General features: G+C 53.5%; 3 protein-coding genes across 4 annotated transcripts in view; 1 reads left to right on the top strand and 2 right to left on the bottom strand.

Annotated features, from left to right (window-relative positions):
• MFN2 (mitofusin 2) overlaps positions 1 to 6,868 on the bottom strand; it is a 25,533-nt gene extending 18,665 nt beyond the window's left edge. Inside the window, exons 1-2 of one of the 2 annotated variants that reach the window (XM_080656507.1) lie at positions 6,618 to 6,868; positions 5,227 to 5,365 (exon numbers count right to left, since the gene is read on the bottom strand). The gene's annotated coding sequence lies outside the window, so the exon portion shown is untranslated. The remainder of the gene's footprint in view (positions 1 to 5,226; positions 5,366 to 6,617) is intronic. The other variant, XM_080656506.1, reaches the window with a different exon arrangement.
• Positions 6,869 to 13,870: 7,002 nt separating this feature from the next.
• On the bottom strand, positions 13,871 to 42,080 carry PLOD1 (procollagen-lysine,2-oxoglutarate 5-dioxygenase 1). The gene is made up of 19 exons (XM_080656614.1): positions 41,795 to 42,080; positions 32,422 to 32,513; positions 31,133 to 31,266; positions 30,321 to 30,484; positions 28,917 to 29,029; positions 27,245 to 27,308; positions 25,778 to 25,875; positions 24,890 to 24,991; positions 24,267 to 24,398; positions 23,584 to 23,705; positions 22,480 to 22,584; positions 21,936 to 22,061; positions 21,509 to 21,650; positions 20,596 to 20,709; positions 19,877 to 19,942; positions 19,189 to 19,293; positions 17,251 to 17,397; positions 16,352 to 16,477; positions 13,871 to 14,756 (listed from the first exon to the last, which is right to left on the bottom strand). Exons 1-19 carry the CDS (start codon positions 41,868 to 41,870, stop codon positions 14,601 to 14,603), a joined length of 2,184 nt encoding a protein of 727 aa, XP_080512740.1. The 5' UTR covers positions 41,871 to 42,080; the 3' UTR covers positions 13,871 to 14,600.
• Positions 42,081 to 46,272: 4,192 nt separating this feature from the next.
• Positions 46,273 to 52,656, top strand: KIAA2013. Its single transcript, XM_080656286.1, has 3 exons — positions 46,273 to 47,510; positions 49,738 to 50,591; positions 51,962 to 52,656. The coding sequence occupies exons 1-3, from the start codon at positions 46,478 to 46,480 to the stop codon at positions 51,977 to 51,979; spliced, it is 1,905 nt and encodes a 634-aa protein (XP_080512412.1). The 5' UTR covers positions 46,273 to 46,477; the 3' UTR covers positions 51,980 to 52,656.
• Positions 52,657 to 69,426: the final 16,770 nt, after the last annotated feature.

Here is a 69,426-nt window from a genome sequence, read left to right as displayed (position 1 = left end):
CCACCTCAGAGAGACGAGGAGGAATCGAGAGGCAGAAAAGCATGACAGAAACCCACCTATTTCCTACACATCGCCCACCTGAGAAACAGCGCTGAATACTGAAAGCGGCGAAAGCAAAGTGATGCTCAAAGTCAGAAACTCCCACTACTCTCCCCTGTTGTCCGGGTCCCAACGGCCCTAATTTTAACAGCTTTTGGTTCTGGGGTTGGGGGCGAAGAGGCAGGATGATCCTCAAGGGAGAGGTCTATACTTTACTTAAAAACATGTACTGGTCTCCCTCCTTATCAATGTGTGCACAGTAGGAAATGTGGAAACTAAAGGCCAAAACAATCCAGGGGAGCTGTGTAGTAACTGACAAGCTCAGTGGCTGAAAGTAACGGCACAGGATGATCTGATGACAAATTCCTAACTGGGTAGGGCATGGTGGGCAGTCACACCTCAGGCCTATAACCTCCTCAGTAAAAAGCTAATCTGTGCCTTAACCTTCTGTTCTTGGGTACCTGGGTACTTTTGAAATATCAGAGTAATGCTCTTTTCAGACCCCCTCAGAGACATAACCGCCCTCATGGGAACATATGTCTTATTATCTCTATGCCACCTCTGTTCACTGTAAATGTTAAAGGTTAACTGTTTTTACACACCAATGTAACAGAAGTACGCATCTCTCCATTTTACTTTTCATCCAATCAGAGGTTCCCCAGCTCTGCTTTCCCTGCCTCCGAGTCTGCCACCAATGGATTTCATGTCATCGTCCTTCGTTCCCTCCTTTCATTCCCAATGATGAAAGGAACTGCAAACGGCCATGCCCATAGCATATTCTCAGTCAGCATTTCCTTGGTCCTGCTTCTGGGCATGTCCTTAGTCTGGCGCTAATAAGCTCTTATAAATATTTCCACAGGGCTGCAAGTTCTACTCGGACACCACCTCCCGTGATAAGCTCTGATAACATTTACCAACACGGCCTGTTTCTGTGTGCGAGGCTCTCTTGCTCTCCCTCACTCATACACATCTTCATAGCCTAGCTTTTCCAGAGAGCAGTAACATATTAGGGGTCTCGAGACCTCACTCCAAAGCCCTAGAGACATTTGGCTCAAGTCAAAAGGGCAGACAGACCGAAACGAAGAAGGCAGCACCCTCATGTGGTTGGGGATCTCTGGTCCCAAAAGCAGACTGTTCCTCAGAGATCCCACTACACACAGAGCTACTCCACCAGCAGAGCCCTGGGATCCCGTGAAGTCAACGGGAAAAAAGCCCCTCCATGGATGAGTCAGTGTGTGCCACAGCCATGTGGGTGTGCCTGGCTCTACCCTCCGCAACACCCAGCGGATTCCTGTCCGCCACTCCCTCTCTAGCAGGCCTAATCAGAGCCATCAGCCCTCTCATCGGCCAAGCAATCATTCCCTCTACCTGGGAAAGGAGAAGGCGTTGCTCATGAGTAAGCATACATATATGACAAACTTCCAAAGGGTGTTAAAGTTCCCGAGAAACAAAATATCTAGAAAAAGTAGATTTTGCATACCTGAAAACTGGCTCTTAGGAACTAACCATCCCAAAGAATGGGCAGAAAGACAGACAGACCCACAGAAAAATTGCAACCAAAGTGTTTTGCCCACAGCCACAGATTACTCTGCATTGTTAATGATTTCTGGGGAGATAGAAGTGACTTGTATGCCCATTTCTACCTTCCTCTTCAGTAAAACACTACAACTGCAGGAGAGAGGCTTAATAAGAGACAGAAGCCCAGCCAGTGTTGCTCAGTGGTTGAGCATCAACCTATAAACCAGGAGGTCACGGTTCAATTCCCGGTCAGGGCACATGCTGGGGTTGTGGGCTCGATCCCAAGTGGGGGGCATGAAGGGGGCAGCCAGTCAATGGTTCTCTTTCATCATTGATGTTTCTGTCTCTCTCTCCCTCTCCCTTTTTCTCTGGAATCAATAATGTATATATATATATATATACACACACATATATATATATATACACATATATGTGTGTGTATATATATATACACACACACACACACACACACACACACATATATATACACACACACACACACATTTTTTTTTTTAAGCTTCTAGTCCAGCACCCTTGGAGAAAAATAAGAGAGACAGCAGTGCTCTGAGAAGGGACACTGGGCCCTAGCTGGTTTGGTTCAGTGGAGAGAGTGTTGGCCTGGGGGCTGAAGGGTCCCAGGTTCGATTCCAGTCAAGGGCACATTCCCAGGTTGCGGGCTTGATCCCCAGTGGGGGAGCATGCAGGAGGCAGCTGATCAATGATTCTCTCTCATCATTGATGTATCTCTCTCTCTCTCTCTCTCTCTCTCCCCCTTCCTCTCTGAAATCAATAAAAAAAAAGTTGTTTTTTTTTTAAAAGGGACACTGGGAAGAAAACACCACTGGCTCCTCCAAAGCAGAAAAGGAGAGAGCACTGCCATCAGGCTTCCTGTGGCCCAGCAGGTAAGACTGTTAGAGAAACAGGAAAGCAAGAAGTAAGAGAGGAAAACCACCGAAGGGAGAAGAAAAGAGATACCTGACGCGGGCGTGATGCAGCGTGTAGATGACCGACCCTGGAATGACACACAGCTGGGTACAGGTCGTGCCCAGTCTATTTCTGAGCTCTATAAACTTGAGCAAGTTATGTATCCTCGAAGCCTTGGATTCGTCACATGTACAAGCGTGATACCCACAGACCAAGAAGACTAGGAATGGCAGTACAAGCTCAAAGGTAACTTTATATGTTCTATAGCAACCACAAACTCTACCAGCAAGATCACAACACCCAGCCCCCAGGGAAGGGCAGAGGCAACTCCACAACACACCCACAGCTCCCCACCTGCTGCCCTGAGGATGAAGTAAGCAGGTCTGCTCAGACCCAGAAGCTGACTTGCGTCCAGGCAGCAAGTTCCCGGAGATCCACGGGGCTTGCTTTTATTTATTTATTTATTTATTTATTTATTTATTTAATATATTTTTATTGATTTCAGAGAGGAAGAGAGAAGGAGAGAGAGAGAAACATCAATGATGAGAGAATCACTGATCGTCTGCCTCCTGCACACCTCCTACTGGGGATCGAGCCCGCAACCTGGGCATGTGCCCTTGACCAGAATCGAACCAGGGACCTCTCAGTTCGCAGGCTGACGCTCTATCCACTGACCCAGACCGGCTAGGGCCACATGGTTTTTAGAAGCAAGTGCTTTAAAGTTCTGGTCATTGTTTGCAAGCCCAAAGGACATGAAATGAAAGGTGTTAGTGTCTAGTAAGTGCAAGATTCAAAGGCATGCACGCTAGTAAAAGTTCAGTGTTTCTTTGACATCACAAGGTCTACTGGGACTTCAGCTTGTCCAGGAGCTGACTGCTTTCCCCATGCCCCAACGTGCAGCTGCATGCCCACGCCCCACATGGCTCACGTGGAACCTCCAAACCCTCCAAACGCTGATGTCTCTGGCTCTGCTAATTCCCAAGCTGAGATTCCGTTTGTGTTGCACATGCTGCTTTCAGCCTGGAATCCTCTTTCCTTTTTCACCCATTTGACTCCTACTGACCTTCCAGACCCAACTCTAGTGTCACCCCCTCCATGAAGCTCCCCTGATGTCTCCAGGGAGGACATACCACCTTACCTGACGTTTTGTTTTTTTGCCTTACTCTGTCTCCCTGTCTAGTCTATGAGTTTCTAGAAAGCCAATCTCTGACCCAGAGCAATGACTTATTTCCATTTCTACTTCCTCCTCCACAACTGTGAGAAACATGGTTTGAGTGACAGACTGCCCTTCACGGGCAGTGTCTTCTTACCCTTCCATCCCTGGAACACCCACGTCTACTTTTTTCTTAAAAAGCAGCTTTTGACTAAGTATCTGTTTCTTAGTATTTGGAGCTCAGTGAGGCAAGAGTGGAACAATCCTTTCAGATTCCAGGACTGAATACTCCCCAAGAGCCAGCTAAACACGCATAGGCACACAAACGGACCAAAGTTGCAAAATACACGCACACAAGCCAAGATAGGGCCCCTACTATCTTGGGCTTCGCCTGCTGGCTTCCTAGCCTTCCAGGGCGGTGGGAGGCGCTGGGTTCCTGTCCCTCTGGAAAGCCCTGATAGTCCCTACTTCCCTGCTGGGCTCACCACAGGCAGGGGGGCCATCCCCAGGCATAGCTACCCACATGTTGAGAACCGCTAGCAGGGTTGCCTAAGACCATCGGAAAACACAGATATTTACATTATGAAGTAGCAACGAAAATAATTTTATCGCTGGGGGTCACCACAACATGAGGAACTGTATTAAAGGGTCGCGGCATTAGAAAGGTTGAGAACCACTGTGCTAGAGCAACAGTATTAAGAGACTGTTATTGCCTTGGCCAGGTGGTTCAGTTGATTGGAGCGTCACCCCGTACACGGAAAGGTCTCGGGTTCGGGGATACACCCAGGGGACATACCCAGGTTGCAGGTTCGACACCCCATCGGGTGCATACAGGAGGCAACCAATTGATGTTTCTCTCTCCTTTCTCTCAAATCCACACACACACACACACACACACACACACACACTCTCTCTCACACAAAGATTGTTATTAATATTAACCTAAGACCAGAACCAAACCAAATTCCAAACTGAAACTATTAGCACTCCATGGTAATAGAAAGCTTTGCCTCAACTTAGGCCATTAGTAGAGAAGTATTAGGTGTCTTGGGTGTAGGGAGAGCAGTAGCAAAATTCACTGCAGGGTATGTCTGGATCCCAAGCACAGTCCCTGGATCCACACCACCTCCTTACCCAGATTTACGTAGAGCACCTCCTAGCAGGGAAAAGAAAATGGATCCACGGGTCGTCTGCTGGCACAACTGAAAACAGAGGAGAAGCTGAGAAACTGAAACAGAAGAGTATACGCGGGCAAAGTGGGCAGAGCTGACTCTTAGAAGCGTGTGATAAGGAGCCAATCTCTGCTGGGCAGAGAGCAGGCGGGTGGAGCGAGCACAGTCGAGCACAAGCAAGGAAGACTAATTCCTCGGAGAGCCCAGAGATCCCAGCTACTTCCTGAACTGTCAACCTCTAAACAACCAGTGAAATCCTCCATGGAAACAGAAAGGAGATCGTTTTTCAACCCGGGTTGGGGAACCCCAGCTCCGTGCGAAGATGACCCACTCCAAGAGACTTGCCACAGGATGGCTAATAGAGCCATCCCTTTCCCTCGACCCAGACGCAGAGCACCACAAGTCCCAGCCACCACTTACTTTTTAGATGGGGAAAGACCTTCACAGGGTGGGCATCATGGACATGGCCAGGCCAAAAAGACCAAAGGTACTTCAGTTCTCCTGGGTCCTGTCTCAGATTGAAGCTGGCTATTGGTTGTGTTAACTCCACCAATTCCAACTTTGGAAAGAAAAGGGGACATGTCAACAGACAGGAAAAAAATAAAAAATAAAAACGGGTACGCAAAGCATGTCTAATCGGGTATAAAGCTCAACAAACTCATCCATGAGGGAAGCTGACTCATTGAGGGAAGCCTGCTTACTCACTGGGGTACGGGGTGACATGTGAAGTGCCCCAAGGAAAAACACAACACGCAGGTGTGGGGCCAGTCCTGGGTGCGTACAAACACATATTCGGTCGTGTGATGGCCTGATGGTCAGCCATGTGCTGGGGAGAAGGAGGGGCGCTGGTAGAGGCAATTCCAGAGTGGGGAGAGGAGCAGAGGAGGAAGCGGGATAAGGACAGGGCTTGAGGGCGTGGAACTGAGGACTGGAGGTAGGAGGGCAGGGATGGGGAGCAGAAGTGGGACTTAGTGAAAACCTATGTGTGCCAGATGCTGTCAAGTGTCCTTCCTTCTCAACTCGATGGTGCAGAGGCTCGGGATACTTAAAAGATGTATAGACTATAGACTGCTAGTGGAGTGGCCACGCTGAGAACTCAGACGTCACCTCCCTTCCACTCCAAAGCCCACTTGTCTTCAATTATGTGAGAAGGGCGATCATCAGAGCCCTTTCTGGGAGGAGGGAACGAGAGAAGATAGAGAAATTAAAGAAATAGGGCAGTGAAGGATTACAAGAGAGCGGAATGGGCAGGTTTTGGCTTCCTGCACCCAAACAGCTCAATATTCGGCATTTTCTGTGTGCCTTCTTTGTGTGTGCCAGGCCTAGCGTTAGGGATGGGTAAAAAAACAGTCCCTTCCCTCCAGGGGCTTGCCGTCGGGTTTGAAGTCAAACAAGTAAATAGACAACCTTATGAGAGGGTAGGAAGTGCCCAAAGTGGGGCAGGGAGGGCAGCTACGCTGAAGACGTGGGCACTGCTCACGAGCTGAGTAAATGCTGGCTAATATAAAGAGCTGGGTATGAGAAGGAGACCGGGCAGGGGGGTGAAACGTGGCCGTGAAGCCTGGGAAGACGGGGGTGACGAGGAGTGTCAGGGGACCCCACCCCGAGTCCCGCCCCTCTCCTCAGGGCCAAGGCGGGCCCGGCGGCGAGACCAGGGCGTGGGGACGCCTGCCCGCCCGCCTGGATCTGGACCCTCCAGGCCCCCAGCATCCCACCTCAGGGCCCCAAACTTTCTCCCCCGGGCTGCTCAAGACTCGCCGAGCGGGGCCGGACCCACCCGTCCCCACCACCCGGCGCGCTCGCCCTCTCACCTTCACCTTCCCGGCCTCACGGCGGCCATCATGCCCCCAACGTCACCAGCAAGCGCCAGCCCGAGGGGAGGCGGGAGGAGTAGGAAGGACGGGCGTGTCACCAGCCGCCGCAGGTTGGCCGCTCTGGCCCGAGTGAGTCGTTGGACTCCAAGCTCAACTGATTGGACCCCACCACTCTTTAGGGGTCAGGGGTGCGTCTGCTCAGCGCCTGGAGAGGCATCTCAGCGCGCTCCTTCACCGCCCGGGCGTCCCACGCCGATGACGCAAGCCTCGGGACTCCCGCTGCATCATGGGGGCTGTAGTTCCGCCGGAAGTCTGTCTGGGCTGGGGTGGGTGGGGCCTCCAGCTGTCAAGGGGCAAAGAAAACAAGGGCGTGGATGGAGGTTCCCGCTCTTTTGTTTGGTGGCCCCGGGCCTGATCCCGAGGGCTCTGCTAACTCAGGAATCTAACCTTTCGTTTGTAATTTTAGAGAAGCGCTTTCAAAAGGAAAACAGGAAGCAAATTGGGGCCGGATGCCCTTCGATTGACTTTGAGAAGTAAGAACAGTAACAACAGTCACTGAGCTGGTCCTTAACATACCTCATTTCATTTAACCTTCACCACAGTTCCAGGAGTCTCCGAGAGATCACCCCAGCTCACAGGTGCAGATCACTGGGCCTCATTATGTGCCAGGCACTAGGATACAGCAATAAACAGGTCTCCGGATGGCCAGTCACAGAAGGGAAGGCCCCAAATCTGGGCTCCCCAGTAGGGCAGCCACCAGTCACATGTGCCCTCGGAGCTCCTAGTGTAAACTGAGATGTGCTGTAAGACTTAGGACCAAAAAAGTATGTAAATGATCTCACTGATATCTTTGCATTGATTGTGTGTTAAAGTTGTGAACTTAAAAAGGGGGGGTTCTATGGAAAGTAACCTCAAGAGGTGATCTGAGCATAAATTCCTAACTGGTAGGTGATGGTGGGTAGTCACATCCCAGGCATACAGCTTCTTTACTGAAAGGCTTATCTTTGCCTTAGGCAAGCCCTGTCCATTGTTTCTATCTTTCTAGGTTAACACACATTTGAAATGCCCCCTCTCAGACCCCTCCAGACAGCACATAATCTTAACTATTCTGTAATCCCATTCCCAAATTGCTTCCTCCCACCTTCACGTAATCTTCCTTACATTCCCTCCTTAATTTCAAACACATAAAAGCTGCCAAACGGTTATTCTCTGGACCATTTGAGATCTTGCTCCCTGGCATAAGTCACCAGTTTGGCTCAAATACTCATATGAAAATTCTCTACAGCCGAAACTGGTTTGGCTCAGTGGATAGAGCGTCAGCCTGCGGACTGAAAGGTCCCAGGTTCGATTCCGGTCAAGGGCATGTACCTTGGTTGCGGGCACATCCCCAGTGGGAGGTGTGCAGGAAGCAGCTGATCGATGTTTCTCTCTCATCAATGTTTCTAGCTCTCTATCCCTCTCCCTTCCTCTCTGTGAAATATCAATAAAATATATTTAAAAAAAAATTCTCTACAGAAGGGTCGATGGAGGAAAAAGGGAGTCATACTTACAACAATAAAGTTTTTTGCCGAAACTGGTTTGGCTCAGTGGATAGAGCGTCGGCCTGCGGACTGAAGGGTCCCAGGTTCGATTCCGGTCAAGGGCACATGCCTGGATTGCAGGCTCAACCCCTAGTAGGGGGGTGTCCAGGAGGCAACCAATCAATGATTCTCTCTCATCATTGATGTTTCTATCTCTCCCTCTCCCTTTATCTCTGAGATCAATAAAGAAATATACTTTTTTAAAAATATATTTTATTGATATTTTACAGAGAGGAAGGGAGAGGGATAGAGAGCTAGAAACATCAACGAGAGAGAAACATCGATCAGCTGCCTCCTGCACACCTCCCACTGGGGATGTGCCCGCAACCAAAGGTACATGCCCTTGACCGGAATCGAACCCGGGACCCTTGAGTCCTCAGGCCGACGCTCTATCCACTGAGCCAAACCGGTTTCGGCAAATATACTTTTAAAATAAATTTAAAAAACAGCTTTATTATAAATAGAAAAAAACAGCTTTAAAATATGGCTACTAAAAAATCTAAAATTACTTAAGTGTCTCCTGGTGATACTGTGGTTTATAATAAGAAATCTATATAGTTGGTCTTTGTCCACTGTTCCTGGCACATAGCTCCTGAAATCCTTATAGTTCTCTGTTTAAGAACCATAGGGGCATCTTTTGTTGTAATACTTACTTTTGTTCTTAGTTCCTGGAATAGCTCCGGGGCTATTCAGCTAAAGGTGAAAGTGGTGTGTCTTTTGTTACTGGTCACAGCCCCTTTCAATCACATCTGAATTGATGCTAAGGAATGACTTTTGGAAAGCCCCTAAGGATGGGAACTGGTTGCCAGGGGAACCAGTGATGTTATTAGAGGGTTGGAACGTTCAGCCCTACCACTTCTACCTCCTGGGAGCGAGAGGGGCTGCACATTGGCTTGATCACTAATGGCCAACAATTTAACAATCATGCCTCAGTAATGAAGCCTCCATACAAATCCTTGAATTACGGGGTTCAGAGAGCTCCCGGGTTGGTGAACACTTGCAGGTGCTGGGAGGGTGGTACCCTGGAGAGAGCATGGATACTCCTCGCCCCTTCCCACATACCTTGGCCTATGCATCACTTCCACTTGGCCATACCTAGATTGTATCCTCTCTTTTTTTTTAATATATTTTTATTGATTTTTTACAGAGGAAGGAAGAGGGAGTTAGAAACATCGATGAGAGAGAAACATCGATCTGCCTCCTGCACACCTCCTACTGGGGATGTGCCCGCAACCAAGGTACATGCCCTTGACCGGAATGGAACCCGGGACCCTTCTGTCTGCAGGCTGACGCTTTACCCACTGAGCCAAACCGGTTAGGGCTTAGATTGTATCTTCTTGATGATAAACGGGTAACCTAGTAAGTGAACTGTTGTCCTGAGCTCTATGAGCCACTCTAGAAAATTAATCTAACCCGAACAGGGGGTTGTGGAAATCTCTGACTTATAACTGGTCATGGTGGGCAAATACAATTTTTCCTCCTACGCTTTTCAGTTCCTCTGGCTGGACTAATAATCAAATTAACCTGAGACAGATTTACGGGAGAAAATGGCCAACTTTGTTATGTACATACATGGGTTCCTTAAGAATATGAGACCCCCAGGACAGATGGGGCAGTTAAGGCCTATATGCCATCTTGAGTGATTTCAAAGGGCAGGAAGGCAATGCCTGGGGAAATAGAGAAGTAAATGTTTGCTGGGTCATCTTTAACAATGGGACACCAAGAGGACCCTTAACTTTGCTAGGTTCCTCCCTATCACACCTATTTCATACTAACCTATAGTTATTGATGAAAACACTCCCTTCCTGAGCAGGTCTTCTACCTAAATTCCTTTAATTGATTTTTATTTTATTTTATTTTAAAATATATTTTATTTTTTACAGAGAGGAAGGGAGAGGGATAGAGAGTTAGAAACATGGATGAGAGAGAAACATTGATCAGCTGCCTCCTGCACACCTCCCACTGGGGATGTGCCCGCAACCAAGGTACATGCCCTTGACCGGAATCGAACCTGGGACCTTTCAGTCTTCAGGCTGACACTCTATCCACTGAGCCAAACCGGTTAGGGCTTCATTTTTTTTTTTTTAGAAAGGAAGGAAGAGAGGAGCGTCAATTATTGTTCCAGTCATTTTTGCATTCATTGGTTGATTCTCATCTGTGCCCTGACCAGGGATGGAACCGCCAACCTTGTTGTATCAGGATGATATGCTGAGTCACCCGGCCAGGGCTAAATCCTTTCAGTTAGGAGGTTAGGTGGTAGGTCAAAGATTCTTTCTGATCTTTTTTTTTTTTTTTTAATATATTTTATTTTATTTTATTTTTTAATATATTTTATTGATATTTCAGAGAGAGGAAGGGAGAGGGATAGAGAGCTAGAAACATCGATGAGAGAGAAACATTGATCAGCTGCCTCCTGCACATCCCCTACTGGGAATGTGCCCGCAACCAAGGTACATGCCCTTGACCGGAATCGAACCCGGGACCCTTCAGTCCGCAGGCCGACGCTCTAGCCACTGAGCCAAACCAGTTTCGGCTTATCTTTTGTTTCTTAACCAGCTTAAAATAATCAGGATCCCAAAAGGTGTATTTTGGGTGGCAAACTCAGCTTCCTCTCCTGGGCCAGCAGCACGGGTGACTAACTGGATCTGTGATTAGCGTTTGAATGGGGGAGGGGCAGTCTTGTGGGACTGAGTCCTTACTTTGCTATCTCCAGGTAGATAGTGTCCGAATTGAGTTAAATTTGTAGGACAGCCCTTTCCGTGTCTGCTGAGAGCTGGAGAATTCTTTGGTGAGGGGAAAACCCCACACATTTGGTGATCAGAGGTTTCAGACGTGGAGTATTGTATGGAGCATAAAGGAAAACAATAGTTTTCTATTTCTACTGGACATCGCCCGTCAGTAACCATGCAAGAATCTCGCCACAAATGCGGCAGGAGTCAATCGGTATCCGCTGGACCTACCCGCTTATCAGTTCCCAGTGAGGTTGGCCACAGGAAGCTGTCCCGACCTATTGCCCCCTTGAGTCAGACTCTGCACTACGGAGCTGCAACCAGACAGTGCCTCGAGGTGTGGCCAGGCCTCCAGGACGTGATTCACATCACCTCAGGCTGGCAGCACTGCCTTGTAATGCCGCTGATTGCTTCCTCCTCCAAGCTCCTGGCCTCCCTAAGGAGACTCAGTTCTGCGAGGGCAGGGACGGGATTCACCAAATTCCATTTCCTTTCCCTTCTTTGGCATCTTGCCTGGAGGTCCTCCTTCGTCAACATTATTCTGTCCATCCCCTCCTGTGAGCTCTGGCCTAGGCCCTGGGCACCTGCCTGGACTGCGGGAGCCTCAGAATCAGTCCCCAGCCTTCTAGTCCGTCTCCCCGCCCCCACCTGCACCAGGGTGCTCTCTCTGGAACAGCATCAAGCTGTAAGGCGCTCCGAGACAAGACTCCCAGTGCGGCTGGCAGTGTTATTGGGGGAGTGCAGGGCAGGGGTAAGCGTGCATTTGCGGACTGTTCTCTTCTGCGTTTCCTATTTCTCTGTTGATGGACTTGTTCACTGCGGACTGGAATTGCATTTGCAATCAGAAAAAAGATACCAGCTAAAAATACCCCTAACGCACACACCTTACGTATGTGAGGTCCGTTCAGAAAGGGCACCCAAGAAACAGGTTGGGCATGGTTGCTTCTGGGGAGAACTGGGCCGTCAGGGGTGAGAGATGAGAACGATTAAGATTTGTGCTGTTTGCCCTAACCGGCTTGGCTCAGTGGAGGGTCCCGGGTTCGATTCTGGTCAAGGGCATGTACCTTGGTTGCGGGCACATCCCCAGTAGGGGGTGTGCAGGAGGCAGCTGATCGATGTTTCTCTCTGATCGATGTTTCTAACTCTATCCCTCTCCCTTCCTCTCTGTAAAAAAAAAATATATATATATATATATATATATTTTAATATATTTTATTGATTTTTTACAGAGAGGGAGAGGGGTAGAGTTAGAAACATTGATCAGCTGCCTCCTGCACACCCCCTACCGGGAATGTGCCTACAACCAAGGTACATGCCCTTGACCGGAATCGAACCTGGGATCCTTCAGTCCGCAGGCCGACGCTCTATCCACTGAGCCAAACCAGTTAGGGCTAATAAAATATATATTTTTTTAAAAGATTTGTGCTGTTTGAATTTACCCTGGGCCAAATGACCCCAATTAAATAGTAAAGTCCAACTCTTCCTAGATAAAGTTCATCTCTCCTTCGCCTGGGGCAATGGGCTTTGACCGTCTGACCCCCTTCCACCCCACCCACACCAGCCAACCTGTGTTCTCGGACCCCACCTGTCTGTGCCTGGCTGGCTCCAGCGCCTGACCTGGAGTCTCCCTGCCTAAGGGAAACCTCCTTGCCCTCCAAGGCCGGCTGAGATAGACAGCCTCCGCTATCAGGCTCCTCTCAGTACTCCTCACATTTGGCCTGGGTAACTCCTGGTTGGAGGGAGGAGCAGTCCTGCGTATTGTAGGATGTTTAGAGGCATCCCTGGCCTCTACTCACTAGTGCAGTAGCTTTTCTCGCCCCTGCCCCGTGGTGATAACCAAAAATGCCTTCAGACATTGCCAAATGTCCAATGTTCCCTAGGGGGCAAAATCGCTCTTAGCGGGGAAGCATGGAGTTAACACGAGCCACCAGTCCCTCCCTTCCCCACAGCAGCCTGCCAGCCACGTGGCACTTCTCACGCTGGTCCACAGTGAATGCATGTGGCTCTCTTTGCCCTGGTTGCTGACTACAGGATGCTGGGGGTAGGGGCCAGGTTCCGGCTGAAATCATATTCAAATCCCTGTCCCTGGGGGGTGGGAGCGGCTGGTGAGAGGTCAATGGGGAGAACAGGAGACTTACGTCATACTTTAAACAATAAATAATTTAAATTAAAAAAAATAAATCCCGCCCTGACCGGTTTGGCTCAGTGGATGGAGCGTCGGCCTGTGGACTGAAGGGTCCCAGGTTCGATTCCGGTCAAGGGCATGTACCTTGGTTGCGGGCACATCCCCAGTGGGAGGTGTGCAGGAGGCAGCTGATCGATGTTTCTCTCTCGTTGATGTTTCTAGCTCTCTATCCCTCTCCCTTCCTCTCTGTAAAAAATCAATAAAATATATTTAAAAAACAAAAAAATAAAAATAAATAAATCCCTGTCCCTACCACTTACCTGTGTGACCTTTGGCCAATTACTTGGCCTCATCTATAAAAAGGAAATAATAGCTCCACCCCAGAGGGCTGTGTGCTGAGTGCCTGACAGACACAGTGCCCAGCCCACAGGAAGGGATGGATGGATGCTAGCTTTTGTTATGAATAAATGCCCTGGGTTGCTAGTGCCCCAAGAAGTGTCTCCCAGGGCATGGCGGGGCTGGCAGACGTTTGGGAGTTCTCTGATGTTCATGTTTGCAGGAAGGGTAGTCAAGAAGGCTTCAGAGAGGAGGGGACACCTGATGCAGATGTTGACGGATGAAGAAGCCTGCCCCAGGCGGCCCGTGCCTGGCTCACACGTAAGGGTTTGCGGAATATACACGTGATACCAAGTTCACATGCTCGTTTGGGAAACAGGCCCTGAGTCTGCTGAGAGATCTTCCTTGCCAATCATGGGCTCTTAAAACCCCTCCCTGCAGACACTCCCCCGACAAGAGCACTCACCCAACCCAGGCAGCTCCCCCTCGGTGGTTTGAATGACTTTTAATAGAAACTCTCCTGTTTCTGTCTGTCCCTCTCTCCAGAGACATGGGGACATGCAGGACAGGGTGACGCAGTACAGTGTGTGGACATGTCCCTCCCTCCCCCCACCCCGGCAAGGGTCAAGTAGAGGATGGCGCTGTGGCATCCATGCCTTTCCCGCCTTCCAGGAGGTCTGCCGAGTCACCATCTGCAGGGACAGCATGTGGCTCCCGTGACAGGAGCCGGGGAAGAAGGGGCTTCCGCAGTCCCGGGTGAGGACTTGAGTCTGATCCAGGTCTCGGTGTGGGCCCTGAGGCTTGAAGCAGATCCCGGGGCTGCCGCTCCGCGTGGGAGAAGCTCTGGGGTGTGGCTCCACGCCCCTAGAGCCTCTCGGGCAGCTGGGTAAGCCCCTGTCTGCTCAAGTGTCACTCATGGAAGGACCGGAGGAAGGGGGGCTGGGTTTTTGAGGAAGACAAGTGGAAAAGGATGAGCTGTTCAACGCAGTGAAAGTGAACAAACAGCCTCCCCCGGGGGCTGGGGGCAGAGCACCAGGAAAGTCCCAGCCAAGGAGGCGTCCTCGCCTCCGACCTGCGACCCAGTCTCCCCAATGGCAGCTCCAAGAGCAATGGGAGGTCCAGAACCTGGAGGCTGGACGGGGTTCCCTGGGGCCCCGGGCAATGGTTGTTGGCAGAGAGGAAAACGTCCGCAGTGGCTGGGCCTGGCCAATTAGGGATCGACGAAGGAGACGGCGATATAGCGGGTGCCCTTGGTGGTGGGGAGCCCCTCGTGGTAGTGCGTGAGTCTCCCGGGGTGCATGAGGGCCCAGCCCTTCCGTGGGGCTCGGATGGAGCAGTTGTAGCGCAGGAACCGACAGCCACCGCCCTAGGAGACGTGAAATGTCAGTTTCCCAACAGGAAGTGTCAGTTCTCCAGCAGGAAGCTGGGCCCTCCCCGCACACCCCCCCCCGCACCCCGTTCTTCCATCTGAGCCACCACAACCTAGCAGCCCTCAGCACAGCCTGCCTGGGATGCCTGTGGGGTGACAGCCATATGCTGCCTAAGGAGGTCACTCAGCAAAGACCGAGTGATCAAGAGTCAGGCAGCCCTGGCCGGTTTGGCTCAGTGGATAGAGGGTCGGCCTGCAGACCAAAGGGCCCTAGTTTGATTCCGGTCAAGGGCACATGCCCAGGGTTGCAGGCTCGATCCCCAGTGGGGGGTGTGCAGGAGGCAGCCAGTCAATGATTCTCATCATTGATGTTTCTATCTCGCTCTCCCTCTCTGAAATCAATAAAAAATATATATATTTTTTTAAAAAAGTCAGGCAGCCTTGGGCAAATGTCAGCCACACCCTTTATTAACTGTGACCAGCCTGCGCCTCAATTTCCCATTCTGTAAAATGGGCATTAAATTGCACAGAGTTGTGAGAATTCAATAAGATGATACAAGTAAGAGCTTAGGACCAGGTTTCTCAACCTCAGCACTATGGACATTTTGAGCCAGATAATTCTTTTTTTTTTTAATTGTGGTAAAATACACTTAACATAAACTTTACTATGGTAACCATTTTTAAGTGAACAGTTCAATGGTATCAAGTACATTCATACGGTTACGAAGCATCACCATGACAGGCCAGATCATTCTTTCTTATGGGGCTTTACCCACTAGATGCCAGTAGCACCGAACATGTCTTCAGATATTGCCAATGTCCTTTGGGTAGGGGGGCAAAATCGTCCCCTATGAGAATCCCTGGCACACTGTCGACTCTCAAAAAAAAAAACAGGTGTTTTTATGGGTCTCCTTCACAGTGTGTAACCCGGGAGGGACTGAATCACAGAAAACTCCTTAAAAACAGTAGCTTATGGAGTGAATGAGTGAATGGATGAATGGCTCTATAGCTGATCACACCCACAGGCCTCCCTTGGGGTCCTAAGGCCCAGAACTGCTCCTCCGCACCCTCATGTCCTCCTGGTTTCCCCAGATTCCCCTCCAGCCACAAGCCTGGGTTCAGTCATCCCCAAAGCAGCCCTCTTCCAAGGATGATGCGGACCCTGAACTTGTTACGACTAGCTACACTCCTTGAGTCCTTACTGTGGGTCCCCATACGCCGGTACCTGGATGAGCTCATGTCATCCTCACAACTGTGGGGAGGGCACTTTAAGTTTTCTCAAGAGATTGCCTGAGGCCCCCGAGCAAGGAGTGGGGCGGGGGGGGGCAGGACCCAGGTGAGGTTATCTGATCTGGCTCAGCCTCCTGGGCCTTGCTCTCTTGGGCCTAAAGCCCTCTCCCTCCTGCCAAACTGTGCTCTGAGCCCGCCCCTCCCAGAAAGCCTTCCCCATGGACCTAGTGCCCTTTCTCTCTGGTTCCTAGCTCCCTGGTGCTGCCGTACCCTGGGCCCCTCAGCTTCAAACACCCTGCAAGCTGCTCACCAGCCAGCCCTCCCTCCTGCCTGCTCCCTGGGCCAGACCGGCCCCTGCTCACCTCGTAATCCACCCCGACCCTGTTCAGGGCGATGTTGATGGTGAAGGTGGAGGCGTCGTGGTGTGGCATCAGCGAGGGCTGCTCGTCAGGCTTGTAGCGGACGACGAAGGCCAGGTCGAACTGGGCCTGTGCCAGGGAAAGACACCGAGAGCTGGCATGAGAGGCTGCGCAGGCCAGGAAGGCAGGTGTCCAGAGGGCCCCTCATCATCTGCTGGAACGTCGTCGGCTCCCTGAGGGCAGTTTATCTAACACTATGTTCTCCAGGGCCTGGTACCGTGCCTGGCACAAAAAAGGTTCTCAATAATAATGTGGGGAGGAAGGGAAGGACTGGAGGGAGGGAAGGAAGGGGAGGAGAGGAGGAAGGAGAGAAGAGAAGGAGAGGAGGGAAGGGAGGGAGGGAAGGGAAGGGAAGGAAGGTGGAATGAATGAATCTAATCCTCACACCCTCACAACTATCTAGGCGGGTGGTCCCTTGAGGGCAGGGCCCAGGCACACCCAAAGCAGGTGTTTGGAGAAAATCCTGTGAACGAGGAAGTGACAAGTACAGAGGCCAAAGAGGCATCAACAGACACGTGGGTGAGGGAGCTAAGGGGACCCGAGGGAAGAAGGGCATGCTGGCCACTGACCGGGGGCTTGTCTGGTGAGCTGGCAAGGCAGTCGTGGGTGCAGGGGTCAAGGACACAGAGGGAGGACTCAAATGGTCAGATGATGTCAGAGGATAGAGGCAGAGGGGCCCCGCCTTCCCTGGCCCCAGCACCTGATAGGAGGAGACTTCCCTCCTGCCTAGAGACCAAATATTCAGGCCTCTGCCCCGCTGGGAACACTTCTCTCCCCTCCGCCTCTCCCCCTCCCCAGCGCCTCCACCCCTGCCTGGTCCTGGCTGCACCCAGCCTGCCCACCCTGGTGTAGTAGCCGGGGTAGAGCTTCTCCGTCACGGGCGCGATGTACTCCACCAGGAACTTGTGCCACTCCCGCTCAAAGCTGATCTGGTTCATGTGGATGTCGATGGTCGGCACGTTCTCGTAGCCGCCCTGGATGCGGTTGTCCTGGAAGCGACCCAAAGAGGGTGGTGAGCCGAATTCTAAGATGGCCCCGATTCCTGCCACCTGTCCAATCCCCTCCCCTTGACCTTGAACCTGATGGGATAAGGGCAAAGGTGAAGGGGTTTTGCACGAGTAATTAAGGTAACTAGTCAGTCGACTTTGGTTTAATCAAAAGGGAGATGATGCTGGATGAGTCTTTTTTTTAAAAATATTTTTATTGATTTCAGAGAGGAAAGGAGAGGGAGAGAGAGAAACATCAATGATGAGAGAGAATAAGTGATCGGCTGCCTCCTGCACGCCCCCTACTGGGGATTGAGCCTGAAACCTGGGCATGTGCCCTTGACCGTAATCGAACCTGGGACCTTTCAGTCCGCAGGCCAATGCTGAGTCAAACCGGCTAGGGCACTGGGTGAGTCTTTAAAGGAGGATCTTGGAGGCCGGCCAGTGTGGCTCAGTGGCTGAGCATTGACCTATGAACTAGGAGGTCACAGTTCCATTCCCAGTCAGGGCACATGCCTGGGTTGCAGGCTCAGTCCCTGGTCGGGGGCGTGCAGGAGGCAGCCGGTCCATGATTCTCTCTTATCATTGATGTTTCTCTCTCTCTCTCCTTCTCCCTTCCTCTCTGAAATCAATAAAAATATATTTTAAAAAATAAAGAAGGAGCCGAAACCGGTTTGGCTCAGTGGATAGAGCGTCGGCCTGCGGACTGAAGGGTCCCGGGTTCGATTCCGGTCAAGGGCATGTACCTTGGTTGCGGGCACATCCCCAGTGGGGGGTGTGCAGGAGGCAGCTGATCGATGTTTCTCTCTCATCGATGTTTCTAGCTCTCTATCCCTCTCCCTTCCTCTCTGTAAAATATCAATAAAAAAAATATATTAAAAAAATAAATAAATAAAGAAGGATCTTGGAGGGAGAGAATCTCCCTGCTGGCCCGGAAGAGGCAGTCACCTTGAGCTCCTTGAGCTCAGGACATGCGTTCTGCCATGGGAGCTTGGAATAGGACGCTGAGCCTCAGAGGAGCACCAACCCCGGCTGACTCCCTGATGGGGGCCCTGGGAGACCCTGAGCAGAGCACCAGCTAAGCTACACCCAGACCCCAACCCACAGAACCCGGAGATACTCAGTGGATGTTTTAAGCCGTTAAGCTTGGTGGTCCTTGGTTACACAGCAGAGAACACGCATGCAGAGGGCCGCAGGTTAGCTCGGGCACGAGCATCCCGGGAAGCCCGGGCACTGGAGCCCAAGGATCAGCCAGACCCAGAACGCACGGGCTGTGCCGGTCACTGGGTTCTGGAGCTAAGCTCCCCGACCAGAGATGAGTCAGCTGCCAGGCTGAGGTCAGCCACTCTCTGAGGCACAGGCCCAGGGCGCATGTGCCTTTAACCAGGGGTCCTGGGCTCTGCAAGAGGAGGGCAGGAATGGGAGTCCTCCTTCAGCAGGGTGCCACTTGCTTCTACGGTGGGTGGTCGGTGGTCAGTGGTCGGGTGATGTCGCCTCCTAATTGCTCCTCCTCCACACCTGCTCACTCCTCCCCCTTTCCACGCCCAATCTGGGAAGGAAGCTCAGTCACTGGAAGGACAGGAACTGGAAACCTAGCGCCTTAAGGTTAAGGCATCTCAAAGTCACCCTGTGGCATGGCAGCTTAGAGACCAGCATTCCATCCCTTTCCGCAATCCCTCTACTCCTAAATGCCAGCGCCCCCATCTGAAGAGTCCCCGGCAAAGAGCCCGGAGGGCGGGCCTGGGGGGAGGGGCAGCCTCCCAGCAGCCCCAGTCCAGGCGCCTGGCATCCCACCTTGTTATCTCCCAGAGACCACTGGCCGTAATGCTCCATCTCCTCCACCAGCTCGTCACAGGCCGTCTCCGTGAAGATGGGGAACCAGTAGACATCCGGGCAAGGCTGGGGAGGGTGGGGACTCGGTCACAGGGGTCCAGAGTGGCCACACCTCATCCTCCCCCTGATCCCATGGCCCTTGGCAGAACCCGCCACAGGTCAAGACCCCTTGTGTGGTCTGTGCCCTGCCCCACCCTGGTCTGAGAGCCTCTGAGTGTCCCCCCGGGAGTCCCCAGGGAGCCCGGACTCAGCGAGATGCTGAAGGAAGAAAGAACTGGAGCTCAGAGCTGGCCAAGGTCACAGAACGGCCAAGGCCAAGGCCAAAGCCACCAGTGGGTGGGCACTGAGGGAGCAGAGGCCTGCTGGCTCTGGGGGAAACATGGGCCATGGTCTGCAGTTGAGGCCACATTCGGGGATGCTTTTCCTCTCTTTCCTGCCTGGGCCAGAAAAGAAGCCGGAGGCCCCCAGGCCCTGCCGATTCCGGCTGGAAAGTGCCAGCAGGAGGAAGGGGCCACCGCTGCCCCTTCCCTCGCCAGAGCACAGGACGGGGCCGCGCCTCCTCCCCCAGGTCAGCTGGCTTCGCTCCTCTGTCCTCTGGGTGTCTGGTCTAAATCCAGGAGCTTCATTCCTAGGGGTGCCCAGTCCTCACCATCTCCACCAGCTTCCCCGCCAGGGCCTTGGTGTAGTTCTCGTGAATGTACTTCTCCTTCCAGTCCTGTGGGGAGGGGGAAGCGGGATGGGGTCCTGGGAACCGGCCTGGGCCAGCTGGACTCAACTCCACGGGATGCTCCAAGAGGGGCCTCCTCCCGCCAGGCCACACACAATGTAACTGAACGTCTCCATGCCCGGGGGAGCCGTTGCCTCTGTGCCCACTGGGTGCATTGTGTTGTTTGAGCGTAAAAGTGTGCCCACGGGAGCTGGTGTTTGCATGTGTATGTACACGTGTGCGTAGGTGTACAGGTCTATGTGAAGATACAGGCATGGGCCCACATCAGACATAAGCTCACAATGTATAAGAACACTGTCACAATTTTCTCCTCTTCTGATCACAACATTCTCAGGGGCAAGTCAGGCTGGGACAGTATACCCATTTTAGAGCTAAGATAACTGAGGCCCCAAAGGTTGAGGCTTGACTAAGTCACAGCTAATGGGCCTCTGACTCCCAGTCCCTCCTCCACTAGATGGCGCTGCCTCTCAAAACGCCCTCCTCTTCCTACTCAAATCTGCAGACAGGCCCCCTGGGGTGAAGGGAGGCAGGTGGCCCACAGGGTCCCAGTGTCAAGCTCTGAGAGGGAGGCAACTCCGGCTACAGGATCCCTGGGGCCCCATCCACTCCCACCACGCCCTCCCGCCCACCCAGGGCCTCACCTCAGGGTTGCTGAACACCTCCCAGAGGTCATTGTGGAGGTGGGTGGTCTGGTAGTTGTCCAGGGAGAGCAGATGGCCAAAGGTGTGCCGGTTGGTCAGGAACATGAACACATCCTGGGGAGACCAGGCCGATGAGAGAGACCCTCCCCTCCCCTGCACTCCCTGGGAGGGGCATGACAGCAGCCTCCTCTGCCCACCAGGCTCACCTAGACCTGACACTGGGGATGCGATCAGGGAAGGCTTCCTGGGGGACTGGATGGGAATAAAAGAACGAATATGCCCAAGAAAAGGATGGTGTTCTGATCCTGAAGTTTGGGGTACAGGGGAAAACATCAACACGCTGTCACATTTTTTAAAAGCCACAGAAAATATTGGGTGGGGCACAGGAACAGGGTAAGGGTGCTGCTTGGGCACATTACTTGGAGTACATTTAGATGGAAAGTTTCGTGTGTTTTTAGGTGCTGTCAAAAACGTAAATAAAATAGCCCGGCCGGCGTGGCTCAGTGGTTGAGCACTGACCTATGAACCAGAAGGTCTGGGTTCGATTCCTGGTCAGGGCATATGCCCTGGTTGCGGGCTCCCATTCCCAGTAGGGGACGTGCAGGAGGCAGCCGATCCAATGATTCTTTTTCATCATTAATGTTTCTCTCTCTCTCTCCCTCTTCCTTCCGCTCTGAAATCAATAACAGTATACTTTAAAAAATAAAATAGATGGTGTAAAACCCGGGTCTGCTAAAATGATCCCCACAGACCCCGAGGACCAGCCCGCGTGCCAGTGCCCTGTGTGTCCCCGCCAGGCCTGGCAGCCTTTGAGCTGCCCTGCTGGAACCTCAGAAGCTCCGGGGCATACGGTGACCAGGCAGCCCACCTTCCCCGTCAGCGGGGCCTCCTTGGACCGCCCCCCAAGGCTGACCTGCTGGCGGATGTTGGCGCAGAAGGCCATGTCGGGGTCCAGCTTGCTGTGGTGGAACAGGTCTGTCTGCTGCAGCTCAGCCCGCAGGGCGCTGCCTTTCAGCAGGTAGACATTGGAGATGTAGGGCACATTCCAGACGCCGCTGAGTGAGAAGAGGAAGATGGGGGGCCGCCGGCTTGTGTTGAGGGTCATAGACTAAAGGCCGGGGCCAAGGGAAGGGCATGATAGTGCTGATCTGAGTCCCCTACCCTGGGCAATGGGCCCAGGGTAATTGTCAGGAAGTCCTTCTGTGTGTCTGACTGCAGTCTCCCTTGCTTCAGGTTCGGTGGGAATTTGCGGGCAATAAGGACAAGAATACTGGGGAAGGGGGTGCTGCAAGGTCAGGAAGAAGACAAACGAGGGTGCCCCCCATCCTGTCGGTACTCACACACGCCGCCGCTGCACGATGTCCACGTAGTCCTCGGAGCGGGCATAATAGCCATCTGCACTCAGTGCTCCCCAGAAGTTTGACCACAGCCTCCCATGGCGGGTCATCAATGGGGCAAGGACGTTCCTAAGGAAGGGAGCGCCTCAGAGGGGTCCCCCTGCCCACTGGGAGTTTGGGGCGGATCTGACTAGGCGTGGGGAAGGGTGGGAGGTCTGTTTCAACCTGCAAGCACCTCCCTGGGGCAGGCCCTGGGGGTAGGTTTGGCCCATCTGATACCTTTTCCCTCCCTCAGGGCAGCCAAGAACAGAGGGTGAGAGGGGCATGGCTTAGGGCTTGTGGCGGGGGTAAAGAGTGGGGGGAACCAAGACAAGGTTGCCAGGCTGGGGCAAGCTCAGGGTCGTCGATGAGGCCAAGGCAGGGGAGGAGGACAAAGGCAGGGAAGGGCTCCCAGCAGGGGCCCAGGCCTATCCCGGGCAATGCCAGCCCAGGAGCCCCGCTCAGAGGGCCCATCTGTCTGCCAGCCGCAGCCCACCCACAGCCTCACTTGTTCTGCTCAATCAGCAGTCGCAGGATTTGGGGCTCGGTCAAGGCCACGTCGGCATCCACGCTGAAGTAGTAGGTACAGCCATGGTCCTGACGGCACAAGTCCCTGCAGGCAGGGGGACGCAGGGTCAGTGGGAGTGGGGCTCCAGTGCCAACCTCCCCACCCAGGGTCACGGAGCTACCCGCAGCTGCACTCTCCACCCCTGCTCACCCTGCAATCACCAGGGACCGGCCACGGGTCTTTAGAGACCCTGGTGCAGGTTGGGACCAGCAGCCTCGAAGGTCCCTCCCAATTCCAAGACCCAAACCCTGATGCAGATCCCAAACTCTCAAGACGAAGGCCCAGAGCTTGACAACTGGTATCAAGCGCCCCGAAAACCCTGGTACTGGGGAAGCACCGCCCACAGACAGGCTCCCACAGTGCCCAGGGCCAGGGCAAATGGGTTGTGCCTTCCTGCAGGGTATCTGGGTACTTGTATCAAAGCCTTAACTAAGATTCACGATCCAGATCCAGCCCACTGCCTGGTTTCGTGTGGCTCATGAGCTAAGAATGGTTTTGCATTTTTAACTGGTTGGGGAAAAGAATCTAAGTTGCATGAGAGTCCTAGAAATTCAAACGTCAGTGTCCACAAATAAACTTTCGTTGGAGCCCAACCACGCTCGCTCACGCTACACCAGCAGAGCTGAGTGGCTGCGGCTGAGCCCACAAAGCTGGTTTGCACAGATTCACAACCTAGTCCTTTATGGGAAGGCGGCCAACCACGGATCTGGACAGTCTAATTCTTCTATAGTCAACATAAATTATGAGGGAATCAGAGATTATTTCTCAAGTTGTCAGCATTTATTGACTTCCGGTCCTCCAGTCCTTCCTTTCTCAGATTTGCTTCCTAAATGCTGACACTGCTCAGCCCCAGCCAATCGCAAGACAGAGGCTAGTTCCCCATCTGACAGATGGAAATACTGAGGCCGAGAGAGGGGCAGGACCCTGCCGGAGACCACCCAGACTGCCGAACTCCTGTCTCCCGGTCTGGTGCTCCGGACACGATGGCCCCTCTGCCCACCACCATCAGCAGAGATAACCACGCCCCTCTGACCCCCAACTCACGCGCCCATGTTCCTGGCATCAGCATTCGCCACCTGCATCTCGGGGCCCACCAGCTTCACAGACTGGTACTCGCCGCCATGCTCCGCCAGGAACTGCTCCACCTGAGCCTTGTGGTGTTGCTCCTGGGGAGGGAGGGGGGTTGAGGATGAGGATGAGGGACCACCGCACCTTCTGCAACTGCAGGCTGCCCCCCTTCATTCCTGGCACGTCCCTGGCCACCTGCTTTCCTAAACTCCACGCCTTTGCCCAGGCCAGACCTTCTGCCTGGAATGTCCTCCCTGGCCACCCTTTGACCATCCTCCCCTGACCAGGCCAGGTCCACAGGCCTCTTAAGAGCCTCTGTCATGCCGAAACCGGTTTGGCTCAGTGGATAGAGCGTCGGCCTGCGGACTGAAGGGTCCCAGGTTCGATTCCAGTCAAGGGCATGTACCTTGGTTGCGGGCACATCCCCAGTAGGGGGCGTGCAGGAGGCAGCTGATTGATGTTTCTCTCTCATCGATGTTTCTAACTCTCTATCCCTCTCCCTTCCTCTCTGTATAAAAATCAATAAAATATATTTAAAAAAAAAAAAAAAAAAAAAGAGCCTCTGTCACCAGGACAGCACCCCCAACCCTCAGGCCTCACATCCAGATCATTGATTCCGCTGGGCCACCCGGCAATCCCACCAAGCCCCTGCTACTCACATGGTTGTGAATGAACAGCCGCATCCGTTTCTGGGGATAGTGAAGGCGCAGGAGCCGCTTGAAGAACAGGGACAGGAACGGCGTGGGCTGTTCGATGAACACGCCGACCAGGACCGAGGGAAGAGCTTCCTCCTGCATGGAGGGGGGCAGCAGAGTCCAGCCACTGAGCCACCTCTGAGCCAGAGGTGTGTGGACCTAGCAGGCAAGGGGCCTGGGCAGGGAGCTCTGAGTAGGATGGGCAGGTGGACAGAGGCAAGGACTGGCGGGAGGCGGGAGGCTGCCCTTGCTGGGGACCAGGAGTAGCATGAGCCCTGCCTCGGAGCAAGGACTAGTTGATAGCAGACTGCTGGGGAGCCTGGCTGGCATGGGGTTTGATGTGGGGCCACAAATGAGGAGGAAGGTTTGTGGGATGGGGACGGGGCTGCAGGAGAGCCTGAACGACCAGGCAGAAAAACTGGAACACAGGCATTGGGGGAAATGTGGAGCCATGTGCAGTCTGAGAAGGCTTCCAGGAGGAGCAGGACGGAACCCCAGACAGGGAGGTAATCCCTCTACCTCCGCCAGAGACAACAGTCTCTTCCAGAATCACCCACCTTCCCCCACCCAGCTTCTGGCGGCCTTACCCCGATGCCCTTGAGGCTTCGCAGGCCCTCGTCACACACAACACAGCCGGTCTCGAAGGTCCAGAAGCGCGGGATGTAGTTGCCCAGGTAGTTCAGCTGCAGCTGTGGGGGACGAGGGGTCTGAGAGGTGCCAGTCCCACCCACCTGCAACCACTGAGGCCTCTCCTCCTGGGCCCCAGACAGCTGCCACCCCAGAGGGAGCAGGAATGTGACCTTATTTTGGGTGGGCCTTGAAGAGAGCATGCTCATCCCCTGGAGGTCACCACAGCTGAGGGAGGGGAGAGGGAGGGCTTGGCGCCCTGGTGCTTTTTCATCTCTGGATGGGCTGAGAGCTTGTACAATGCAGATTCCCAGGCCCCGCCCCTTTGAGATTCCCATTGGCCAGCTTGTGGGCAGGGGCGGGAATTCTGCGTTTTAACACATCCCCCTTCCTCTCCCTTCCATTGATTCTGATTCGGGTGGTTGAGGACCTGTCACTCAGAGAAATGTGGGGTGAACCGGGGGCCAGTTCCCCAGGGGCCCGTCTGTAGCTCCAGGAGCGTGGGGACCAGTCTGTACTGTTCATGACCGACCAGGTCTCATGCCCTGGTGCAAACATTCAATAAATATTTCTCAAATGAACAAACGAGCCAGCCCTGGGGTGATGGAGTGTGGGTGACTTGGGGCAGCCGGGCCTGGGCCTGGGTGGGGGCAGTGGCTTCCTTTGTGTCCTGCGGTCCAGTAGGATGAACAGGGCATCAGCGACTACCACAGCAGGAAAGAGGCTCCACGTTGAACTCAGATTTGAGGGCAACGCCTACAAGCTCTCGGGCTCTAGGTGGGTGGCCCTGGCCCCAAGGAGAAGCTGACCCCCTCCCACACTCCCCAGGACCTGGGGCCCCTCCCTACCTTGGTGGGTCCGTTGCCATGAATCAGGACTGGGAGGGTGTCGTAGGCCAGGTTTCGAGCTCGAACATGGCCCATTTCAAACTTCAGCACAACCTCATCTGGGGGTGAGAAATCACAGCGCCATCCAGCGTCAGACCCAGAGGCCAAACTCAGGGGCTGACAGGCTGGGCTCAAATCCCAGCTCTCCCCCAGTGAGCAGGGTATCCCCGTACGTTAGTATGTCACCTCTCAGCGCCTCAGTTTCCTCATCTGTAAAATGGGGATAAGAGTGGGAGGACTGTATGTCCAGTGAGCACTTAGCACCATGCCTGGCACAGGGTGAGCATGGAATCCACAGAAACCCACATTAGTTGCTGTGATTGCTGATGAGAGCTGGAAGCCAGGGATGGGAGAAAGTGAACTATCCCAGCTCAGACACAGCTCAGAGAAGCCCCACAGGCAGGGTCTGGGAGGCGCCCGCTCTGACAGGCATGCAGGGCAGCCCTGCGTACATGCCAGCGACACAGGGAGGCCTGGGAGGGCCAGGGGACAGATGCTGGCCTGGTAGAGAGAGGCCTAATCCCCATGCTAGGACCCTCTTAGTCTGCACATGAGACAGGAAGCTACCTTGTTTGACAGTTATAAAACCCGGAGCAGCCGTTTCCAAGGCCTGAGAAATGCTGGGGAGGGAGGGCTTTGTGGTGGTGACCACGTGAGGGGAGCCCCTCTGTGCAAGCTCCTGGCCCCCACGGGGTGAACTGGGCCCAGTTTATTAACCTAGGCTCATGAACTCCCAGAAGCCACAGCAAAAGGGTGTGATGTTCCCACACCTTCCTGGGAGAGGGCCATGGCTTTGCTCGGATTCTCCAAAAGGTCCATTTATACCATAAATTCACCAATCAGTGATCTGGTCCAACTTCTCTTTTCTAAAGACGGGGAAACTGAGGCCTGGGGTGTGTGTGTATGTGTCTGGCCTGAAGTCACCCAGCAAGCTAGTGGCAAAGCAATGCCATCACCAGCCAGGGGTTTGGGGTCAGCCCAAGGGCGTTTGTAGTTTGAAGAACCAACTGGCCTTCACCTTCCAACTCCCTGCCAGGTCAATCCCTGCCCCCAGGCCAGGAAGCCTTCAGCTGGGAGGTGGAGGGCAGGGGAAGGAGGTGAAGCAGGCTCACCTGTGAGGACCGGGGTGGTGGGGGGGTCGGGGGCAGGGTTGGTACCTGCTGTGTGCATTACCAGGCTGGCAGGCTGCTTCCCTGCCCTGGTGTTGGGTGAATTCAATAAGCTGATCTCATGACCCTCCTTTCTCCACCCGCAGGGACATACAGCTCTGCCCCAGGACACCAGGTGGCCTCTGAGGCCCTGGGGATGAGGCGAGCGACCTCACAGCACAACCCACAGAGAGGAACCCACCCTCTCTCCCCCTTGGCCTCAGGCCCTGCCTGAATCCTCCTCTCCTTCTCTCCATCCCTCCCTGTGGGGGCTGCTCACCCAAGGCTCCATCCAGGTTCTGGAAGATGCGGCAGCGGTGGTCCAGGGTGATATTGATCTGCTCCTGCGGGAGACAGGGCACCAGGCTGCATCAGGGACTGGCCCTGGCAAGGACAGGGCTCCATCGCACCCACTGTGGGCAGCCTGCCCTCCCACCTCTGCCTCTTCCTCACCACATCCGCTTTGCCCAGTCACATCAGGCCAGCTGGGAGCCCTGGGAAGGCCAGCCAGTGGCCAAGCCCCTGGGATCCACTGGCTGAGTGGCCCCATTTACAGAGAACCAGGGGCTCTCAGCACTGGAAGGAATCTAAGGAAACAGCGGGTTCCACTGCGACAAGCACCCTAATAATAACAAACACTGTTTAGTACGTGACCGTGTGCCAATCGCTATTCTAAGTGTTCCATCCACATTAATGAATTTAACCCGCACAACAGTCCTCTGGGAAAATTCCATCATCACTGCATTTTACAGATTTAAAAAACAAGGCACAGAGAGGTTGGGTAACTTGCCCAAGGTCACACAGCTAGTAAGTAGCTGACTGGCATTGGAACCCAGGTAACCTGGCCCTGAAGTCCCTGTTCATGGGCACAATGCTGCCTGTTCCACTCCACTGTGTCTCATGGAGCCAAGGCCAGGCCGAGAAAGGGCAAGGGGCACTCTAGACTCCACCCACATCCCAAGCAGAGCAGCTCCATTTTTATGGCTTAGTCCCCGGGCTTCTGCAGTGATGTCACTGGAGGCAAAGGGGAAGGAGGAAGGATGCGTTAACAAAAAGATCAAGTTTATAGTTTCCACTGCACAGGCCTGACTGCTTCATTGGATGATAAAAACTTGCCCAGAGAGGCGAAGCGAATTACCCTAGGTCACACAGCACAGCATGGATAGAGGACGGGGAGGTAAGCAGAGCAGAATCCAGGAATCCTGACACTTAAGAGCACCCTCAGTTTCCTGTCTACCCAGAGGCTCCTGGCTGGGTCTGGGGCTGCACTGGCCTGGTTCTGCTACCTCCGCTCCCCTCGATGACCCCTGCCTCTTTGAGACAGGCTCAGCAGTGGCCTGTCAAGCTCTCATCAGCTCCCCCACCCCCCACCCCCCAGGAAGCACCCAGGCACAGTGGGCAGCTCAGCCTGTCATTCTTTTCATCACCATCACCATCAACTGATATGAGGTTGTAAATCCCTGTCTCCCCACTTGAGGGCCCTGAGGGCACAGACCCCAACTCTCTTGTCCATTGCCATATCCCAGCCCTGCACCTGTCGGTGTCTCCCACACAGTGGGCGACCAATCAAGATCTGCTGAATAGCCCTAACCAGTTTGGCTCAGTGGATAGAGCGTCAGCCTGCGGACTGAAAGGTCCCAGGTTCGATTCCGGCCAAGGGCATGTACCTTGGTTGTGGGCACATCCCCAGTGGGGAGTGTGCAGGAGGCAGCTGATCAATGTTTCTCTCTCATTGATGTTTCTAACTCTCTATTCCTCTCCCTTCCTCTCTGTAAAAATTAATAAAATATATTTTTAAAAAAAAAAAGATCAGCTGAATAAATGAGTGAACCGATGAATGGATAAATGGGGGTGTCAAGGCCAACCCAGGGATTCAAGACCTACAGGGGCTGCTTCCAGTGCAGCCTGGCCCATGGGATCAGGTCTCCCCAGCCCCACCTGCTGACTCTTACCCTCTTCTCCTTGTCCAAGAAGATCTTGGTGTAAAAGAGCTGGTCGCTGTCACTGTCCTGGCCCTCCCATTCGGCCACCAGCTTGCTGAGGCTGGGGGCATAACCGATGAAGCCTGGGGGTTGCATGAGGACACACAGAAACAGATGCTTAGCTTCCAGTCCCCAAGCTAGGGGCCTCTTCCCAGCCTCCGCTCTCCTCCATTTCCTACTCCTTTATCCACAAGCCCTGCCTCCTCTCAGAAGTCCTCCTAGATTGAGAGGAGGTAATGTCCATAGGCTGGACACAGTCTGCCAGTTAGTGTCATTTAGTGCAAGTTCCCACTGAGCCCAGAGAGGAAGACCAATGGTGCCCACTAAATTGTACCAGCTTAGGTGCTGGGCACCACAGATGGTGAATGAATGGATTACACCGGGAGTTCCTAGAGAGCAGAGCTGGTGGGCACAAGCTGGAGCCCTTTTTCCATAGTTACCTGGGAAACTTGGCCCAGGGAAGGGCAGAGGCTGGGCCAAGGTCACACAGCACATGGGGCCTTAAAGGGAAAAACCCACGCAGATCCCTGGCTATGGGGGAAGGCCGGTGAGAGGAGGCGAGAAATGGAAGAAGGTGGGCAGCCAGGGATGGCCCTGCCCCAGGGGACACCTGTACCCCAGGGCCAGGGCCAGGCCTTCTGGACTGTGCTAACTCTCTGGGCCAGTGGGAAGAAGTGGCTGGACAGAGAAATCCAGAATAAAATATGGATTTTATGCTTTGCAGTGGAAAGCCACTGAGTGATGAGCGTGGATTTGCCTCTGGCTGCTGGGTGGAGAATGGACTGGAAGTGGGAGGGTGGAGCTGGCAGAACAGTGTGGAGACTGATAGATGCCAGGAGCCCAGTGAGGCAGTGGCAATGGGTGTGGACCTCAGAGGGCAGATTCGGAAGATTTTTTTTTATCCTCACCAGAGGATATGTTCATTGATTTTAGAGAAAAAGGATGGGGGTGGGGGGGAGATAAACATTGATCGCTTGCCTCTCATATGCTCCCCAACTGGGAATCGAACCCACAACCCTTTGGTATATGGGACAACGCTTCAACCCACTGAGCCACCTGGCCAGGGCAAGAGATCTTTTGAAATGGGAGTCATGTGACCCACCAAAGGACTGAGGTGGGGGAGGGCAGGTTTCGCCCTATGCAGATGGGTGGCTGTCAATGAGATGAAAAAGACAGCGGGGTGGGGGGAGGACAGGGACGGGGTGCGGGGAAGGGGAGGGGAGGAGTTTAAGGATTAAGAATCAGGAATTCTACTCAGAAGAGCCTGTGGTTGGGACATGAGCGACATCCGGTGGACACCAAGCAAGCGAGGACCCTCGCGGAGATAGCGGTGGATTCCTCTGGAGCCTGCCCTGCCCCGCCACAGCTCCTCACCCCCGGAGCCCAGGAACCTCTTGCCGTCGGACACCACTGGGTACTTGGCCTCCAGCCTGCGGTCGGGGTAGATGAGCTCCTCGGCCGAGAAGACCACCTGGCTCCTGGCCTGCCGGAACTTCTTCAGGAGCTCCCGGGGCCCCGAGGCGAACACCACGTCGTAGCTGCGGCCGGGCAGAGGTGAGCAGGAGTGAGGAGAGGGCCCAGGAGAGCTGGGTCAAGGCTTCTACAATCCCTTGCTCCCAGTCTAGGGACTGGATCTGCCCTACTGTCCCTGGCCCTGCCCGCCATGTTTCCACCCCCACCCAGGACAGAGAGAAGGTCCCCATAACCCATGCCCTTCTCCCACTAGGAGCGTGGCTCGTCACACCTGGGCAGGTCCCCACCCATCTTTTCACCAAGATCAGGAGTGGGCTACACCAGAGGGTCTCTCCTGGGATACCCAGACCCCCTAAGACTTGGACAACCTTAGCTAGAGTAATCTCCCATTTCAGATGTCCTGGGAGAACCTCAATTTAAAATATTCCTCTAGCCCGGCTGATGTGGCTCAGAGGTTAAGCCTTGACCTAGGAACCAGGAGGTCACGGTTTGATTCCTGGTCAGGGCATGTGCCCGGGTTGCAGGATCGATCCCCAGTGTGGGGCGTGCAAGAGGCAGCTGAGTCTCTCTCATCATTGATGTTTCTATCTCTCTCCCTCTTCCTTCCTCTCTGAAATCAATAAAAATATATTTTAAAAATTGTTTTAAAATAGAAACATCTGCCTCTATCTCCCTGCCGAGGAACCCGCCCAGGTAGCCCCCCGGCCACTGACCTGTCTGTGAAGAGAATGACCAGGTTCTCCTTGTCTGCATGCTTCTCCAGAGCTTTCTTCAGCAGCCGAACCTTCATCCCTCCACCCGCCGATGTTGCCTTCTCTCCATGCCAGTCCTCCCCCAGGCCCAGTGCCTGCAGAGAAAGGCCCATAAAGATGGTCAAGTGACCATGTGTGACCAGCCTGTGTCCCATCCCTCCTTCTCCCATAGCCATGGTGTGAGCATGTGACCCAAGAAGAGCCTATCAGAGTCTTCCCTGGGACTGTTCTCTTAAAATTAAGGAAAGACTGCCTTTTCTTCTGAGGTTGAGAAGCTGGTGGCTATCTTGCCACCACGTACAGAGAGTATGTCTGCAAATGAAAACAAACAGGGCCTAAAGACACAAAAAAAGACAAAGACTTGCCCTAGCTGGTTTGGCTCAGTGGATAGAGCGTCGGCCTGCAGACTCAAGGGTCCCAAGTTCGATTCCGGTCAAGGGCATGTACCTTGGTTGTGGGCACATCCCCAGTGGGGGGTGTGCAGGAGGCAGCTGATCGATGTTTCTCTCTCATCGATGTTTCTAACTCTCTATCCCTCTCCCTTCCTCTCTGTAAAAAAATCAATAAAATATATTTAAAAAAAAAAAAAAAAGACAAAGACTTTACCATGCTTGAACCCCTAGATCCAGCTATGCCTGTTTCAAATCTCATTCACGTGAGCTAATACATTCCTTTCTGGCTTAAGGCCGCTCGATTGCAAGTTGTATAGGCAGAGACGTGGCTTGTGTTGTCCATCATCCCTGGTGCCTACCGTTGTGCCTGACACAAGGAGGCCCTCAGCACGCTCAGCTAAATGGAGAAATGCCTCCCTGTGGGCTCAGCCCCAGGGGCCAGGCACAGAGGACACACACCCATGACTCCATGGACTAGGCATAGCCCGTGTTTCTTCAGAGGGGTGTTTGGACAGGAAGGTCTCCAGACGGTGGGCATCCCCAAATCACCCGGGGGAGCTGTGAAATGCCAATGCCCTCTAACCTAGCCACTCCCCCGCCCCCCGAGAGCCCACACCCACTACATTGAGCACCACCACACACCTCTCCAGTCTCACTCTCCCCACACTCTCCATCTCCAGCCCCTCGTGGATTTTGCTTATGTCTTTCTCCCTCTTGCTTTTCCTAACTCATTTCCAACGTTCAGGCTTCCAGAAGTTTCCCCTGTGGCTCCAAGTCAGTTAGGGAAGGTGGACACCCAGCTCCTGGATTCCCCCTCCACTCCTCGGTTGTCTCTGCTCCACCTGGGGAGCCCCTTACCTGGATCTTGTAATTGAAGAACTGGGCTGAGCGCTTGAAGCGTCGGAACCCCTCGGTCTCCTTCGTGGCCACCGTGAGAACTAAGAGGTTGTCTAGGGACAGAGAAGGGCGTGGTGAATGGGATGGAGGATGAGGACAGGTGACAGGTAGGGGCAGGTCACTGTTCTTGTCAAATCCCATAGGCCATGTCCCCATTTCCATTATAGACAAGAGCCCAAGGCCCAGGTAGGAAGGGGTGTACCCAAGGTCACCCAGTTGGTTAGTGACAGAGCTGGGATGTAACCTGGGTCTCCAGATTCTCCTCCAGGGCTCCATTCACCTGAAACTGACCAACATGACAGGAAGTGTCCAGAGCAGAGGTGTCCGCATCCTGCCCTGTGGGGCTGGGCCTCTCTGGCTTTAGGGGGCTCTGGGCAAGGCACGGGGCGGAGGGAAGGATTCACTCTGGATGCTGAATTCTGGGAGGACCTCTCTGGTCCATGTTGGACATTAGCCCAGAGGCAGCCACCACTATCCACACTGCACCCAGAGCAGACATTACTAATCAACCCCTACAGACTTTCTTGCTGAGTCTCACTCATCCTTGGATTCTCCCAACACCATGAGAACCAATGAGAGTCGGTCGAGGAGTGGAAACCGACTTGAAATCCCGGCCATTGACCAGAGCAGCTGTATTACCTTTTTTTGTTTGTTTGTTAAATCCTCACCTGAGGATATTTTTCCCATTGATGTTCAGAGAGACTGGAAGGGAGGGGGAGAGACAGAAACATCTATGTGCGAGAGACACATGGATTGGTGGCCTTCCACATGAACCCAACTGGAGCTGGGATTGAACCTGCAACCCAGGTGTGTGCCCTTAACCAGGAACTGAACCCAGAACCTTTTGGTGTTTGGGCTGATGCTCTAACCACTGAACGCACCGGCCAGGGCTGTATTACCTTTTTAGCAATGGACCTCTCCCAGGCTCCGTAGTGCAGCTTCACCTCTACGATGGAACCCATGGGAAACGACTCCCCAGAAAGCATCTCTGGGAGCCCTAGGGAAGCCCCTCCCAGACCCCCACTTTGAGGCTGAATCCTCTGAGGAGTAGTGAAGGCTCTGGTCAGAGTCCCAGCTCTGCTCCTTCCCAGCTATGTGACCTTGGGCAAGTCCCTGACCTTTCTGCCTTCAGTTTCTCCCTTGTAGAATAGGGGTTAATAACAGCAACTTCTTCCCAGAGCTTCTGGACTAACTCCAGGAGATCAGGCCTGTAAAGTCCTGCTGGGAGGCTGGCACAGGCTAAGAGCTATAACTGGTCATGATGAATGAGAAGCAAATGCCTTGCTCTGGCATTCAAGGCCCTTGCTGATCAGTCCAATGATATACTCATTCCCTCCAGCAGCGAGTGGGCCCTCCTCCAACCAGAAGTCTCACCTTGCTGGGCACATCCCTCCTGCCAGGGCTCCCTCTCTGCCCTTTCCCTAGCCTTCCTCCAGGTCCCAGGGCCAGTGACAGTGGTGCCTCTTCCCTGCCACCTCTATGAAGCCTTCTCAGAGTTTCCCTGGCCTCTCTCCTGCCCTCAGAGGCAGGACCTCACTTTGCAGCACTCATCATTGTTCCACTGGGTGGCCCTTTCTTCCCTGGAGTCCAGGACTTAACACTTTTCTGGGGGAACAGACACACTAAGTGGTGTGACCAGCAAAGGCAGGTGAGGCACCCCCATCCCATCCTAGGAAGTCAAGAGGAGCCCGGGTTCAAAGAATTAAGGGGTGTGTCTCATGTGGTTGAGCATCCTCCCATACACCGAAAGGTCTCAGGCTCAATTCCCCAACAGGGCACATACCTAGGTTGTAGTTCATTCCCCAGATGAGAGACAACCTATTGATGTTTCTCTTTCTTTCTCTCTCTCTCTCTCTCTCTCTCTCTCTCTCTCTCTCTCACACACAACCTATTGATGTTTCTCTCTCTCTCTCTCTCTCTCTCTCTCTCTCACACACACACACACAACCTATTGATGTTTCTCTCTCTCTCTCTCTCTCTCTCTGAATCAGGAGGTCAGTCACAGTTCAATCAATTCCCAGTCGGGGCACATGCCCAGGTTGCAGGCTCAATCCCAGTTGGGGGTGTGCAGGAGCAGCCAATCGATGATTCTCTCTCATCAGTGATGTTTTTATCTCTCTCTCCCTCTCCCTTCCTCTCTGAAATCAATAAAAATATATTTAAAAATAAATCAATAAAATAAATTAAAAAAGAGAAACCAAGATGGCGGCATAGGTAAACACCTGAACTTGCTGCCTCACACAACAACTTCAAAACTACAACTAAAAGACAAAACGGACATCATCCAGAACCACAGGAAGACTGGCTGAGTGGAAACTAGAAGGAAAGAGAAAAGCACACTGAGACTCAGAGGAGGTGCGGAAGGCAGAGGTACGGAGGCGCACGCGCAAAGGGCTGGCAACTGAGTACACGGCTGTCTTTTTCAAGCGGGAGGGAGACACAAGCTTCCAGCTGCTCTGAACTCCAGTTCCGGGCGAGACTCTGGGGACCCAGACTCATAAGGGGAGAAACTGGACTGTCTGGCAGGGGCGGAACTCGAGGGCGGCTTTCTCTCAGAGGTGCTTGCAGTGATTACCAAGGGACACTGAGACCCAGGGGCCTCTTAGGGCAGGGCTGATGGAAAGCTATTGCTGTTTGCTCCACCCTGAAACGCTGCCCCACCCCAGCTGTGCGCATAGGCTTTTGCATATGAATGGCCCGGTCCTTTGAAATCTAAACTTACTTATCAAACTGCAGCTGAGTCAGAGAGACCCAGAACATCCAAAAGAAGGCCCAAGGCCCACAGCAGCTTGCATTGCTTCACAGCTGGGCCTCAGCTGGGCACCTCCAAAACCCAAACCAAGAAGAGAAATCTGCAGATCTCTCCATAGCTCCTGCTGGGTGGCCTCAGGCAGAGACTAAATTAGCACCTCCTTAGAGATCCAAGAGCCAGTGTACCCAGGGGTCAGAGTGGGACCATCCAGATTACAACTCCTCAGATCCATAAGGGACACACTCAGGGGGCAGACTCAGTGAGCACCAAAGCCCCACTGAAGCAAGTCTTGCCTCATAAGGGTGTCTCCAGCACAGAAGTTCTCCCAGCATAGCACAGCTGATCCTCACAGCCACTTGGCCTGGAGGGCAATTCCTCCCAGTGATACCAATAACAACCAAGGCTTAACTACAACAAATCTGTGCACACAGCCCACAAAGGGGTGCACCAAGAATGTCCACCTCAGGTAACTGGGGAGGCTGAGCCACTGGGACCTATAGGACACCTAGCACACAAAGCCACTCTATCAATTCAGGGAAGCAGCCAAAATGCAGAGACAAAGAAACAGGTCACAAATGACAGAAATGGAGGAAAGCAAACTACTGGATATAGAGTTCAAAACCACGGTTATAAGGTTTTTCAAGAATTTTCTAGAAACTGCTGATAAATTTAGTGAGACCCACGAGGATATGAAAAAGGACCAACTAGAAATTAAGCATACACTGACTGAAATTAAAAATAATATACAGAGATCCAACAGCAGACTAGAGCAGTGGTTGGCAAACCCATTAGTCAACAGAGCAGCAAACCGCGGCTCACGAGCCGCATGTGGCTTGTGAGCCGCGGTTTGCAGACCACTGGACTAGAGGATGGCAAGAATCAAGTCAAAGATTTGAAATACAAAGAAGCAAAAAACATCCAACCGGAAAAACAAAAAGAAAAAAGAATCCAAAAATATGAAGATCGTGTAAGGAGCCTCTGGGACAACTTCAAGCGTACCAACATCCAAATTATTGGGGTGCCAGAAGAAGAGAGAGAGCAAGATACTGAAAACCTATTTGAAGAAATAATGACAGAAAACTTCCTCCACCTGGTGAAAGAAATAGACTTACAAGTCCAGGAAGCGCAGAGAACCCCAAACAGAAGGAATCCAAAGAGGACCACACCAAGACACATCATAATTAAAATGCCAAGAGCAAAAGACAAAAAGAGAATATTAAAAGCAGCAAGAGAAAAACAGTTAGTTACCTACAAGGGAGCACCCATACGACTGTCAGCTGATTTCTCAACAGAAACTATGCAGGCCAGATGCGAGTGGCAAGAAATATTCAAAGTGATGAATAGCAAGAACCTACAACCAAGATTACTCTACCCAGCAAAGCTATCATTCAGAATTGAAGGGCAGATAAAGAGCTTCACAGATAAGAAAAAGCTAAAGGAGTTCATCACCGCCAAACCAGTATTATATGAAATGCTGAAAGGTATTCTTTAAGAAGAGGAAGAAGAAAAAGGTAAAGATAAAAATTATGAGCAACAAATACATATCTATCAACAAGTGAATCTAAAAATCAAGTGAATATGCCCTAAGTGGTTTGGCTCAGTGGATAGAGTGTCGGCCTGCAGACTGAAGGGTCCCAGGTTTGATTCCAGTCAAGGGCATGTACCTTGGTTGCAGGTACATCCCCAGGAGGGGGTGTGCAGGAGGCAGCTGATCAATGTTTCTCTCTCATCGATGTTTCAAACTCTCTATCCCTCTCCCTTCCACTCTGTAAGAAAATCAATAAAATATATTTTAAAAAAATAAAAATAAAAAAGTAAATAAAAAATAAAAATCAAGTGAATAAAAAATCTGATGAACAGAATAATCTGGTGAATATAATAGAATCAGGGGCATAGAAAGGGAGTGGACTGACAATCCTCGAGGGGAAGAGGTGCGGGAAGAGACTGGACAAAAACCATACACCTATGGATGAGGACAGTGAGGGGGGGGGCTAAGAGCATGGGGTGGGATGGGAACCAGGTGGAGGGGAGCTATGGGGGGGGAGAGGAACAACTGTAATAATCTGAACAATAAAGATTAATAAAAAAAAAACTGGGGGGGGGGAAAGAGTAAAATAGATGAATAAATTGTGGTGTGTTCATAACAACGGAATATTTTTATAGCGATGAACATGAATAAACTACTTAAGCTAAAAAAATTAAATAAATAAATAAACAAACAAACATGTCCTCAGGTGAGGATTAAAAAAATAAAATAAAAAAGAACAAAGGGGCCCGCCCAGCCTGGCAGAGCTGGCAGAGCTGGCTGAGCGGAGGGGCAGGGTCCTGGCCCAGAGCAGGGGGCTGGCGCCAGCAGCCCAGCAGGGATTGGCAGGAATCCACCGGGCGGGCCCAGGGACCTGCGGCAGAAGGGGTAGATGCACTAGGCAGGTGTGGAGTGGGGAGGCCTCACTACCTGACCCTGGGGTCCAGGAAAGAGGGGAGCTTCTCACCCTTGGGGAAGGGCTCCCCCTAACTCCTGCCAGGGTTAAGTCCCTGCCCCGGTGAGGAGAGGCAGCGCTGCCGGCTCTGAGGCCCCCTTGTCTGAGGTCCTCTTGTTGTCTGCAGGGGCTCCTGGGGACAGGAAGAGTGTCACATTTCACGATGGAAAAAGCCAGCGTGTCTGTGAGACTCTGGATTCTCCATTAGATCCTGACTCCTGAAGTGAGGCAGTGAGCGAGGGAGTGAGGGGGGAAGGGGTGCTAGGTCTTCAGGCTCCTTTTGGGGGTTTCTGCTTCCAAATCACCATGACAATGACCGCTAACCTTTATGGAACACTTTCTGCTCCCCAGACTCTGTTCTGAGCCTTTACACACACTAAATCCCCTCCCCCTACAGTTGGGAGCCCAGACAGAAAGCAGGTGGGCGGGGCCCTGGTGCTCAGAAACTGAAAGCCCCAGGGTGACGCTTGCCCAAGGGGGTGCCCAGAGCTCTGACCCAGCCTGCAGTGGGGGGGTTGGGGGGGGAGACTCACCACGCACCCTAGCCAGTTTGGCTCAGTGGATAGAGTAGACCGAAGGGTCCCAGGGCCGTGGACAGGGCGCCTGCAGGAGGCAACCAATCAATTGTTTCTCGCACGTGGATATTTCTCTGTCTTTCCTTCTCTTTAAAAATCAATGGAAAAGCCCTACCTGATTTGGCTCAGTGGCTAGAGCATCAGCCTGGGGACTGAAGGGTCCCAGGTTCGATTCCGGTCAAGGGCATGTACCTTGGTTGTGGGCACATCCCCAGTAGGAGGTGTGCAGGAGGCAGCTGATCGATGTTTCTAACTCTCTATCCCTCTCCCTTCCTCTCTGTAAAAAATCAATAAAATATATTTTTTTAAAAATCAATGGAAAAAATATCCTCGGGTGAGGATTAAAAAAATAATAATAAAATGAATTAACTTAAAAAAACAAAGACCCACCACGTGACAGGAGCTGGGGCCAGGGCCCCATGAGACCTGACACCCAGGGCTCTGGGTCCTGCTGACCTGCTGCCCAAAGTCCAACCCTGGTTTTCCCAGATGAATGGCCCGTGATCCAGGTCAGCAGAGATAAGCAAGACAGTGGAGAGGAGTGGCAGACGGATAGCGGCGCAGTACCTTAGCCTCTGCGTGCCTGTGTCCTCATCGGCAAAATGAGAGTAATAACCACACACATGTACCCTCCTCCAGAGACTCCCAGGCGGGTTAAAGGAGCTGATGGCCACCTGGCCATGGGGCTCCATGCATTCTTGTCCTAGGGAAGCTCCGCTAAGATGGGTGAGGGCAGGTTCCTGGGGGTCAGGGGCGGAGAGGAGCCCCTCCTGAGAGGCTGAGCCAGGGTGGGGAGTGCAGACACCTCTGTGGGGTCCTAAGAGAAGGCTGAGAACTCAGGCTGGTTCATCGGGCTCTGGCTGACGTCCCCTCTGTCCCATGCAGTGCCAGCCCAGGCATGTGGTCTTGTCTCAAGGCTTGTCATGACACACCCAGTCGTCTGCTCTCTGGGGAGGTGGGAATGCATGAAGCTTCTCCCCCAGCCTCCAGGCTCACGCCAGGCTTGACATGACATGGGTCAGGCAGAATGGCAGGAGATGGAGAGGTCTAGACGCCTCAGGTCTCCTGCTGACTCGTACACATCCAGCCAGGCCTGCCTGACTTGGGGAATATTTCTGACCACTGCACAGTGAAGGCATGACCCCCACCCAAATCCAGGGTCTGCTGGGTCCTTCCCTCTCCATGTCAAGGCCTGCAGGGAAAGGCGCAAGCTTGGGAGAAAGCCAGAAGCCTCTGCAAAAGGGAGAAAGGGCTGTGGGGGGCGGGGGGTGGTATGCACTCTCCTCAGCCCTGCGGAAATTTGCTTGTTTGGATGTTTCTTTGTGGAAGGCCTTTTTCTGTCCCCCACATTGGTCTTGGGGCTTGCCTGGGACAGGGTTATGTCTCCTCCCTCAGGCTATCTGGGAACCAAGGGTTCACAGGAATGAGCAATGGGCCTGAGTTCCAGTCAGTGATTTTACTTTCAACCAGCTGTGGCAACCTCAGACCAGGAGTTTGTTACCTTTCAGAGCCTCAGTCTTCCCATCTGCAAAATGGGGCTAATGATTCCTTACTTCTCAAAAGGGTCTGAATGGAGCAAGAGATGCACAGAGCCTCAACTTGAGAGCCGCTTGACAATAGCCCCATACCTGCTGTCCCTTCTCCATCAGTGAGTGGTTATGATCTACTAGGTCGCTGGGTTATCTCAGCGACAACAGGCTGTGGGGGCTGGCTGCCTTGGGTCTACTTTGCCCCCTCCCATCACCTGCTGGAGGTCAGGGCACCTGAAGCCGTGTCACTGATTTGGTCCCTCCCGGACTCACCTCTCTGGGCTTCCTTGTAGGGGGCTAGATTTCTCTCATGAGATGGTCTCAGGTGGGGCAAGTTCACAAAAACAGAAGCAGAGACCCTGGCCGGTTTGGCTCAGTGGATAGAGCATCGGCCGGAGGATTGAAGGGTCCCAGGTTCGATTCTGGCAAGGGCACGTACCTCGGTTGCAGGCTCCATCCCTGGCCCTGATTGGGGAGCATACAGGAGGCAACCAATTGATGTGTCTCTCTCACATCGATGTTTCTCTCTGTCTCTCCCCCTCCCTTCAACTCTAAAAATCAATGGAAAAATATCCTCAGGTGAGGATTAACAACAACAACAACGACAAAAAACAGAAGCAGAGGAACTGCCAGCAGAGGCCCAGGGAAAATAAAGGCTATTCTAGGGTTCGTGGCTCCCAGCCAGTGAGCGGACCCTGGCCACAGGCCCTTTGCACACACCACCAGCCCAGCCCTGTGCTCAGCACCTCCCTCACTGGGTTTTTTGTCCTGTCTTACTGCCCTGCTGGCATACTCCAGGACAGATGGCGGCACTGGGCCAGAAATGGCTTTATGGGCCAGGCACTGGGCTGAACTCTCAGTAGGCCTCATGAATCCTTGAAAGAGCTCTAGGAGTGAGGTAGCGTAGCCCCTGTTCTGCAGGCTAGGACACCAAGCCTCATGGAGACCAAGCAACTGGCTTCACCAGAGACACGTGGCCTGGGCACAACGTGGCACAAAGGAACACTCAAGTAACGGTCCAAGGGTCTCCTAAACTACCATCCCGCTCCCTCCAGTTCCCACGTTCCCCAGGAGGGTGGGCCCAGGGAACAGAGGATCATGGGAGGTGTAGCCAGTTCAGATCTGCTTCCGTGGGACTGCCACGATCTACCTGTGCCCTTCTGGGGGCTCTCAGATGCTCAGCGGGCGGCCCTGGAAGTGGCCCAGGGAAGGCAGGGGAGAGTAGCGCCCACTCAGGATAGTGGGGCCCACTCTAACATCCCATCTGCCTTGGGGATGTGGAAGGAACACCAGACACAGAGTCCAGAAGACCTGGGAGCAACCACTCCAGAGCTGGGCAGTCATGGCACCTATCTGGGCATGTCTCCCCATGTGCAAACTGGAGAGTTAGTAAGACCCCCCTGGCAGGGGCAGGGGCAGACCACGGAGAATGTAGCTGAAAGTGCAAGCAGCCCTGCAGCGGGACCCACCCCTTCCACACCCCCACCCCAACCACCTCACCAGGTGGCCGCTCATCCCCATGATCTCTTGGCCAGCTGGGCTCTGGAACCGGGCGCAACTGGGTGTTAATCTTGGTTCCCAAGCCCACAAGCTGCGTAACCTTGGGCAAGTGAATCCACTCTGGACCCTCAGTTTGCCCAGCTGAAAAATGGGGATAAGAGAAGGATGCACACCTGAGGGTTGCCATCAGGCTTAACTGACGCGTGGCCTATAACAAGTGCTCCATAAATAGTAGCCTCTGTCATTATTAGGAACGCTATTATTTGTCTCTCTGGGTGCTGAACGGGACTTCCCTCCCAGATGTGGGAACCACAAGCCCAAGACGGGAAGTGATTTTTCCGAGTCATCCGCGAATCAGTGGACAAGTAGCCAGAACTCAGACACCCCCGCCAGCCCAGGCCTCCTGTTGATACCGGTCCTTACCGAGGCACCCCCCCAGATCAGCCCTCAGCCCCATCCCGCCCCGACTCCCCTGCCCGCCCCCGGCCCGGACCTTACCCTCCGGCTTGGCGTCTTCCTTCGCTTTGGCCAGAAGCAGCCAGCCCAGCGGGGCCAGGAGCAGCAGGGGCCGCATCGCCAGGGTCGGGGGGATGTCCGTCCGTCCGCCCCGCGGTGCGAGCAGACTGGAAACTTCGGGACGCGGCCGGCGGTGCCGCTGCCACGCACTGGGCCCGCCCCGGGGGCGGTGCCGCGCCGCCCCTCTCGGCTCCCGGCCGCCCTCGGGGGGCGGGGGGCAGGGGGAGGTTTTCCTGCAGACATGCCAGAACTGAAGCCTCTCGGTTGGAGCGGCTCCCTCTGGCCTGTCTGCGCGGCTCCCGGGTCCTTCCGCCGGCCTGCCCTCCTCTCTCCCTTCTCAAGGGGCGTCTGTACGGCCTGGAAGACGAGGGGAGAGCGGGCGGGGCAGCGATTTCTATACCCCCGATGCCGCGCCCAGGCTGGATGGCATCAGTACTGTGAGCCTAAGGTGGGGGTTCCAACAGCATCGGCCATTGGGTCTTGCACGGGTTAATGGCATAGTTACCTGTCGCGCCCTTGGAACAGGCCCTGATAAGCCCTCAGTAGGACTCAGCTCCCAGGATCTCATTAGTCCTTCCCCAAACCCTTGGGCGTGGAGTGGGCAGGGGCCGGGAGGACCGTGTTCAAAGGCATCCAAACCCCGGCCCAGACTGTCCTGGCTGCTTATCACCAGCCCCTAAAACAGGAAATCCTTTGAGTTCCCTTTTTGTCCCCTGGAGGCAACGGGAGACAGGCCAGTAAGTCAGGCCAAGTGGCATTGGGCGACAGACAGCGGAACAAACTGGCGGAGAAAAGTGCAACAGTTGTAGTTCAGCCTTCTGGTTCATAGGTTGACACTCAACCACTGAGCCACTCCGGCCGGGCAACACATGTGACTTCAGAAGTCAAGTACAATCTCTGGGATCCCGCACGTCATCTCATGGTACCGAGATTTGCTCATTGTACAGATGGCAGAAGTGTGGCCCGGAGGGAACCAGCAACAGGCCCTGGGTACCAGGCAAGTAAAGGGCAGAGGCATGCCTGCCGTCCAGGGCTTCTCCTGCCCAGCTGGGACCAGGGCAGGGAGTTTCTGCAGCTGGGGATAGGACTTGGCGCCAGAATCCACCGGATGTTTTTGAATTCAGGAGATGCAGACTGAAATTCCAGAGCCTTGGAGGAGAAAATGGAAGGATGACCGGAGAGGAAGAGAATGAGCTTGTGTCAGCTGGATCAATTTTCAAAGCTCCGTTTCATTCCATGTTCATAGCAGCCCTTCAAGTTAGGCAGCATTACCCCCACTTGGGAAATGAGGAACCCATTTGGGAAGTGATCTGCTTGAAGTCACACTGCTGATGTGGGACCATAGTAAGGGTGGCAGCTTTGGAACCCGGCTCTAACTTCCCATTGGCTGGGGCCCTAGAAGAACCTCAATGGTGATGTTCTGTGGACAGAAAAAATCCTTGGGCAGTGGGGTTCCCATGGCTCAAGTCCCCAGAATCGTTGCAAATCAGGAGGGGGAACCATCTGAAGGCTGCTGGCCTCCCCTGGAGAAAGGATTCACTCTGGACAAGCCTGTCCTCCATACATTGGATTCCATTTCTTGCTCCCTTCATCAAATTGCTAGAACTTGAACCCAGTCCAAGCTTCATCCAAAAAGAGATCCTGTCTCTTTAACCAGGGGTGGCTGCTGCCCAGATGTTACTCCTGGTACGTGCAGCACATGTTGTACACAGTTAAAGGCACAGGACCCTGCTTTCCTGGGAAAGTACAGAAAGGATAGCTGGCCTGGAGGGCAGTTGTCTGCTGCCATGGGGCCTTTTCTCACCTTCCTTCTCTCCTTTTACCCATGTCCTTTCTTGTCCCGAGGACAGCCGTACTCTGTTCTGCCGGACAGGCTGTCAGCTGGCCCTCAGACCCCTCCCCCTTTACAACCATCAGCTAATCCACTCACTCTTAGCCCCTTTAATAATCCTATAAAATAAAAGGCTAATATGCAAGTCAACATAAGGAACTACCCATCGCTATGATGCACACCAGGGGGCAGATGCTCAACACAGGAGCTGTCCCCTGGTGGTCAGTGCGCTCCCACAGGGGGAGTGCCACTCAGCCAGAAGCCAGGCTCATGGCTGGCCAGTGCAGTGGTGATGATGGGAGCCTCTCCCGCCTCCGCAGCAGAGCGGGCCTAAGCTGTCAGTTGGACATCCCCCAAGGGCTCCTGGACTGTAAGAGGGCCCCCCCAGGTGCATGAATTTCATGCACCAAACCTCTAGTAATAATGATAATAATAATAGAAATAGAATTTCCAAGCTGTTTCCCTAAGTAAAAAAAAAAAAAAAAAAAAAAAAGATGCAAGCGAAAATCATATGCTACAATTTCTGTGAAAGAAAAACTTTATACTGTATGTCTAGGTGCCTATATATCTGTAAGCGAATAGAATATCTGGAAGAGTATCCAAGGAACCGGTGGCAGTGGTTGCATCTGGGGAGAGGAACAGATGGCTGGGTGGGGCCCCAGGAGGGAGGAAGACTTTATAGTAGCTCTTCACCCTTTTGCATATGTTGAATTTTGTATCATATATCCTGTGTCCTAGTAAAAGTAAATAATGAGTGGTTATTTTGAGCCAGGCACCATGCCAAATGTTTCCTGTGTTTGTCCATTTGAGCCTCAGAGCAGTCCTATTCTCTCATGATCCCCATTTTATGGCTAGAGAAACTGAGGTTTAGGGAAGTTAGTTGACTTGCTAGCAAGGGGTAAGGCCAAGATTAAAAACGCAGGCAGCCCAATGCCACGGTCCTTACTCTTAACTCCCTGGCTTTGTGGTGGCTGTGTTGCTGACCCTTTCCTGCGAGTCTTCTTCCCTTGGGTTGTTTGAGAGTGGCAAGGGAGTTCCTGAATAATGAGCCTTTCATTTGACTAGGAATCTGCTTCCAGAAATTGCTCCCCCCCCAAAAAAAAATTCATACAAGTGGGCCAAGATATATGCCTATTTCCTGCATGTTTGTAATTGTAAAAAATAATGACATGGGTTTCCAATTAAAAATTACTTAGCGTGTGTCATGCACCTTGCTTGCTTTGTCTGTATTAACTTATTAATTCCTCAAAAATGTGAGAGGCAGGGTCTCTGGTCCTTCCCATTCCACAGGTGGGATGCACCTGGTCTGGTATGCTTCCACCTCACTGTGCCTCCCAAGTACTTCTGCCTTGTCAGATGGATGGACTCTATCTCTCTAACTATAGGAAATGGACTCCTGCTCGGCCACCAGCATATTCCTGGGTTTGTGAACTCCCAGTGGTAATTAAGAATTTTGTTTTTGGCCCTGCGGGCATGGCTCAGTGGTTGAGCGTCGACCTATGAACCAGGAGGTCACAGTTTGATTCCTAGTCAGTTGTGGGCTCGGTCCCGGTGGGGGATGTGCAGGAGGCAGCTAATCAGTGATTCTCTCTCATCATTGATGTTTCTCTCTCTCCCTCTCCCTTCCTCTCTGAAATCAATAAAAATATGTTTAAAAAACAGACATTAAAAACAAGAGAATTTTGTGTTTGTGTTTTGATAATAACCTTGGGGGGATAAAAGGGGGTACTGTACCATCACCCAGACTTGCAACTTGGCAAACGCATCTTTGTCTGCTCACAGCCCACAAGAAGCTACCTCAAATACCCGATTAATTTTCAACAACTGGGAAGCACTGTCTGGCTTTGGAATATCCTGACAGCAAAGTGGGAACAATGGCCCCACTGTCTGCCCTGTGCTCATATGAATGTTTTCCTCCAGTAACAAAGCTAAATGTCTCTTTTGCATTGATGATTCACAATTTAAAGGCATTTTCAAAGCATGAGATTTTAGTGTCTCATGTTATTTAATAAGTTAAAACTCAGGGTTGACATGAAGATGGCTTGGTGTGGTCGAGATATGGACAGTCCTGGGCTGGATTTCTGTCCCTTATGTCCTACGTGCTGCCGGACAGGTCTGGAAGAGTTGTCAGCAACGTGTTTCCTAGGAAGTCTAGTTTAGAGGGGTTACTTTCTTTTCTTTTCTTTTTTCTTTTCTTTTCTTTTCTTTTCTTTTCTTTTCTTTTCCTCTCTCTCTCTCTCTTCTTCCCTTTCTCTCTCTCTTTTTATTTTTTTGTTTTGTTTTATTGCGGTGAGGATCGTCATTTTTACATAAAAAAGTTTTATTACTTTTAAATCTTACGTCTGTTGACTCTATCTGTAGCAAACGGGGCCCAGCATGTGCTCGGTTTGGCCGACTCTGTGTTTTTTACAAGTTGGTTGGATGCTTCCAGTACTGCCCGCCCAACCCCTCCCCCGCCCCCCCACCCCTCACCCACCTCACACCCCCACCCTCACCCCCACCCTAAACCCACACCCCGACCCGCGGCTCCCCGCCCTTTCCGCTGTGGCCCCGCCCCTTTCCCAAGCCCGCCCCTCTCCCCGCCCCCCTCCCCGCCCCCCTCTTTTCCATGTGTCGCAAAAGACTCGGTGGCGCTTGACGGCGGCGTCGTTTGACGGTCGGAGGCGACTGAGGAGGAGGAAGAAGGGACGGTGGCGGCTGCTGCGGCGGCTGCGACGCGGTCCGTGGTGGGCCCCGCGGTCCCGGCTGGAGAGTGAGGCGCGGGCAGCCGGGCCGGTGGGCTGGGCGGCGGGCCCGGCGGCCGCTCCCGCGCCGCGCCCGCGCCTGGCGGCCCGATGTGGCTGCAGCAGCGGCTCAAGGGGCTGCCGGGACTGCTGTCGAGCAGCTGGGCCCGCCGCCTCCTCTGCCTGCTAGGCATCCTGCTGCTGCTTCTGTGGTTCGGGGGCTCCGGGGCGCGGCGCGCGGCGGGCGGCCTGCACCTGCTGTCCTGGAACCGCGGCAAGCCGGGCGCCGCCGAGCCCTCTGCCTGCCTGGAGGCGGCCACCCGCTCCTGGCGCGGCCTGCGGGAGCGCGGCGAGGCGGTGCCGCTGGGCCCCGGAGTGCCGGCCCTGGTGGCCAACGGCTTCCTGGCCCTTGACGTGGCTGCCAACCGGCTGTGGGTGACCCCTGGGGAGCGGGAGCCCGCCGTGGCGCCGGACTTCGTGCCCTTCGTGCAGCTGCGCCCGCTGAATGCGCTTTCCGAAGCTGGAGAGTCGGTGCTGCTGCCGCGTGAAGGGCTGCTGCGCCGGGTGCGTTGCCTGCAGCTGGGGACCCCGGGTCCCGGCGCTGCTGCCGCCGTCCCCGGACCAGCCTCGGTCTCTGGCCTTGTCACGGGATCCGGCCGCGACTGCGTGCTGCTGCAAGAGGACTTTCTGGCGCACCGGGGCCGACCCCACGTCTACCTGCAGCGCATCCAGCTCAACAACCCCACGGAGCGCGTGGCCACGCTGCAGACTGTGGGGCCCACTGCCGGGCCGGTCCCCAGGGCCTACACCAGTACCCTGGAGAAGGTCGGAGACCATCAATTCCTTCTCTATTCGGGCCTGTCCCCGGTCCTTCCCACGGGGCTGGTGCACCTGGTGGTGGTGGCCGCCAAGAAACTAGTGGACCGGCTCCAAGTGGCTCCCAAGACGCAACTGGATGAGACAGTGTTGTGGGTGGTGCATATCTCAGGGCCGGTTAACCCGCAAGCGCTCAAAAGCAAAGCCGCCAAGGAGCTCAAGGTGCTCCAGGACTTGGCACGGAAGGAGATGCTGGAGCTCTTGGAGATGCCCGCAGCCGAGCTGCTTCAGGACCACCAGCGCCTCTGGGCCCAGCTCTTCAGCCCAGGTGAGGCGCGGCAAGTGCTTGGTTCACAGTCCACACCTTGCACCAGGGTGAACATGGTCCACCCTGCAAATGCCCCTCCACCGTCTGCAGAGGTTAAACCTTGGGCGTGGCCTTTGACCTGGGGCTGACCCTACTCCATCACTTAGTGTCTGTGTGACCTGGACCAGTAGCCTAATCTTTCTGGACTTGTATTCAGTAATAACAGAAGCAGCTACCACAGAGGGCTTTAATGAGATTCTAATGTAAGAATGAGTGTAATGGGTAGGTCTTTTTGTCCTTGTGGGTGAGGCCTGATTTGAACAAAATGGCTTAGAGGGTCAATTTGTAAAGGATGAAAATGGCAGGCAGAGGGAGGCCTGGTCAGTCCCCACCCAGATTCTTTCCTCAATTCCCTAGAGTCTGGCTGGTGACCAGCATGGGCTTCTTGGCATCCTCGAGGCTGAGGTGTCCTAGCTGTGGTGGCTGCAGTTTTTTTCACAAGGAGGTAGTGGGACCTTTTTCAGCAGGTGGGATGCTCTGTCAAAGGAAAACTTCGTCCCCCTTGACTGTTGAAGAAAAGAAAGTCCTGCTCTACATGAGAGAGATTTTGGTTTGCAGGGTTCTAGTTGTCTGGAGCCTTATATTTAGTTGCCCAAGGAGCCTTTAATTCATTCAAGAAGTGTTTGCATGCCGCTGCCAGGGTCTGTTCTCCCTGGAGAAGACGGAAGTGCACAGAGCACAGTACCTGGCTCATGGTGCTTCTGTGCTCATGGTGCTTGCTCAAACTGGATGGGAGGAAGACAAATATTAGAAAATGGAAAATTTGAATAGATAAGAAAGATAGCTTCCTAGATCAAAAGTACTGTGGAGAAAGGTTAAAAATAAGTGATTGAAGGTGACTGAAGGGGGAGGTCAAAGTAGGGGGCAGGCTCCGTTTAGCCCCAGTTGTCAGGGAGGCCTCCCTGAGGAGGAAACACTGAAGCTGAGACCTGAATAGCAAGGAAGCCAGCCAGCAGGCCATTGCCCCTGAGGCAGGAGCTAGTTTGGTTGAATGGCCAGTGTGGCTGGCAGGTAGTGAGCCTGAGGGGGCGGGTGTGTGGTGGGGGGAGGACATGGGGGGGGTGGGTCAGACAGGGGGGGCTGGCAGTGGCCAGATCCTAAAGGGTCTTGTAGGCCTTAGTGAGGATGGTGAATTTTATTGTAAATGGGATGGAAAGCAGGGCAGAGCCACCATCTGGTGCACGTTTTTAAAGGTCCCTGTGGCTGCTGTATGCAGAGTATCGACTGTATGGGGGCAAAAGTGGAGCGTGGAGACCAGATAAGGGGTGTTGCAGGAGCCCAGGTGAGAGAGGAGCGTGGCTGGGGCCAGAGCTGTGACTGTGGAGATAGAAGTGGACAGATTCTGATACCTTTGGGGGCAGAGCTGCCAGTACTTTCCAAGGACTGGCTGTGGGGAGGAAGAACTCAAAGGTGACTCCTGAATTTGCGGGAGGGCTTGAGCAGGTGTCTGGAGACAACTTAGGGAAGGATAGGTTTGGGGCTGGAAGAATTCAACCACGTCAGGTTCAAAAATGCCTGTCATCCAGGTGGAGACACCAAGCGGGCGGTTTGCTGGTGGGGTCTAGAGGTCATACAGATTTTGGAGATCTTGTGTTCAGATGTTAAAGCTACAGGACTGGCCCCCGCCAGTGTGGCTCTATGTTGAGCGCCAACCCATGAACCAAGAGGTGACTGAATCAGTTCCCGGTCAGGGCACATGCCCGGGTTTCGGGCTCGATCCCCAGTAGGGCATGTACAGGGGGCAGCTGATCAATGTTTCTATCTCTATATTCTTCTCCCTTCCCCTCTCTCTGAAATCAATAAAAACATAAAAAATTTTAAAAGCTACAGGACTGAAGAGAGAGAGGATAGAGCGGAGAAGCCCAGGGCTGGCCAGGGCCTGAGTGACAGTGTCCTGGAGTGGACTTTTTACTTGACTCCATATGGCTGGTGCCACGGTCTGGCTCTGTCTGTTCTTTGGGGCTCTGTCCGGAGGCACCACTGCCTTGTAATAAGATTTTAGGTTTCGGGCCCACAGAGCTTAGGTTAGTCATGTGAGGAAGCCAGGCAGGATGATGCTCTCTTACTCCAGGGAAACTGGACCTGCCATTTTTATCCCTCGGGACAGAAACTTTGTGTCTCTGCTGCTTGTGATCTCCATTTCATACCATGCCATCCTCCTTAACGTGCAATCTTGGTGGCGTTACAGGTGTGGAAATGAAGAAGATCACGGATGCCCACACCCCGTCTGGCCTGACCGTGAACCTGACCCTGTATTACATGCTGTCCTGCTCAGCAGCCCCACTGCTCAGCCCCAGCCTGAGCCCCAGGGAGCGAGACCAGATGGAGGCGCCGCTCAGCTATGAAGATCACTGCTTCAGTGGCCACGCCACCATGCATGCCGAGAACCTCTGGCCCGGCCGGCTGTCCTCCATCCAGCAGATCCTGCAGCTCTCCGACCTGTGGAAGCTGACCCTGCAGAAGCGCGGCTGCAAGGGGCTGGTGAAGGCGGGCGCCCCCGGCATCCTGCAGGGCATGGTGCTCAGCTTCGGCGGGCTGCAGTTCACCGAGAACCACCTCCAGTTCCAGGCCGACCCGGAAGTGCTGCATAACAGCTATGCCCTGCATGGCATCCGCTACAAGAACGACCACATCAACCTGGCCGTGCTCGCGGACACCGAGGGCAAGCCATACCTGCACGTGTCCGTGGAGTCCCACGGCCAGCCCGTCAAGATCTACGCCTGCGAAGCGGGCTGCCTGGAGGAGCCCGTGGAGCTGACCTCGGCGCCGCAGGGCCACACCTTCCCAGTCATGGTGACGCAGCCCATCACTCCACTGCTCTACATCTCCACCGACCTCACACACCTGCAGGACCTGCGGCACACGCTGCACCTCAAGGCCATCTTGGCCCATGACGAGCACATGGCCCAGCAGGACCCCGGGCTGCCCTTCCTCTTCTGGTTCAGCGTGGCCTCCCTCATCACCCTCTTCCACCTCTTCCTCTTCAAGCTCATCTACAATGAGTACTGTGGGCCTGGGGCCAAGCCCCTCTTCAGGAGTAAGGTATAAAGCCTTGTGTCGTCAGAGCCAAGGCCCGGCCTTGCATTCTGTCCTGATCTAGGACGGGGTGAGGCCTGGGCAGTCATGGGGTGCCCTCTAAGCCAGTGCCCTGAGCCCTTAACTCATAGACAGGAGCGAGTGTGTTTTGAAAGGACAATAAAAAGTGACTTTTGAAAGGAGACCATAGGAAGGGACAGCTGTGGATGGAGGAGCCCGCTGGCCTCCCAGGGACCTGGGCAGCTGTCCCCCCACCCCACCCCAGATGAATCTCAGCATCTGAAAATAACTGCAGCAAAGCCCTAGATTAACCTGAGGCCTCTGTCTAAGCTGCTGGTGGGACCCCCATCCTAACCCGGGCAGCCCTCACTGTGGGCCAGAGGGGGTCATCTGTCAGCACAGACAAGGCCATTCCCCTCAATTCCTCACGTGGCTTTGCCCCGTGAAGCCTTGATTTTGACCCCAGTTGCTGTGGGGCTCCTATCTGGACTATATCTCAGGACATCGGGATTGATGTCTTAGGGGAGGCCACCTCCTGCCCTGTCACCCAGTCAGTCGTCTGTGCTTTCTCACCACCAGGATTTCCTGGGAGAAAGACCAGGCCGGAGTACGTTGTTGGCAGTCACAGGAGGAAGCGCTAGAGGGGAGCTTGTTGCCCCTGCCCTCCTCTCCGACTGAGAGTAGAGGAAGATGAAGGTCTAGGTCTGCATTCCCAAGTAGCTAAAGAGCCAGGGGCCAACGCAGGAGAAATGCCCATCTCCTCCCCCGAGGGCTTTGTGGCCGGGACTTGGAGGAGGAAGGAGCATTGGACCTGAAGGAGTGGGAAAAGGGTGGGAGGCAGGTCTGAGCTCCTCGAGCTTGAAGAACAAACAAAGTCAGATCAAAGAGAAATGTGCAGACACCATCCGGGAGCCTCTGGGCCAGCTGCAGTAGATCAGCTAGGGTTTGCATTGCGGGTTTGCATTGTGTGGGTGGGGCCTCTGTTTTGCCCCAGGTTGCTTTTCCCTGCTGGTTGGTGGGCTTCTCTGCTCTTAAAGTGGCATACACCCATTCACCTTGGTTCCCCACACAGTCAGGGGGACCAGCCAAACTGCCTTCATGGGGCACTGCCCCATGTCCCTCAGTTTACTTGTGCTAGAGCTGGCCACACCACAGCAGAGCCCGGTGATCACTCTGCACCGGCCCAGGAGTCCCCAGACCACCAAATCCATAGTAGTTCTAGCCTGTCCCTGGGCCGGGAGCTGTCTGCCACTCCAGATCAGAGCCCGGGTGGGGCGCCACCAGGGCGGTCTCCATGGCCGGCTTCCCGTAGTATTTCTGTAGCTGTCCACAGGGTTGGCGGCGAGCAGTAACAACTTGTTTTGTTAATTGAACAGGAAGATCCCAGTGTCTGAGTGAACCAACAGCCCTGCTTTCAGCCACCAATTGCACAAGACACCCAGCACTGACACTCCTGCTGCTACGAACAAGGGATCCTTTGAAAGCACCCACCCTTTTGTGCCTTGTTGGGGACAGCAGTGACGCAGAAGCGCGTGTGGATGTTCAGGAGTTCGCACTGGGGAGCGGGAGGGGAGGGGCCAGTGGACTTTTTGTAAGCTCTCGACTCAATAAAATGAACCCCTATGGAAAATACTTGAAATTGAACTCACTCCTTCCACCTTCCCCCTTTCCTCTGCCCAGGAACTAGACCTCTTTGAAAAGACTTGTCTAGGAGAAACTGTGGGCTTTTTCCTAATTAATGTGTTCCTTCTTGACTGAACTTTTAATTTATTGCTGAGATTTTGCTGGATGGCTTTTCCTTCCACTGTAGACGGTGATTCTTGGTGGTGATTTCTGAGCTCGCCGCAGGGGTGGCATCCGGGGCCGCTCGTGGCCTGTGTGGGGGGCTCGGGTCTCAGGTCCCCCTCGGGTTTTCACATTGTCCCTTTCCAGTGAGCCCGTGGAGATCTGTGTTTTGTATTTCTGGGCTTCAGGGGAAGTGTTTAACTTTCTAGTGATTGCTGATTGTTAGTTTTGAAATACCAAAGCTTTCTTTTGTTCTGTTTTTAAATAAATCTCTTTCAAACTTCCATGGTCCGTTTGTGTGTGGTTGAAACCTTTGGAGACATCCCATCTCTCTCCGTCACCAGACTGGGGTGGTGTCTGAAGCAGAAGGGCCAGCCACCTCGCGCCCCCCCCCCCCCCCCCCCGTGACGATAGGAATTCTTTTCCCATGTCTCCTCCTCCTCTCGGAGGCATCCACTCAGATGTGGAGGCGGCCACTTTTCTGCTCTCCTGGGGGGTTCGCTGGGTGGCCCTGCCCCGTGGGCTGGTCTAAGCATCACTGGTCCTTTTGCTGCCATAGTCCCTGTCCCCCTCCCTGCCCTGAGTAGCCTAGATTTGCCTGCCCTGGCTTCTGCCGGTTGTGTCCTGAAACTAAGGTCTGACCCTGCCTCTGGGGAGGAGAATGGAGCTGCCCCCGGTCCACAAAGGACTGAGCTGGGCGTGGCGGCCCACCTGGGGAGGCTGTGGTCCACCTGGGGAGGCTGTGGTCCACCTGGGGAGGCTGTGGTCCTCCGTGTTGTTTCCAGCAGCCTCTCACCAGGAAGCCTGGTTTGTTGGCCAAGGAGCTGAGGGCCCCACAGCAGATGGCCAGGAGACAGAGTAAACAAGGCTCAGCTTTACTACCAGCTGCCCTGGCAGCCCCCAGCCAGGCACCTTCCACTCCCGCTCTGGGTAGTGCAGGGCTGGGAAACACCTCCCACTCCCCAGCCTGGGTCAAGCAGCTTCCGGTTTAATGCGATGACTAGAGGGCATGTCATACCATCTGCCACATCCAACTGCACCCCATGAGGTTTCTGCTCCCCAAAATGGGTGAGCCAATGACCCAGAAACCCGTTCCTGTCATTTATAAGCCCCCTAGACTATCCTATATAATAAAAGGCTAATATGCAAATCGACCAAACAGCAGAACGGCTGGTCGCTATGACACGCACTGACCACCAGGGGGCAGATTCTCAATGCAGGAGCTGTCTCCTGGTGGTCAGTGTGCTCCCACAGGGGGAGCGCCGCTCAGCCAGAAGCCGGGCTCATGGCTGGTGAGCGCAGCAGCAGTGGTGGGAGCCTCTCCTGCCTCCGTGGCAGCTAAGGATGTCCGACTGATGGCTTAGGCCCGCTCTCAGAGGGAGCGGGCCTAAGCCATCAGTCGGACATCCCCTGAGGGCTCCCGGACCACAAGAGGGTGCAGTCCAGGCTGAGGGAGCCCCCTCCGAGTGCACGAATTTCATGCACCAGGCCTCTAGTTGTATTATAGGAGCCCACACAGACTAAGACAAGCATATTCTTCCAGTGAAGGAACAGAACTTTCCAGGGATGATAACAAACCAAGAATCCAGAGATTCACAGGACCTTAGATGAGGAGGGAACTGCAGAGCTTTCTTGCTCGAGTTCATAACTAGCTTCAAGGGGCCTGTAACCCCTGGAATTGCAACATGTATGTACATTTTTATTTTTATGAGAGGTCCTGTAGCTTTCCTCAGATTCTCAAAAGATGCCTGACTTTAAAAACCTTCAGAACAAGATAACCTGCACTGTGGGGTCTTGATTTTGACCCCCTTCTCTGGAAGCAGCAGTGGCCTGAGCTTCTGAAGTCTGGTTAAGGGTCTGGCAATTGGGCTCATCACCCCAGGCTGTGGGGCAGTTCCCCTCCCTGCAGAAAGGACTTCAGGGAGGGTGGGATCATCTCAGCTACTGGGTGTTGCCAGTCAAACAGCCTCAACCTGAACAAGCTACCTACAGGCTGACACTCCTGGTTCCTGGGACTTTGGCCAGTGGAAGCTTTAGACAGTTGTTTGCTTCAGTAAATGTTCATTGAGAATCCCCTAGCCGGCCATGCATGTTGGCCTTTGGGTGACAAAGGGGGGAAAGTTACATTTGACGAACCTGTACTCTGTGCTTAAGTTCTGGGAAGGCAGTGGCTATACCATCTCTAGAAAGCCAGAAACTAGCACCAGGCCTGGCACAGGGCAGATGTTCAAAGAATGCTTATTGAATTGCATTTGTATGCATTCTGCCATTTAATCCTTGTGTTTCAAATAAGACTTTAGGGGTTGCAAGTGACAGAAAGCTTAATTATAACTGGCTTAAACAAAAGGTAAAGTACTGATTCACATAACAATGTAGTGTAGTAGGAGCTTCAACAATGGCTCGATCCCGACTCAAGTGACTTCAGTAGGACGCATCTCTTGCTTCTGGTAGATGGGCTTCCGTCCTCAGATTGGCTGCCCTTGTGGTGACAAAATGGCCATTTATCTATCACAAGGCTGACGCCCTTCCAGCAAGGCCAGAGGAGTCTGAGTCCCAGCATTCCTCTTCAAAGTGCTCAGGTTCACCTCTCATTGGACAGCCCAGCCATGAGCCAGTCACGGCCAGGTTGCAAGGGGCATGGTAATTAGATTAGTCCACTCAAGCCACCTCCTCAGAGCTGGGCAGGGACGTCAGCCCCAAACCACTGAAAAATGAATAATAATAGGAGAGGAGTGGTTCCGAGAGGAAATTAGGGGTACTCTTATCTTAATCTTCCTGATGGTCCAATGATACCATCTTGGGCTCTTGGGAGCCTTTCCTGGCCCATGTCTGGGATCAGCCATTTCTCTAAGAAACCTGCTTCCTTTGTTTAATATATATATATATATATATATATATATATATATATATATGATTCATTTCAGAGAGGAAGGGAGAGGGAGAGAGAGAGAGAAACATCAATGGTGAGGCCCTGACCGGTTTGGCTCAGTGGATAGAGCGTCGGCCTGCGGACTGAAGGGTCCCAGGTTCGATTCGTCAAGGGCATGTACCTTGGTTGCAGGCACATCCCCAGTAGGGGGTGTGCAGGAGGCAGCTGATCGATGTTTCTCTCTCATCGATGTTTCTAACTCTCTGTCCCTCTCCCTTCCTCTCTGTAAAAAATCAATAAAATATATTAAAAAAAAAAAAGAAACATCAATTGTGAGAATCATTGATCAGCTGCTTCCTGCACACCCCCCACTGGGGATGGAGCCCACCACCCAGGCATGTGCCCTTGACCAGAATAGAACCCAGGACACTTCAGTCCCCAAACCAGCTAGGGCAAACCTGCTTCATTTGAATTGTTGACTGTAATCTGGGGACTTGGAGTGCTCGTTACACTGGGTTCTGTTTTTGCCAAAGGTGAACAACAAGATAAAAACCCTGCTTTAGATACACACCCAGCCTTCAGAGCCAAAGAAAGCACTGGCGACAGGCATCTGATTCTGACTGACCAGAGCCTGTCATGTGAGGAGTAGCTTGTCTGGGGGAAGGGAAGAATAATACCATCTTATCACTTGAATAGTGTTTGGGACCCACGGAGCCGGCTGGACTGTGGGTACCTGTCTGGGGCTCCCTGAGCTTGGGCTCATGATTCTCCACACAAGAGCTGGCCACAGAGAGCAGTGTGGGAGGCTGAGAAACGGAGCCCAAGGAAGGAACTTCGGGATAGATTCCCTCCATCCTTTACTGGGGCAGATACTACTAGTTTTCTTCCCGGGTATTCTCACACCATGGCAGGCTTCATGGCTGCCTAGAAGAAATACTACATTTCCCAGCCTGCCTTGCAGCTAGGTGTGGTCAAGAATCTAAATTCTGTCCCTAGTCAGTTTGGTTCAGTGGACAGAGCATCCGCCTGCGGACTGAAAAATCCTGGGTTCGATTCCGGTCAAGGGCACATGCCCAGGTTTCAGGCTCAATCCCCAGTAGGGGGCGTGCAGGAGGCAGCCGGTCAATGATTCGCTCTCATTATTGGTGTTTCTATCTCTCCTCCCTTCCTCTCTGAAATCAATAAAAATATTTTTTTAAAAAAGAAACTAAGTCTGGCCAATGGAATTGGTGGGAAAAAAAATTAACTTCCCGCGCTGAGTTTTATCAAATACATAATAAACATCATCAAATGTCTTTCTCATTCTTGTTTTTAACAAATGATCCAGTTCTAGTTTTAAGGCTGAATTACATTATCAGAAAAACAACAATATTTATAATTATAACCTGTTATAAAAAAAAACCTAAAAAATTATTTTAAAAAGCAGTCGAAACTTACAATACGTGCAACACTTAGCAGAGTTGGAAAGGTGCTGGGACTCGCCTGGTATTTCCCTCCTTGAAAAATGTTTGTGGATAGATATGCCCACGAATCATCTTCAAATAAATTTAAGAAGTTTTATCTAAGGTCGGTGCAACAGGTTCTGTATTTAGCAAATGTCGGAGCCAGGCCCCACCCACGCGATGCCCGGGAGCGTGTTTGCCGGTTGGTGATCTCCAACCTGTAAACATTTTGCGGACCAGACTCTGGACTTCGTGACGAAGTTTCCGTTTCTTACAGCAGCGTTGCTGCACCGGGCGTCTGGGGAGCTCTTTCCCGTGGGTAAATGACAATTCAGATTAGAAAGACGCTCTGCTCTCAGCGTAGGTTAGTTTATTACGGGACTGTCTGTCGCGTCATCAGTTTGCAAACTCTGCCCACTTTCACGAGGCAACTTGGCATCCAAATAGTTACACCCATTTACTATTAACTTACAAGTGAGCCCCATAACCACCTGCAAAGACCAAGTCTACTTTTCAACACCCTTTGTTAGCCTTGCATACACAAGGCCTCAAAAAATTAGTACAAAACTCAGAATTGTTCCTCTCCACGGAAATCTTTAGTAAAAGGCGAAAGATTTATGCGATCTGAAGAGAAACCAGAGTATGTCTCGTATCTCAGGGCCACATTTCTCGGGTAACTGTTACCCCTAAATCTGTAATGGTGATTATTTATCCAGAAGAGCTAATGACTTCTCTCCCCCGCCAGACAATTCCGTGAGAGAAGTCTTATTCTGTGGGAAGAATAGCTCAAAGAAAATAAGAGAACCTAGTCTTTTTCTAGGTTGGAAATTGTTCCGTTTCATGTGCAATGCATTGTGGGTATGCAAATGAATTGCAGCCGGTTTCCGGAAATACCTTAAATAGTTCTTTCGTCTTGGTGCTGCAACTGGGACTACCACCAGGGGGCAGAGCGGAAGCCAGATTTAAGAAATACTGTAGAAACCTGAGCCTTGTCCAACCAGAAAAAGTCTGACTCTTTTATAATTGGCCCTCCAAGTAAAATTTCTTTGGGATTTAAATAAATACAATAATTAAAATTGTAAAATAACATAAAACATGCAAAGATTTTTCTTCATTAAACAAAAACGCGTTGGGCACTGTTCTAAACCCTATGCTGGGCTCCAGGGGTAGAGCAGATCCCTAACATTTCATCTTCAAGGAGCATGCTCTGTGATGGGGGCGCCAAGTGTGTGTGGTCAGCACCGATCACAGAATGTTCTCTGACATCTGGGCGGAGCATGAAAGGATCCACAGTAGTGGGGTGGTGAGGGCATTCCAGCAGGGAGGCACAGTGCTGAAGGGGCGAGTCTTAGTACTGATGGTCTTAGTACCAAGCTAAGAGCTTGGGTTTACCTAGAAGGAAAAGGGAGGCATAGAAGAGCTTTAAAAGAAAGTAGTGTGCCCTAGCCGGTTTGGCTCAGTGGATAGAGCATCGGCCTGCGAACTGAAAGGCCCCAGGTTTGATTCTGGTCAAGGGCTCATGCCTGGGTTGTGGGCTCCATCCCCAGTGGCGGACTTGCATCGCTCATCATGGATGTTTCTATTTCTCTCTCCCTCTTCCTTCCTCTCTGAAATCAATAAGAATATATTTTTAAAAAATCCTTTAAAAGAGAGTAGCGTGGCCCTGACTGGTTTGGCTCAGTGGATGGAGTGTCGGCCTGCGGACTGAAGGGTCCCAGGTTCGATTCCGGTCGAGGGCATGTGCTTTGGTTGCGGGCACATCCCCGGTGGGGGGTGTGCAGGAGGCAGCTGATCGGTGTTTCTCTCTCATCAATGTTTCTAACTCTCTATTCCTCTCTGTAAAAAACCAATAAAATATATTTTAAAAAAATAAAAGAGAGTAGCGTGATCAGGTCAGTGTTTAATACAGTGCTCTCACCGTGCGTGGTCCCTGGATTAACCAAAGTACCCCTTAGAGATGCTTGGGTCCCACCCACTCCAGACCTATGATAACTAAAACTACCGGAACAGGATCTCAGAAATACCCCCTGCTTTTCAGACAAGATGGGGGCGGCGGCGGCGGCGGGGGGGGGGGGGGGGGGCGGGTAGGCGGGGGAAGCCCGGACCAGGAGTTCCAAACCCACGTGTCCTGCAGAGGGCGCACCTGCCATCGGCTCCCGCGGAGTGGGGCCATGCAGAGAGGGACTCGGGGTTGCTAAAGGAGCCAGAAATCTGGGGTTTTACTTAAAATGTCCAGCTTTTTACATGTTGAGAATTAATTCAAAACTAAAAAACAAGACCAAACACAGCTGTAGTCTAGATTCACCATGCAGGCTGCCTGATTCGGGTTCACAGCTAGAATTCATGCGCACCTGCTGAAAGCCAAGCCCTGAGAAATGCTTGATGAGCCTTACACCCCCCGGACAACCCCGTGAAATGTTGGAAAAGCTGTTGTTCAATATACATAATGTCAGACAATATAAAATACAACAATGACAAACCCGAATTTAATAAGGCCTGCAGAGCTGATGGCTAGTTTATAGGAAATTTAGAGGACAGGGGAACGCATGAAATTTGGAGGAAGAAGTATCTACCATGAGGGGGAAAAGTCAGATAAAGTCAGGATGAGGGACATTCCTTAGGGCCCTGCTGCCCACTTCTCCCAGGTTCCTGGGCCAGTGTCACCCCAGGCGCCCTCAGTGGAGGCTGTGGGCAGTTTGGTTGGGAGAGGGAAGAGAGGGGAGGTTTATAGTGACAGTGATCACAGTCACACCAATGGTCTTGATTGATATGAAAATGTTGGGCTGATCAGAAATAGGAATGACAGAAGGTCCCAGCTGGCCCCTCTGGGGCTCAAACAGCCAGGGCAGTGTTCAGAAAATTATAGAAATCTAGAGGCCCAGTGCACAAATTCGTGCACTGGTGTGGTCCCTCAGCCTGGCCTATGGGGATCAGGCCGAAACTGGCTCTCCAACATCCCCCGAGGGGTTCCGGATTGCGAGAGGGTGAGGCCAGGCTGAGGGACCCCACTGGTGCACGATCGGGGCTGGGGAGGGACCACGGGAGGGCTCCGGGATTTGTCTGGCCTGTATTGCCCAGTCCTGATCAGCTGCACTCCAGAAGCAAGCTAACCTACCGGTCGGAGCATCTGCTCCCTGGTGGTCAGTGCTCATCATAGCGACTAGTCGAACTAACTGTCGGAAACTTAGCATATTAGGCTTTTATTATATAGGATTGCTTTGTTTTTATGCTACAGCAATTAGCTAATCTTCCTCCTAGCCTGGCCCTCAGCAGTAGACATGCCTCCACCTACCCATCCATCCATCCATCCATCTATTCACCCATCCACCCATACATCCAGTCATCCACCTATCCATCTATCCATCCATCCAATCCATCCACCCATCCATCTATCTATTCATCCATCCAACCATCCATCTACTCATCCATCCATCCATCCATCCATCACTTCTCAGCCTTTGGCTAAGAGGAAGTATAGCATCCATCCATCCATCCATCCATCCATCCATCCATCCTTGTGAGGTCTGGCTCCTGCTTTGAGCCTTCCAGCTGCACATTTCTAAGGTTCTGGCAGGAGCGATAACCACACCTGTTTGTAGGCTCAAGTGTAGGAGCTAAACTTCTGGCCCTTCTTCCTGCCCTTTGTCATGTCTCACCCCAGTCTCCTCAGTGGCCAGGGACAATGCACTCGGGAGATGCAGGGGTCACTGGAGATGCTGTTACTGTATCTCCAGCAGGTGACGCTAAAGGTCCTCTCTTCACCTGGGTGACATTGTCTGCTGGGTCCTCACTTTGAGAAGGAGCAGGCGGGCCAGACTGGGTAGTGGCTCGGCCTGAGGCCAGCAGGTGAGGCAGGGGAACTCCCATAAGAGATCTTGGTCCTTGTGTGGGCATTTCTAGCCTGTGAAGGAGGCCCTGTCCCCCTTTTGTCTGGTATTAGCTGCACAGTGGTCAAAACCAACCTCACTTTGTCTCCCCAGAATTGTTCCTGGGATATTGGAAAGGTAGACCTTGCAGTTACACAGACCTCAGTTCAAATCTAAGCCCTGCCTGTTGAGGCCTGTGTGACTGTAGGCAAGTTGCCTCATCTCTCTGAGCCTCAGTTTACTCACCAGTGAAATGGGGTAATGATGACTAACGCCAGGTCAGCATCAGGATTAAATGAGTCATCATGTAAAAGCATCAAATCATAACAGGTGTCTGTGAGTTGGTTCCCTCATCCACAGGCTCTGTCAGCAGTTTGTGGCCCTGTAGGCAGTTCGAGCCCAGCAAGGGGCTGTATTTTTTACTCCCTGAGCAAAGATAGAATCAGGCTCCTGGTAAGACAGAACTAGGGTGGGGCGAGGAAAGTCTCACTAACAGCCACCTTAGTACCTCCCCCCGCCCATTTGGGGCACTTGGGCACATCACCCTGATTTTCAAATACCCCTTGCTTCTTTCACAACAGGGCTGGAGGAAACATTCTACTTTATTTACAAACTAGAGACCTGGTGCACGAATTTGTGCATGGGTGGGGTCCAGCCGGCCCACCCCCAATGGGGGAGGGACCGTGGGCGGTTGGTCAGCTGGCCCGCCCCCTGGTTGAACTCCTGGTCGAACTCCCGGTCGAGGGGACAATTTGCATATTAGCCTTTTATTATCCTCTATAATAAAAGCCCAGTGACCGAACTGCCGAACGACCAGAACAACCAGTTGACCAGTCGCTATGACACGAACTGACCACCAGGGGGCAGATGCTCAACACAAAAGTTGCCCCCTGGTGGTCAGTGCACTACCACAGTGGGAGCACCGCTTGTCTGACTGGGAGGAGTGGCTGCTGCCGCTGCGAACCCCAGGCCGACAGGCAGGAGCCTGGGCTGTGATCGGGTTCCTGCGATCATTGCCTCCTTGCCCCAGGCTCCTCTTCCTTGCTCCCTGCCACCTCCTCTGGATGCCCGCAGGTGGTGCAGCGCTGCCGCTGGTGGGCTCTCAGAGCTAACCCTGGAGGCTGGGAGGTGGGTCATGTCTGGGTTTCGGGTTCTATCTCCAGTTGGGGCACATACAGAAGGCAGCCGATCTCACCCCGGGACTGAGGCCTATGCTGCCACCTCTCAGTGTTATTGTCTCTGGGCCTGGCCCGACCCGGTTCCCTGGAGAGGCGAGTGCTCCAGCTCCACAGAAGATGCCAGACCAGTGCTCCCACAGCAGGCTGATCCCTGCAGGCCACGCCCCCTACCAGTGCACGAATCCCGTGCACCGGGCCTCTGGTATAGGATAGTAATAATTGCTTTCCTAGAAAAAGCCTGGCCAGGCGAACATCTTCATGCTTACATGTGATGCTAAAACAAAGGATCAGGTATTTTTTAAAAGCAGCATAACCCATCCTAGAAGTGAGTGTTTTTGTTTGTTTTTAGTTGTTTTTTTTATTTTTAAAATATACTTTTATTGATTTCAGAGAGGAAGGGAGAGGGATAGATAGAAACATCAATGGTGAGAGAGAATCATTGATTGGTTGCCTCCTGCACACCCCTTACTGGGGGGGGGATCGAGCCCACAACCCGGGCATGTGCCCTTGGCCGGACTCGAACCTGGGACCTTTTAGTCCGCAGGCAGATGCTCTATCCACTGAGCCAAACCAGCTAGGGCTAATTATTTTTTAAATCCTCACCTGAGGACATGCTTAGAGGGGGGTGGGGGGGGGAGGAGAGACAGAGAGAGACGAGAGAGAGGGGGAGAGAGAGAGAGAGAGAGAGAGAGAGATTGGCTGCCTTCTGTATGTGCCCCAACTGGAGATAGAACCCGAAACCCAGACATGTGCCCTGACCAGGAATCAAACTGGCAGCCTTTCACTGCATGGAATGGTGCCCAACCAACTGAGTCACGCCAGCCAGGGCTAGAGGCAGGGTTTTGACTTAGTTCCCTTGGAAAAGCCGGTCTGGCCCCACTGACAAGCCCATGGGTGCTTGGGGCGTGTGTTTCTGAGCAGGGGCGGCAGAATGTGAGGGGCTGGCCAGCGGGGAGAGAGGAGGAGCAACCGGACCCCAGACAGGACCCACACCCAGGAGCAGAGAAGCTGGGGGAGGGGTGGGTGGCAGAGGCAGGGTCCCAGAGTCAGGGAGACTGCTGGACAGGTGCTTCCACAGTGTGTCTGTGACCTGGGTGTTCAGAGGTGGAGCCTCCTCTATGGGCGACCTAAGCTGGTGGGGCAGGGCTGTCTTTGGTCCCAAGTGGCTTCTCTTGGGTCTCCTTTAGGGAACCGGTAATGCCAGCTGGTCTCAAAAGCAGGATCCACAGCAAACCAGTTCGCCTCTGCCTACGGGACCGATGAGTCCAGTGGGAGGCATGTGGGGGGCCTCCCCACAGCGGGCATCTCAGAACTCAGGGCTGCGGGACCCCGAGGGGCAGACAGGGTGTGAGGACCCTTTAGAGGGTGAGGAGCCAGAGTGGGTGAGACACAGGAAGCCAGGGATGGGGAGGTGGCCTTGGGGACGGGGCAGGACTCAGCCTGGAGCTCCTGGGATTGACACTGGAATCTGTCCATCACCGACACCCTGTCCATCACCTGACCCTTCTTTTCTGCATTCCGCCCGAGCCAGACCCCGGGGAGGGTGGGGCTGTCTGTAGAGCTGCAAAAATCTTGGTGTCACATGCCCCATCAGCACCTCAGCACCCTTATCACCACCCTCAGCTTTTCTCAGGGGGCTGAGAACAGGGAGCCGGGAGCTCAGGTAACAGAACGGGGACAGCTCTCCTGGTGCGAAAGTGCACGGTGGCTCCCACTTCTGAGGCAGCCCTCCCTGTGCCTCGCCACGCAGCCCTGACAGAGCTGAGGGGAAAGAACAGCCCTCTTTGGGATCAGAGAGACCTGAGTTTAAATCGTGCTCTACCACTGCTGTGTGACACTTTATGGTGCTTCACTCCTCTGGGCCTCAGTTTTCCTAATCTGTCAGATGGGCACAGCAGACCTGCCCCGTCTGCTCACAGGGTCGGGGTGACAATTATACAAGACAGTGTACTTTGTAAATAAGAAAAGCATAATTTCATACAGTTGCTGCCTCCCCAGCCCTCTCCATAGATGGATACCACCTGCAGACACGTTTTGTTAGAAACTCTTGGCAGTAAAAATTTAAAAAAAAAACAAACACACAATTTTTTTAAAGTTTTGGCCCAGATTTAAAAATCGAATTTTTAAAAAATATATTTTATTGATTTTTTACAGAGAGGAAGGAAGAGGGATAGAGAGTTAGAAACATCGATCAGCTGCCTCCTGCACACCTCCCACTGGGGATGTGCCCGCAACCAAGTTACGTGCCCTTGACCGGAATCGAACCCAGGACCCTTCAGTCCGCAGGCCGACGCTCTATCCACTGAGCCACACCGGTTTTGGCTAAAAATCAGATTTTTATGGGAGATTTTGAATTTACTTCTGCATCTGACAATACAGGTACATCCCCCCCCACACACACACAGCACGCAGACAGGCTGAGCTCCCCCTCAGACAAGTTTCTCCAGGTCCCCAGCCCTCTGCATGCCCTGTGCGGTCCCCACACGTAGGTCAAAGGTACGTGGTTCCTCCACTGCTTACACTAGCCACCTGGACCCCTAGATGTCTGGGTCTGTAACGCGTGTGTCACGTGCATGGGAAGAACATTATTGTCCTCATCCCCCTGGTCATCTCAAGGCTTAGCACCCCTCTGGCTGAGTGACAGTCCCCCTCTTTCCGCTGCTCCCCCGGCCCTGTGTGTGCCCACGCGCCTGGCACCAAGCACTGACTCTGGAGGTTGGAGACGTTTAAAAAAGCGACTGGTGCCCGGTGTGGCTCAGTGGTTGAGCGTTGACCCATGAACCAGGAGGTCGGGGTTCAATTCCCGGTTGGGGCACATGCCCAGGTTACGAGCTTGAGCCCCAGTAGCGGGCGTGCGTGCAGGAAGCAGCCGATGAATGATTCTCTCATCAGTGATGTTTCTAGCGCTCTCTCCCTCTCCCTTCCTCTCTCTGAAATCAATAAAAATAAATTTAAAAAACAAAAGAAAGCTGCCGGCTCTGGCTCCCTGGGGAAGGGCGGCTCTGTATTTACTCAGACAACACGTGGCTCTTTCCTGCCCTGGCAGTCCAGGACTGCTTGGACGAATCGAGACAGTTGGAGACATTTTGGGGTTTGGAGGAGCCTCCTGAGTTCCTGACTCAGTGCTGGGCTCTGGCTGACCCAGTGCGCCGGCACCCTGCCCCATAGCGCCGCCTCTGACTTTCTCCGACCCCACCCTGGTCTCTGAGGAGCCTGGTCACATGATCAGTCTCCCAGGTTGCAGGGCAGGGGCCTCAGGCGGTCCCTCCCAGGAGCCCCTGGGTGTGGGGTTTGGGCTCTGACTGTGGCAGGAGGAGGCCCGGGCAGGCCCCGTCTGGCTTTTCTCCTTTGTGACGGGTCCATTTCCCAGCAGGACAACGGGTCCCAGTGGGCAGTGTCCTGGGGGGCTGCTGCCTCATGACTCCTAGACTCGGATCACAGCCCGTGGGGGGCCCTTACGACAGCTTTCCTGCCTGTTAGGGAAGGAAGGGGTGCTGGCTGAGCCTCCCCATCCCCAGAGGCACACGCCGGGCTGTGTCCCCCGGCCTCCTTCTCTGTCTAGGTGTGGCACCCCCATGGCTCTCTCGGACCCCTCAACCTCAGGGGGCTGCAGCCTCCTTTCGGGAAAGCCGCCCGGATCTCAGAGGGTCAGAGCTGGGTGTGTCCTCCCCCCTCCCCCCTCCCCTCCCAACTCCCCTCCCCTCCCCCCCCACCAGTGTGCACCGTGCCTCAGGCCAGCAGGCTGCCCCCGGGCCTGCTCCCTTGGGAAGCTTAGGAGGACCTGAGTGGAGTGCTCTGGGGAAGGGCTGGTGGAGAGAGGGCTGCCGTGAGAATGGGAGTGACACCGGGTGAGCAATGAGGCTGAGGCTGGGGGTCCGTTTGCTGAGTTCAAACCCCGGTTTTGGTGGCTTCACAACCTTGGGGACAGTTACAGAAGATTTAATGAAAGCGGCGACGTAATGAGTGCTCAGAAAAGGCTTAGCAACCGTTACTATTATTATTCTTCCTTCCTTTCTTTTTTTTCTTTTTTTTTTTAAAAATATATTTCTTCATTGATTTCAGAGAGGAAGGGAGGAGAGATAGAAACACCAATGATGAGAGAGAATCATGGATCGGCTGCATCCTGTATGCCCCCCACTGGGGATCAAGCCTGCAACCCAGGCATGTGCCCTTGGCCGGAATCGAACCCGGGACCCTTCAGTCTGCAGGCCGACGCTCTATCCACCGAGCCAAGCTGGCGAGGGCTCTTTCTTTCTTTCTTTCTTTCTTTCTTTTTAAATATATTTTTAGCGATCTCAGAGAGGAAGGGAGCGGGAGAGAGGGATAGAAACATCAATGATGAGAGAGAATCATTGATCAGCTGCCTCCTGCGCGCTCCCTACATGTGCCCTTGCCTGGAATTGAACCGTGACCTCCTGGTTCACAGGTCAACACTCAACCACAGAGCCGCGCGGGCCAGGCAGCAATTGTTATTGACACAAAAGTGGCACAGAACCAGCGACACTGGGAACAGAGGCTCCCTGGGTCGAGGTGGCAGCTGACCTATGATTCCCACGGGTTAGACGGGATTTCTGGGAGGGTGGTGGGGACCTGACTTTAGGCCACAGGAGCCGGTGCCACCGCTGAGCATGGCTGATTGACGGGGGGAGGCAGGAGCGAGCTCTGGCTGCCGCGTTGCTGGGGGACCCCGCATGGCGGGCTCTGTGAGCGGCCCGCTCCCCAGGTGAGTCTGGTCACACGGAACCCACGGCAGGGACACGGCTCCCTCCACCCAGACCCATACAAGGCCTTGGCCTGTGCGCTCCGCCTCACATCACGGGGACGCAGGGGGTTCACCTTCTCCAAGGAGGGGCAGGGACGAGAGGGAAAACAGGGAGCTATTTCGAGAAGGTGTCGAAGGCCGGGGCACTAAAATTAGCCCCTTGGTTCCTAAAAAGACATTGGCGCCATCCGAGGCCTTGGAGAGGGGCTCTTCAGCGGGGAATGTGGCCCCAGGAAGGGCTCCCGCGGGCCTGGGCAGTGAGGTCAGCCTGCGGGCCAGTGGGGCTGCGATGGCCGGGGGTCATGGGCACGGTCCCCAGCTGCCCGCCTGCAGATTCTGGAGCTGGTTCCCACCACTTCCTGCGCCAAGCGGGCAGGAAGGTAAGGGCCCGAGCCCCCATGCTGGGCGTTGTCTGACCTCCTCTCTGCTGCGCTTCCCTTTTTTTAAAAAAATATTTTATTGATTTTTTACAGAGAGGAAGGGAGAGGGATAGAGAGTTAGAAACATTGATGAGAGAGAAACATCGATCAGCTGCCTCCTGCACACCTCCCACTGGGGATGTGCCCGCAACCAAGGTACATGCCCTTGACCGGAATCGAACCTGGGACCCTTCAGTCCTCAGGCCGACGCTCTATCCACTGAGGCAAACTGATTAGGGCCGCTTCCTTTTTTTGACCGTACCTTTGCTCCTATGCTTTCTGCTCCATTCTGTGTGTGTGTGTGTGTGTGTTGGTGGGGGGAGGGGGGTTCACAAGGATGGACCGCCTTTATATGCATAACCTATGGACACAGACAATACGGTGGTGAAGGCGTGGGGGGGAGGGCGCAGGAGGGCTAGAAGGGGTCAATGGGGGAAAGGGGACATATGTAATATTTTCAACAATAAAGATGAAAAAACCAAACAGAAAAACAGGGATCAGCCACCACGAAGCCTGGTGCCCCCAGGGTAGGGCCTGGGGTGTGAGCCTGTGAGGGGCCAGGTGTCCCAGTGCAATGGGGCCTAGGCGTCTGCTCTTGTCCCCCAGGGTCACAGAAGGCCCCTGTCACTGGACTTCCCTGTCTCCTCCCCTGTCCCTAGACCTCACCCCAACCTCAGGGATGTGGCCCCGAGGGAGCTGGGGAAGTCCTATGACTTCCTGGGTGAGGGGCGTGAGCTCTCAGCCCTGTGCTCCTGCTCGGAGCTGGCTCCTCTCCCCCTCCCAGGCCCTGGCCGGGGGTCTGTGACTTTGTCACTTGCCTTTCCTCTTACGCCAAGTTCCGCCAGGGCAGGGAGGGTGGCAATCTCGGTGCTGTCATCAGATTCGTTTAAACTCCTCCAACAGCCCTGACCGGTTTGGCTCAGTGGATAGAGCGTCAGCCTGTGCACTGAAGGGTCCTGGGTTCGATTCCGGTCAGGGGCATGTACCTTGGTTGCGGGCACATCCCCAGTGGGGGGTGTGCAGGAGGCAGCTGATCGATGTTTCTCTCTCATCGATGTTTCTAACTCTCTATCCCTCTCTCTTCCTCTCTGTAAAAAATCAATAAAATATATTTAAAAAAAAATAAAATAAACTCCTCCAACAACAGCTCGAGGCCCTGGGTGTGGTCGAGGTCCCCCCCAGGTCCAGCCCTGCCCCTCTCACCCCAACGCCCAGCACTGCTCTTCCATTCTCCAAGGCGCCAAGCTCCTGCCACCGCCCTGCTCAGCTGAGCCCCATCACTCGGCTTCAAGGCCACTCCCTCGGAAAGGCTGGGCAGGCGACGCGGGGCTAAGCCCCCCTCTGTGGGCGTCCACAGGACCCTTTGCTTTGCTGAAGCTCCTGGTAAACCACCGCCACTCACTCCTTAACTCCAGGGCCTGGCTCCCAGGAGGCCTCGGACACACACGCTGGGTGGAGTGGAGGGGGAGCCTGAGAAGGTAGTGCCCTGGTCACGCTTGGGCAACAGGGGCCTGGCAATCGGGGAAGTGGCTGTGTCCTCCTGCAGGTGGGCTGCCTGGGTGAAGAGGGACTGGCCACCAGGGCAGGTGGGAGGGGGGAACGGGAGGAGAGGGCCATGCAGAACAGGGCCCAGGGCAGTGTCCACACAGTCACACAGGGGTGTCTCCCCGCTTCCTGGCCAACGCCGTTTCCTGCCCTGGCCCTGCAGCCTGGGTCCTGGAGATTTGCAGAGACTGGCGTGGACAAGCAGGTGGCTGGGATCAACTCCCAGGGCGCCTGCGGGGGCTTTGGAAGCAAACACAGGAGCGAGCCACCAGGAGAATGCTGTGCGGATCTTCCCCAACACGGTCCCCGCCAAACCCCAGCTGGTCTCCCGGGAGTGCCCTGGACGTGAGGACCGATGACGCAGAGCCTGCGGGGGCTCAAGCTTGGCCCAAGGTGCCCCGCCGCCTGGGGCCTCCATCACGTGCTTAGAAAACATGCGGAAACCCTCAGGAAGATGTGCGCAGCTCTCACCGACACCCCTGCCTGGCAGTCCCGGCTGCGTCCGTCACCTGGTTTCTAACATCGCCCATCTCACGCTCAGAAGCATCCTGGTTTGGACTTTATGTGATACGACTATGCTGTTAGGTCAATATATGTCCACATAGGATTATCCCTAAGATTATTTAGTAATTTAGCAACTGAACAGCTTAATAATTTAATAAAAGAGTAGAAATATGCAAAATACTGATGTACAATCAGGCAGACGTGGGCCCTGGGTGTGGGTGGGCCGGCCATGGAGGGGCTGTGAGGACGGGACCAGTGGCCGGCTCGGAGGGGAGCGGAACCGAGGGTGGGGCTCCGGATGGGTGCACCTGGTTCGAAAGTTTGATGTCCTTTGTTGTTTTTTTAAAAAATATATTTTTATTGATTTCAGACAGGAAGGGAGAGGGAGAGAGAGAGAAACATCAACGACGAGAGAGAATCATTGATCGGTTGCCTCCTGCATGCCCCCTACTGGAAATCAAGCTCTCAACC

Source organism: Plecotus auritus (genome assembly GCF_963455305.1).
Source record: "Plecotus auritus genome assembly, chromosome: 2".
NCBI classification, from domain to species: Eukaryota; Metazoa; Chordata; class Mammalia; order Chiroptera; family Vespertilionidae; genus Plecotus; species Plecotus auritus.
This window is presented reverse-complemented; position numbering and strand designations above follow the sequence as displayed.

Excerpts from the sequence above, each read along its gene's own strand:
- PLOD1 (XM_080656614.1), bottom strand. The coding sequence starts at position 41,870 with ATGCGGCCCCTGCTGCTCCTGGCCCCGCTGGGCTGGCTGCTTCTGGCC. Across the intron at positions 20,710-21,508 it reads GCGCCAACATCCGCCAGCAG|GATGTGTTCATGTTCCTGAC; the intron begins GTCAGCCTTGGG and ends TGGTCTCCCCAG. Across the intron at positions 19,294-19,876 it reads CGGGGAAGCTGGTGGAGATG|CCTTGCCCGGATGTCTACTG; the intron begins GTGAGGACTGGG and ends CACCCTCCCCAG.
- KIAA2013 (XM_080656286.1), top strand. The coding sequence starts at position 46,478 with ATGTGGCTGCAGCAGCGGCTCAAGGGGCTGCCGGGACTGCTGTCGAGC. Across the intron at positions 47,511-49,737 it reads GGCCCAGCTCTTCAGCCCAG|GTGTGGAAATGAAGAAGATC; the intron begins GTGAGGCGCGGC and ends GTGGCGTTACAG.